Genomic DNA, 72,089 nt, shown 5'->3' on the forward strand with positions numbered 1-72,089 from the left:
ACTATCCAATTACCTTCCTAAAACCACCGAGAAGGCTCAGACTTCTTTATAACCTGTTTTTTTTTTTAATTTATTTATTTATTTTTTTATTAACTTGAGTATTTCTTATATACATTTCGAGTGTTATTCCCTTTCCCGGTTTCCGGGCAAACATCCCCCTCCCCCCTCCCCTTCCTTATGGGTGTTCCCCTCCCAACCCTCCCCCCATTGCCACCCTCCCCCCATAGACTAGTTCACTGGGGGTTCAATCTTAGCAGGACCCAGGGCTTCCCCTTCCACTGGTGCTCTTACTAGGATATTCATTGCTACCTATGGGGTCAGAGTCCAGGGTCAGTCCATGTATAGTCTTTAGGTAGTGGCTTAGTCCCTGGAAGCTCTGGTTGCTTGGCATTGTTGTACATATGGGGTCTCGAGTCCCTTCAAGCTCTTCCAGTTCTTTCTCTGATTCCTTCAATAGGGGACCTATTCTCAGTTCAGTGGTTTGCTGCTGGCATTCGCCTCTATATTTGCTGTATTCTGGCTGTGTCTCTCAGGAGCGATCTACATCCGGCTCCTGTCGGTCTGCACTTCTTTGCTTCATCCATCTTGTCTAATTGGGTGGCTGTATATGTATGGGCCACATGTGGGGCAGGCTCTGAATGGGTGTTCGTTCAGTCTCTGTTTTAATCTTTGCCTCTACCTTCCCTGCCAAGGGTATTCTTTTTCCTCATTTAAAGAAGGAGTGAAGCATTCACATTTTGATCATCCGTCTTGAGTTTCGTTTGTTCTAGGGATCTAGGGTAATTCAAGCATTTGGGCTAATAGCCACTTATCAATGAGTGCATACCATGTATGTCTTTCTGTGATTGGGTTAGCTCACTCAGGATGATATTTTCCAGTTCCAACCATTTGCCTACGAATTTCATAAACTCGTTGTTTTTGATAGCTGAGTAATATTCCATTGTGTAGATGTACCACATTTTCTGTATCCATTCCTCTGTTGAAGGGCATCTGGGTTCTTTCCATTTTCTGGCTATTATAAATAAGGCTGCGATGAACATAGTGGAGCACGTGTCTCTTTTATATGTTGAGGCATCTTTTGGGTATATGCCCAAGAGAGGTATAGCTGGATCCTCAGGCAGTTCAATGTCCAATTTTCTGAGGAACCTCCAGACTGATTTCCAGAATGGTTTTACCAGTCTGCAATCCCACCAACAATGGAGGAGTGTTCCTCTTTCTCCACATCCTCGCCAGCATCTGCTGTCACCTGAGTTTTTGATCTTAGCCAATCGCACTGGTGTGAGGTGAAATCTCAGGGTTGTTTTGATTTGCATTTCCCTTATGACTAAAGATGTTGAACATTTCTTTAGGTGTTTCTCAGCCATTCGGCATTCCTCAGCTGTGAATTCTTTGTTTAGCTCTGAACCCCATTTTTTAATAGGGTTATTTGTTTCCCTGCGGTCTAACTTCTTGAGTTCTTTGTATATTTTGGATATAAGGCCTCTATCTGTTGTAGGATTGGTAAAGATCTTTTCCCAATCTGTTGGTTGCCGTTTTGTCCTAACCACAGTGTCCTTTGCCTTACAGAAGCTTTGCAGTTTTATGAGATCCCATTTGTCGATTCTTGATCTTAGAGCATAAGCCATTGGTGTTTTGTTCAGGAAATTTTTTCCAGTGCCCATGTGTTCCAGATGCTTCCCTAGTTTTTCTTCTATTAGTTTGAGTGTGTCTGGTTTGATGTGGAGGTCCTTGATCCACTTGGACTTAAGCTTTGTACAGGGTGATAAGCATGGATCGATCTGCATTCGTCTACATGTTGCCCTCCAGTTGAACCAGCACCATTTGCTGAAAATGCTATCTTTTTTCCATTGGATGGTTTTGGCTCCTTTGTCAAAAATCAAGTGACCATAGGTGTGTGGGTTCATTTCTGGGTCTTCAATTCTATTCCATTGGTCTATCTGTCTGTCTCTGTACCAATACCATGCAGTTTTTATCACTATTGCTCTGTAATACTGCTTGAGTTCAGGGATAGTGATTCCCCCTGAAGTCCTTTTATTGTTGAGGATAGCTTTAGCTATCCTGGGTTTTTTGTTATTCCAGATGAATTTGCAAATTGTTCTGTCTAACTCTTTGAAGAATTGGATCGGTATTTTGATGGGGATTGCATTGAATCTGTAGATTGCTTTTGGTAAAATGGCCATTTTTACTATATTAATCCTGCCAATCCATGAGCATGGGAGATCTTTCCATCTTCTGAGGTCTTCTTCAATTTCTTTCCTCAGTGTCTTGAAGTTCTTATTGTACAGATCTTTTACTTGCTTGGTTAAAGTCACACCGAGGTACTTTATATTATTTGGGTCTATTATGAAGGGTGTCGTTTCCCTAATTTCTTTCTCGGCTTGTTTCTCTTTTGTATAGAGGAAGGCAACTGATTTATTTGAGTTAATTTTATACCCAGCCACTTTGCTGAAGTTGTTTATCAGCTTTAGTAGTTCTCTGGTGGAACTTTTGGGATCACTTAAATATACTATCATGTCATCTGCAAATAGTGATATTTTGACTTCTTTTCCGATCTGTATCCCTTTGATCTCCTTTTGTTGTCTGATTGCTCTGGCTAGAACTTCAAGAACTATATTGAATAAGTAGGGAGAGAGTGGGCAGCCTTGTCTAGTCCCTGATTTTAGTGGGATTGCTTCAAGTTTCTCTCCATTTAGTTTAATGTTAGCAACTGGTTTGCTGTATATGGCTTTTACTATGTTTAGGTATGGGCCTTGAATTCCTATTCTTTCCAGGACTTTTATCATGAAGGGGTGTTGAATTTTGTCAAATGCTTTCTCAGCATCTAATGAAATGATCATGTGGTTCTGTTCTTTCAGTTTGTTTATATAATGGATCACGTTGATGGTTTTCCGTATATTAAACCATCCCTGCATGCCTGGGATGAAGCCTACTTGATCATGATGGATGATTGTTTTGATGTGCTCTTGAATTCGGTTTGCCAGAATTTTATTGAGTATTTTTGCGTCGATATTCATAAGGGAAATTGGTCTGAAGTTCTCTTTCTTTGTTGTGTCTTTGTGTGGTTTAGGTATAAGAGTAATTGTGGCTTCGTAGAAGGAATTTGGTAGGGCTCCATCTGTTTCAATTTTGTGGAATAGTTTGGATAATATTGGTATGAGGTCTTCTATGAAGGTTTGATAGAATTCTGCACTAAACCCGTCTGGACCTGGGCTCTTTTTGGTTGGGAGACCTTTAATGACTGCTTCTATTTCCTTAGGAGTTATGGGGTTGTTTAACTGGTTTATCTGTTCCTGATTTAACTTCAATACCTGGTATCTGTCTAGGAAATTGTCCATTTCCTGAAGATTTTCAAATTTTGTTGAATATAGGTTTTTATAGTAAGATCTGATGATTTTTTGAATTTCCTCCGAATCTGTAGTTATGTCTCCCTTTTCATTTCTGATTTTGTTAATTTGGACACACTCTCTGTGTCCTCTCGTTAGTCTGGCTAAGGGTTTATCTATCTTGTTGATTTTCTCAAAGAACCAACTTTTGGTTCTGTTGATTCTTTCTATGGTCCTTTTTGTTTCTACTTGGTTGATTTCAGCTCTGAGTTTGATTATTTCCTGCCTTCTACTCCTCCTGGGTGTATTTGCTTCTTTTTGTTCTAGAGCTTTTAGGTGTGCTGTCAAGCTGCTGACATATGCTCTTTCCTGTTTCTTTCTGCAGGCACTCAGCGCTATGAGTTTTCCTCTTAGCACAGCTTTCATTGTGTCCCATAAGTTTGAGTATGTTGTATCTTCATTTTCATTAAATTCTAAAAAGTTTTTAATTTCTTTCTTTATTTCTTCCTTGACCAGGTTATCATTGAGTAGAGCATTGTTCAATTTCCACGTATATGTGGGCATTCTTCCCTTATTGTTATTGAAGACCAGTTTTAGGCCGTGGTGGTCCGATAGCACGCATGGGATTATTTCTATCTTTCTGTACCTGTTGAGGCCCGTTTTTTGACCAATTATATGGTCAATTTTGGAGAAAGTACCATGAGGAGCTGAGAAGAAGGTATATCCTTTTGCTTTAGGATAGAATGTTCTATAAATATCCGTTAAGTCCATTTGGCTCATGACTTCTCTTAGTCTGTCTACATCACTGTTTAATTTCTGTTTCCATGATCTGTCCATTGATGAGAGTGGGGTGTTGAAATCTCCCACTATTATTGTGTGAGGTGCAATGTGTGTTTTGAGCTTTAGTAAGGTTTCTTTTACGTATGTAGGTGCCCTTGTATTTGGGGCATAGATATTTAGGATTGAGAGTTCATCTTGGTTGATTTTTCCTTTGATGAATATGAAGTGTCCTTCCTTATCTTTTTTGATGACTTTTAGTTGGAAATTGGTTTTATTTGATATTAGAATGGCTACTCCAGCTTGCTTCTTCTGACCATTTGCTTGGAAAGTTGTTTTCCAGCCTTTCACTCTGAGGTAGTGTCTGTCTTTGTCTCTGAGGTGTGTTTCCTGTAGGCAGCAGAATGCAGGGTCCTCGTTGCGTATCCAGTTTGTTAATCTATGTCTTTTTATTGGGGAGTTGAGGCCATTGATATTGAGAGATATTAAGGAATAGTGATTATTGCTTCCCGTTATATTCATATTTGGATGTGAGGTTATGTTTGTGTGCTTTCATTCTCTTTGTTTTGTTGCCAAGACGATTAGTTTCTTGCTTCTTCTAGGGTATAGCTTGCCTCCTTATGTTGGGCTTTACCATTTATTATCCTTTGTAGTGCTGGATTTGTAGAAAGATATTGTGTAAATTTGGTTTTGTCATGGAATATCTTGGTTTCTCCATCAATGTTAATTGAGAGTTTTGCTGGATACAGTAACCTGGGCTGGCATTTGTGTTCTCTTAGGGTCTGTATGACATCAGTCCAGGATCTTCTGGCCTTCATAGTTTCTGGCGAGAAGTCTGGTGTGATTCTGATAGGTCTGCCTTTATATGTTACTTGACCCTTTTCCCTTACTGCTTTTAATATTCTTTCTTTATTTTGTGCGTTTGGTGTTTTGACAATTATGTGACGGGAGGTATTTCTTTTCTGGTCCAATCTATTTGGAGTTCTGTAGGCTTCTTGTATGTCTATGGGTATCTCTTTTTTTAGGTTAGGGAAGTTTTCTTCTATGATTTTGTTGAAGATATTTACTGGTCCTTTGAGCTGGGAGTCTTCACTCTCTTCTATACCTATTATCCTTAGGTTTGATCTTCTCATTGAGTCCTGGATTTCCTGTATGTTTTGGACCAGTAGCTTTTTCCGCTTTACATTATCTTTGACAGTTGAGTCAATGATTTCTATGGAATCTTCTGCTCCTGAGATTCTCTCTTCCATCTCTTGTATTCTGTTGGTGAAGCTTGTATCTACAGCTCCTTGTCTCTTCTTTTGGTTTTCTATATCCAGGGTTGTTTCCATGTGTTCTTTCTTGATTGCTTCTATTTCCATTTTTAATTCCTTCAACTGTTTGATTGTGTTTTCCTGGAATTCTTTCAGGGATTTTTGCGATTCCTCTCTGTAGGCTTTTACTTGTTTATTAATGTTTTCCTGTGCTTCCCTAAGTGTGTTCATGTCTTTCTTGAAGTCCTCCAGCATCATGATCAAATATGATTTTGAAACTAGATCTTGCTTTTCTGGTGTGTTTGGATATTCCATGTTTGTTTTGGTGGGAGAATTGGGCTCCGATGATGGCATGTAGTCTTGGTTTCTGTTGCTTGGGTTCCTGCGCTTGCCTCTCGCCATCAGATTATCTCTAGTGTTACTTTGTTCTGCTGTTTCTGACAGTGGCTAGACTGTCCTATAAGCCTGTGTGTCAGGAGTGCTGTAGACCTGTTTTCCTCTCTTTCAGTCAGTTATGGGGACAGAGTGTTCTGCTTTCGGGCGTGTGGTTTTTCCTCTCTACAGGTCTTCAGCTGTTCCTGTGGGCCTGTGTCTTGAGTTCACCAGGCAGCTTTCTTGCAGCAGAAAAGTTGGTCTTACCTGTGGTCCCGAGGCTCAAGTTCGCTCGTGGGGTGCTGCCCACGGGCTCTCTGCAGCGGCAGCAACCAGGAAGACCTGTGCCGCCCCTTCCGGGAGCTTCAGTGCACCAGGGTTCCAGATGGTCTTTGGCTTTTTCCTCTGGCGTCCGAGATGTGTGTGCAGGGAGCAGTCTCTACTGGTTTCCCAGGCTTGTCCGCCTCTCTGAAGGTTTAGCTCTCCCTCCCACGGGATTTGGGTGCAGAGAACTGTTTATCCGGTCTGTTTCCTTCAGGGTCCGGCGGGGTCCTGCAGCTCCTGGGCCCTCCCCCACGGGAGCCCAGAGGCCTTATACAGTTTCCTCTTGGGCCAGGGATGTGGGCAGGGGTGAGCAGTGTTGGTGGTCTCTTCCGCTCTGCAGCCTCAGGAGTGCCCACCTGACCAGGCAGTTGGGTTTCTCTCTCACCGGGTCTGGGAGCAGAGAGCTGCTGCGGGCCGGGATCCGCGGGTGGGGGACTTCCGGTCATAACCTGTTTTTATGGGCATTTCAAATGATCTTCCCAATGGAATTGATGGAGTGCTGAATAGTCACCTTAACATTGGCTTGCTGGGGAAGTGCTTACCAAGCTTTATGCCCATTCTCTGGTTCTGGCAAGGTCTTCTGTCCCAGGCTGACACTGGCCAGATAACTCAGTTCCTAAGCAGCCTATGTTGAAGGCCAAGACCTTGAAGAAACTGTCCAGGTCCTGTTTCTCCAAAGGCATGACTACATGCTTGGGGAAAGGCAGAACAAAAAGCAGTCTTACTCTAGCTTGAACATGAAAACGAATGGCATCTTCATGTAAATACCAATCTCATGAACAAATGAGCCACAACAGATGCCATAGCTATATGACATGAACTAAGGAAACAAGCATCAAGTCTTCTCAGGTTTACAAATCCATTGACCTGAATAGTCCTTGACACCCTGTATGTTCTCAACAAAAAGTCATTATTGTAACAGCCACTGATAACTCACAATGACTCCTTTTCCTATCCCCCATTCTGGGAGGACCCTGTTACTGTCTCATCAAGGTATATTTCCCTTTATCATCAAACCAACCTAAAACAGAAGGTCCAGTGGGGATACAGAACCAACCGTCAATGAGAAAAAATGTGAGTCATTCAACCCATATGTATTTATGCTGTTCCTGATACAGAACATTCTTCTCTCTGGGGTAATAGCTGAGCCCCATAAATAGAGTCTAAACATCTACCAGTTTACCAAAAATAAACCTGTAGAACTTGAGCTATTAGGACACACCAGCTCTGCTGGGTGGTTTACAGTGAACCTTCCCTCCCCATCTGCTTTATAAAGACCCAAGCCCACACACCCATGTTTTACTGGGCCCTGGATGACAAGGTTGTTCCTTTTTATAATAAAGTTTGAGGTTGTTTTGATTTTTAGTTTGCTACCTCAGCAGACACTTGCATTTTTCTATCTTCATCTCTCGTATGTTATTAAAATATGTGTTTCACTGATTTCTTTAATAACTGCCTCCTAGTTATCTACAAGGTGGTAAATTTTCTGGGTAACAATCTTTCAAACCAAGATCTGACTTATACTGAGGGTAGAGATTCCCCTGATTAAGTCAGTCCATATAGAAGTTCAACCACTCTTCATATTCCTAAATGGTTATTGTGACTCTTTGCAATAATGGCTAGCCTTGTATGGTTCAAGAGTAATATTTCTCTCCATTTATATTAGGGTTTATCTTATTCTCTGATATTCCATCATCACAGGATGGTAGGAGTCACAGAAGCAGGATCCTGAGGTAGCTGGTCAAATTGCTTCCACAATCAGGAAGCAGAGAATAGGGCCTGATTCCCAATCTTCTTATTATGCAATCCAGGAAACGACCATGTGGCAATATCACCCACATAAGGGCAAGTATTTCTACCTCAACTAAGCTAAACTAGACAATGTCCTACAGGCATACCCCAAGGTTAACCTAACTAAGAGAATTCCTATAGACATGCCCAAAGGTTCCTTTCCTAGATACTTCTGGGCCCTTCAAGCTAGTGACCTGGTATCAACCATCACACTTTTTCATTCAATCTTTCACATGTAAATTGGAATTTACATTTGATAGAGATTTGGTAGAGCTCTGTTTTCCTCATCCCCACTTTTTATTGATGATCCCTCAACTAAGCAGTCAAGTTCACCCTCTGAGAAAGGGTACATTATCACAGGACTGTGAGTATTTCATTTGATTCAAATGTAAAATAAGGAAAGTTTGAGGAAATTTCTTTGCCAATAAAGCAGCTACCTTGAAAATGCAGGGCCCTAATTGACTTACAGAATCCATGTAAAAATGCTGGGTATGGTGGTGCACATTTATAGCCTCACTGCTGAAGAGACAAAGGAACCCCTGGGGTCCACTAGAAAGCAATCAGCTTAATTTAGTGAGACTCATGCCTGTGAGAGAACTTATCTGAAAAGAAAAGAGTGGTGTTCTTGAGGATGAGAATCTGAGCCCCCAGGACATACCATACACACACAGACACACACAGACACACACACACACACACACACACACACCATCACCACCACCACCATCTACTAATACTACTACTCTACTACTACCACTGCCATCACCACCTCACCTTGAAGTCTCTGTCTCTTTGGAGACCAACCCCAAAGGATACTTGAAGAGGCTACAGTTCCCTACCACACCAAATGCACCCATCTGTCTGTTTCCCCTCTAATGAGTGTTTGCTGACTTCTTAGGGGTGTACTATATCCCAGGTAAGGCCTGAAAGTTAGCCAGACTCTGGTCAGAAAGAAAAGAACAAATGCAGCTGATGGGCAGACAATCTGGTGGTATGTCTGGCTAGCTGGAGAAGTTGTTTTCAGAATGCACTTAGTTTCTTGTACTCAACTGCATTTTCTCTCCTACCCATGCAGAAATCAACCTATCGGCCAGGGACAGAAGAATGGGTGCACACAAAGTACACAGTCACTGAGACCTTAAGACCTCTTCCCTTGTTAGTCTCCCACCATTTTATTAACCCAAACCACAGTGTTTCTGGCTTTACCTTAGAAATCTCTACTTAGTGGTCAACCTCAGTTAAGGTCAGAATCTCTCATGACAGGAAGGGACAATACGGGTGGCGCAGTTCAAATCTCCACCTCACAAGCTAGGGTCTCTCTCTGACCAAGTTTCCCTGTGTAAATCCCACTATGATGGACATGCATGAGCACCAACAGTAATCAGGAATGATAAGATTTTGGAGTTTTAGTTTTAACAGGTTTTGGTACAATGGAACTGGCAGTTTTTTACTACAGATTTTTAATTTCCATCTAATGTAAAGGGATGAGGCTGTTTGTGTGTTGGGTATCCCTTGCTGCATTTAAGGAATAAGCGTCAGAGATCAGTTCTCACAATCCACAATGTAGAACTTGAGACTCAAGCTCAGGTCATCCAGTTTGGTGGCAAGCATCTCTACCCACTGAGCCATCTCATCATTCTCCTTCACTAGAATTTCTATCAAGCAAGCCCCTCACCTGTCATGTGTTGACACCAACTGACAGGTAGCTTTTCATGGCTTATGCTTGCAAGAAAACAATGTGTCTTCCAGCAGGAACAACTGAAAGCATTTTACAAGAGTCTCTAATAAGGAAGTTCACTGCATCTCTCCATTAATTCAACTCTGCTCTCATATAAGTGGTTGTTCTCGGGGGCTTTCCAAGCAAAGCAGGGCTTTAGCTTTGTCCCTTTTACCCCCACTTCCAGGTATATTTCTTGGCTTGCTGAGGAATGAGAAAGTGAACGTAGGAAGGAAAGAAACATCCAGGGATTCATTGTCCATAGAACCAGGACACCTGGCTTCTGACCTCAGCCCTGTCATTAACTAGTTGTGAGACTCAAGGCTAATTGATAAATGATTCTGAATATTAGTTACTTGCTTTCTAATTTGTAAAATAATGGCTTCAGTCCATGGAGTGACCCTAGGTGAGACACCTAGCAGCTAGGACGTGAAGACTGAAGTGGCCACCTCCTATAGCCATGCGGGACTTCCAGTGGAAGGAAGGGGAAACTAACCAAACCACAAAATCATTGACTCAAAATTGGTCCTGCCTACAAGATGTATAAGACAAAGATGGAGTACAGACTGAGGGAATGGCCAACCAATGACTGGCCCAACTTGATAGCTATCTACCTCCTGGAAGAGAACCAACCCCTGACCTATCGATGACCGTCTGCTATGCTTACAGACAGGACCTAGCATAACTGTCTTCTGAGAGGCTTCCTCCAGCCTCTGTTGGAAACAGATGCAGAGACCCTCAACCAAACATCAGGTGGAGCTCAGGAAGTCTTGTGGAAGAGTGTTGGCTAGAAGAGAACGAACTGGGGGAAGGAGGCAGTCAAGGACACCACAAGACCACCTACGGAGTCATCTAACCTGGCCTATGGTGACTTACAAAGACTAAACCACCAACTAAAGAGCATGCGTGGGCTGTACTGGACCCCCTACACATTTGTAGATGATGTGCAGCTTTGTCTTAATGTTGGTCCCCTAACAACTGGAGCATAGGCAGTCTCTGACACAGTTGCCTGATTTTGGATTCTTTTATCCTGGTTGGGATGTCTTCTCTGGTCTCAGTGGGAGAGGATGTGCCTAGTCCTGCTTGATGTACCAGGAAGGGTTGGTATCTATGGGGAGCTTCCCTTTCTTTGAAGGGAAGAGGAGAAGGTAATGGGGGAAGGGGATTTTGAGGGTGGGATTGAGAGGAGAAAAGGGAGGAGGCTACAATTGATATATTAAATAAATAAATAAATAAATAAATAAATAAATAAATAAATAAATAAAAACAAATAAGAAAAAGGGAACTCTAGACCATCAGCTAGGTCTGAACCAAGAATGGGCATTTGGCACGTTTCCATAAGAATCGTGCTATTCCTTCAGTGGAATAGCATGGGAGGTGGGTGCAGCGAGATGCCCATGGTGGGGCCACTGCAGCACTGCCTGGGAGGCATGGAGTGAGGAGCCCAGAATATTCATTAGAACAAGTGGTCCTTAGCTCAGAAGCCACTCCTGCCTGGCTAAACAAGGTCCTTTTCTCAGTCCTCAGTGAGGCCAAAGTCCTTCTCTGGGAACCTCAGTGAGGGTCAAAGCTGCTAGCACACGTGTGAATCTATTCCTGCACCCTTTCCATTTCTACTTAAGTCTGAAATTCCCAAAGTTGCTTCGTAACTTCCAATCCTACAAGGCACAACAGCAATTGAAATCTTAATTCTTTTATCAAATATTGGCAGACTGTACTGCTTAGAAAGGAAGTGTTTGGAAACAAATTGGTTTCCTTAATAAGGGAATCCAAGGATACTGTGTGATTTGGGGTGGACAAAGCTACTTTGTCATAGAAAAGCCCTTTTCTTTGCTTTTTCCTGTGGGGTGGTTGACATCACAAAGGACCCAGGTTAAAACTGCTATTTGACCCGTGTCGAAAGTGTTTTCATGAGTGAATTCATACTTAGATGCCACTTGTTAAGAACTGAATAATGTCTCCAAGACAGAAAGCACCCCAGAGATCTGGAAGTTGAGCCCCTCACTGCACAGTGAAGAACAGATAGGAAATGTTTAACTAGGCAATGATAGAGATAAGCAAATGAGTGTTACCATTCTGTCTCTTCATACAGTACATTTTATATACCTGAGGCCATATGTGTAGCTAAAAGTGTATGTAAGATGGGTAGTAAATCATTCAGGGGTAACAAGGTGTGGTGCTAACCACCCTGAACCTTCAGAAACACCTTAATCAAAGTAAATGATGAGATGACATCACCAAAGGTGAATTCCTCACGTGAACACATGCCGCATGCATTCATGTGTACATGTTCATAGATGGGAATATCAACATATCTTGGGTAATACAGATTAAAAGGTATGGCAAAATACAGGTAAAATTAGAAATAAACACCAGGAGAAATTAAATATGGAAACATGTGACACCATTCCTGTACATTACAACTTCTTTTTGCAGTGAGTTTTCTGGTCCCAGAGGGAAAATGTCCAAGAGTGGAGGTCATAATAAGACATTTGCTTGTTTTGATGACATTTGCTTCTGAAAGGACAGTCACAAGGGACACAGACTGTTTCTTCAGACAGTGTCTCTAGCCTCTAGGAGCTCCTACACAGGAGACACAGGGTGTGGCAGAGTCAGGGAAGTTTGGAGGTGGTGGCATGTGAGACAGCAGAGCATTCTGGACCTCTGCAGAGCCTGATTGATGAGCTCCGCAGGGTCTGGTCAGGCTGGAGTACTGGGTTTGAAGATAAAGCTGAAGGTAGTTGAGAACCACGAGGCTGGAATCTTCATAGACATGAAGTTGAGACTTTAGCCTGGAGACAGTAGCAGCCACTAAGTGCAAGTTATGTGCAGACATCATGTAGGCCCTGGAATGTGAAGCTAGTCTATCGAACCAACCCAAAGAGTTCTTGCCTTTGATTCCAGAGACAGGCTAACAGTAATCCAAGAGGAATCCAAGAGAACCTAATGATCTGCAGCAATGATTGGTACAGGAAGACACAAGAATCACACCGGGAGACACAGTTCATTTGAACATGTGAGCTTCAAGTATGTCTGTGTGTCAGAACTTTCTACTGAGTCCTGGTTAGTCCGTCATGCTTCAGTTGCTTGCCAATCAAAGAGGTCAAGTCAATATCAAAGTCTGTAGTCATGAAGCTGACAACTACCTACATACAGATTCAAACTGGGTTCACTGGGGAGGACACATGAAAGAAGTGAAAGAAAGCTTCATACACACAGAGAGAGACATACACATAAATATACAAATGCATACATACACATATATACACACATACAAATATACATGTATATACATGTCACATACACACGTCACATACACATATATGTAACATATACATACACCAGGTGCTATGCTGGTCAGTTCATACATCGCATGACACATTAGCTTCATAACAATGCAGCAAATGAGGCATAAAGCCCACTCCACATAACACGTTTTGGGTTTTGTGTTTGTTTTTGTTTTGTTTTAAGAAAGGATCTCTTGTAGTCCAGCAGAAACTGAGCCTGAACTACTTGTTCTCCTTCCTCTAACCCCCCTCTCAGGTGCTGTGATTACAAGTGTAGGGGACCATACCCAGCTTCACTATTTTGATTTCTAGATGGTAATGCTCCCACTGGCTAGACTGATGTGGACCCCTATCTTTAATTGTATCTCTAATCTTAACCATGGAAAATCATGGAACAACGCTTCCTGTATTCGGTCCACAGAGGGTTACATACCATTCTCCTTTACTGGCAGATGGCAGATCTCCAGCACAAGAGATTGGATGACTCATTCAGTAAGTCAATAACAGACATAGGACAAAAACATCTCCTAACAGTTGATCTGGTATTTCTTCCATTAGGCATTTTCCTTGCATGAAAAAGATACAAACTCACAGGGAACCATATTTTCTTCTCTTTCTTCTAATCAACATTTAGAATACTTCACTCCCCTAGGAATGGAGCCCACCATTCAGCCTGACATTACCAAATTATGGTGACCAGACAAAGTGCCTTTAACTTTGCATAGACTGGTATCATTATTCTACCCAACACCCCTGATTGGCATGGAGATCACTATTCTTATTCTGTAGCATATAATCTATAGGCTCTCTGGAGTGTTGGCTATGTCCAACAAAGGAAGGAAGCAGCAGCTGCTGCTATCATGGCAGAACAGTAAGTTTTAGCAAGAGTGATTCCCTGTGTGATAGAATAAAGCCAGTGCGCATTGAGTACTCAAAGACCAACCTCCTGTCTGAGATGCATGGGAAATACTGACTTTGAATATTATGAAAGACTTGCAGAAAACAGAATGTTCTGTCATGCTCTCCATGACAAGAACTACCCATATGGACCCAGCCTGCTGTCCTTGGAAAGATGACTAAGTCTTCACCATTAAAGACTTTCAAACCTGGAACCAGCAATCTCTGAGGGCTCTTCTCCAATCTAGTCCCTTGGAACCTCTTAGTTGCTGTGATGTAGACAGACAGCCACAGAGTTGTCTCCATTGTCGGGGATTATTTCACACACACAAATCCATGCAGGTTCCCTACACCTACCTCCAAGAGGAAAGATCACTACTGCATGAAGACAGAGAAAACAATCATGTCTCACCTTTTACCTGAACTAGAAAAATGCCCCGCCATCCTCCCTGTTTTCTAGGCCCAGGCCTTATAATTTACCCAAGAACTTTCCAGGAGCATTTGTATATACTCAGTTAGTAAACAGTGAATTAATTTTAGAAGGAAGATACTGAGGCAGGACATAAAGACATGGAAATTAAGGGAACAGAAGTTGGAAAGCATTTTACTAATTGTGGTGTTTGAATGAGAATGTCCCCCACAGGCTCATGTATTTGAACACTTGTAGCCCAGTTGGTGGTGCTGTTTGGGGAGGTCTGGAAGGGGCGATCTTGCTGAAGGAAATACATCACTGGTATTGAGTTTGAGGCTTCAAAGTATCTTACCATTCCCAATGCTCTGGCTTCCTGTGTGTGGTTCAAGAGATGAGTGCTTACCTCTCTGATCCCGCCTTTTTTCTGTTGCCTGCTGCTTTCTGTTACATTTCCCCATCATCATTTATGTTAACCTTTGAAACTATAGCCAAAATAAAATCTCTGTTTCATAGGTTGCACGGATTGGTGTTTTACCACCACAACAGTAAAGTAATTACTGCAGTCCAGAATCTGTTTACAGTTTCTGCTAGCTGAGAGTTGGAAGCCACTTCAGCATAACTAACAAAATCAAGACAAAAGATAGAAGGCTTCAAAGACAATAGCTAGATGACTGATAAATAGATGATCTCTAGATAGATGACAGCAAGGACACTTAGATGCAATTCCTTATCTCAAGGAAGTCACATCCTATCTTAGATGAATGCTATCACTTTCCTAAGTCTCTCTTCTAATCTTTCAATTTCTTATTCTCTCTCTCCTCTCTCTGTCTCTGTCTCTGTCTCTGTCTCTCTCCCTTCCCCCTCTCCCTCCCCCCCCCTCACAATGCCAGCATTTAACTCTGAAGAGGTCATTCTCCCTGTGTCTTCTTAATAACTGGGCCAACTTTGCTTGACTCAGAAGTCTCCTGAGTCCTCTCTGCAGCCTAGCCAGGTTCCAGCTTTACCTGAGTGGAAATCTCCGACTGACAGTAGTCCTGAGTTCTCTCCAGCCCCTGCTCTCAATGCCTTCCACTCCCCACCCCCTTCTTCCCACTCCATTCTTGTGGTCTCTCTAACTAAGAGAGTACATGATATTGTGCAATGCTGCTCCCAAATTAGCGCTGTAGCAACTACGTATCATGCAAGTATGTAGACTCTCCAATGATATTCATGGGAGAGAGAAGTTGAAGAAAAAGAAAAACATGCAATGGCCAGGAGGAAGGCTGGACCAAAGAAGCAATTACCTAGCACACCTCTCAGCATAGCCTGGGAGACTAAAGTCCTCCCAGGGCCAACAGCCAAAAGCAGGCTGCAAATATCACATGGTGATTGGCAGTGAAAAACCAGGGTATCCACAGTAGTATAAACTCAGAAGCCGACAGGACAAGCAGGCCCTAGGGCGAAATGCCAAGTTCAAGACTGTGTAAGGACTTTGAGTTCTGAATCTACTATCTGGCATAGAAAATAAAAGCGAGGAGATTAAAAAGAGAGAGGGTGGAAGAGAGAAAATAAACTTGGTTTGTCTTTTCACAAAGAAACTTTTCAAAAACGAGCCAGCAAAACCCTCCCAACTCACTGGGTGCCAGGCAGAATGTTGAGACACCCGCCCTAGAAGGCGAATGAATGAACTTTCCTGCTCTGGGTTGAGCATTTGAAGTTACTCATTTTGCCAACAGAATTCTGGGTACCAACCTACCTGCAAAGGAAGGGACCACTTAAAGCTCCACATCTACCCAGGGTGACTGGTACACCAAACACTCTCACATGCTCGTCTCAAAACCTGGTAAGGAAAAGGGAAAGAGGAAAACTTTCTTCCTCCCTGTATTCCCGTCCTGCCACTGTGTCTTAGAATCTGTCTCTCTTTGAATGGTTCTGAGGTTTTCAATTTTTACCATCTGGGTCGAGGCCTCATAAAAAGAAAAAACATAAAACAAAACAACAACGACAAAAAATCATAAGTAGCCTGTCTGCCATGCCAACTCACTTTTTAATAGCCTCATAAGGTATTTTTCTTCTGAAAGCACTTACCATTATTTTGTCACTTGTGAAATTCCATCTTGTCTAATAGGCCATTATTCCAAACCATCTGCAGCCTGGCCTTTCTATGCCGACACAATGTCCCTTGTATCACACCCTATTCTAATACTGCTCATGTCAATGTCCCTGTTCAAACTGTCCTCCATCTCACCAACCATAGACCTCATTCATGACATGATTCCTTTGACCAAATCTTAGGCAGACAGTCACTGCTTTGTGAGGACTATGCTAGATGCTGTAAAACCACAAGAACCAGACAGGCCTACGTATCTTTTTGCCTTTGCGGATTTAATGTCTAGTGTTACAACAGTTAGCTACCCTGAGAAAAAGATCCCACTTTCTCATGCTTTATAATTGTAAAATCCCAAGTAGAAAGAATATTTATTTAAAGTGAACCTTAACAGTGCTATGGAGCACACTCATAGTCCTAGCACTCCAGAGGCAGAGGCAGAAGGACCCCTTCAGGTTCAAGGCCAAGATGAGCTACATAGTGAGTTCAAGAGCCTCTCTCTCTCTCTCTCTCTCTCTCTCTCTCTCTCTCTCTCTCTCTCTCTCTCACACACACACACACACACACACACACATATCATTCCCTTTTTAAAAGTTTATAAATTGAATGAATATTTTTCTAATTGTTTTAGAAATAGATTTCCAAATGTAAACATCATGAAAGAGAGAATTTCAAATCCCAAAGTTTCATCACTCCCCTCTAGGAGTCTTTATAAAACCTTCATCCTTCTCAGAATCCTCACACACAGTCCAGGACCCTTGGTGTTTCCCTTGATATACTCCTGTGTGTGTGTGTGTGTGTGTGTGTGTGATTGTTTCTGCCCTCCAAACAGTCAGACTCTTAATAGAAACACACGACTACACAACTTCTCTTTGGTGGACCTTGCAATACTGGGCAGCGGCAGCTAAGCTTCCCACGTGTGCCAGAACAGATAAAAGAGTGCCCGGACTCAAATGTTCACACTCACAAATGTCTGTAAAATTTAAGGCCCCTGTTATCCAAGCTGCCTTAAGCTCCAATATCCATTTGTAACCGGAAGAAAACGTGACCCTTTACAGCGGTCTTCCCAGTATTTCGTGCCCATGGTCAAAAGAGAGTGACCGGCACGAAACCGAAGAGCAGTGCTAACTAACATGTGAACTCCATTAGATAGAGTCATTCATTTCTACCTCTAAGTAATGCTTCATCATTTGGACCTCAAATGAACCTGTCACCAGACATCATGGGAGCTTTTAGAGCCAAATCCTCAGAAGCTTTCTGCATGACTCTGTTTCTGACGACTATATTTAGTGTAATAACACCGCCTCTGCTTCTGTGACATTTCCCAGAACAATCGTAAATCTGAGATCAGACAGAAGGCAATTTTATTTGGATTTAAACTTGGGCAATGAGAGGGTTAGAATCAGCCATATTTTGGATATAGAAGTCCCATGGTCAAAGCTAAGGTGATTTCCAAGGAGCCGAGTGAACAGCTGACCTAGAAGAGTAAATTGGGGCAAAGAAAAAAGGGGGACAGGAGAAACAGCTGAGTGAAACACTTGCCTTGCAAACACAAAGACCTGAGTTCAATCCCCAGAACCCATCTAAGAAAAAGCCAAACATCTTGTGACATGGTTGTAATCCCAGCACCAGGGAAGCAGAAAGAGACAGATTCCCTAGGTTCTCTGGTAACCAACCTGGTCTACTTGGCAAGCTCCATCCAAGGAGATAGCCTGTCACAAAATGAAGTGATGACAGACACTTAATAGTACTTGCACATTTTTAATAAATTAGCAAGCACACAATATAGTTAGCTGTAGAAAACTTGGATACCATTTTGACTACCTCTAATTATTGAGTCTTTCTGCAAACAACAAAAAGATTGTGTGTGTGTGTGTGTGTGTGTGTGTGTGTGTGTGTGTGTGTGTGTTGTGCAATCACCAGAAGTTGACATCAACTGTGTTCTTCTATCACTCTCCATCTCACTCTTTAAGACAAAGTCTCCTAGTGAACCTGAGGTGTGCCCATCTGGCTGGACTGACTGACTGACCAGGAATCCCTAGGTATCTTCTTGTCTTTGCCTCCCCATGCTGGAAGAGCAGGGACATCTAGGTTTTGGCTTTTTATGTGCTTCTTAGGGGATCAAATTCATGTCTTCACACTTGTACAGCAAACACTTTGACAACTGGCACCTCTGCCAGCTTCTTGAATTTTTTTAAAGAAGCATCAGCTCTCTACTGGAGAATTCTGACTACACTCTGTGCTTTTGCCTCACTATAATGGCTACCCCAACACTGCTCTTTTAATAACACTGCAAAAACACAAGTTTAATTTTAAAAAGTTCATCTGAGGAATAAAGAATGTTCTAGAATACCAAGCCCAGGCAGCATTGTGGACAGATGGTGGTTCAGAATCAGAATGTCCTTCCTATAGTGACTATGGGCTGAATTTATGGCCAGAGAATAAGAAGTAAGAAAATAAGACATAGAGAAGTTTACCCGGTTGGTACAATTGGCTTTCACCTTGTTTGGGCATCTTTAAGCCTGTAATTGGTTAACAGTCGAGCTGCTGTGGTTGGCCAAGTCTTGGTTGCTTGTTTACTAGGGTATATTCTTTAATTATATTTTAACCCACTTACAACCCAGATTAAGTTGCTGTTCTCTACACAGGGGATCCCTTCATCACCCAAGTACAGATATGAGTTTTCACAAGCAAGTAAGCCAGATTCTTTTCAATATCTTTACTGGGAAACAGTGTTTTCAAGGTCCTATATTGCCATTCATTCTTCAAGGAAAATCTCATATGACGTAAAAAGGGGTGGTCTCTAGAGTGGCAATTGTGCTGGGTGGGCCTGCTCTTGTCTTCTCACTGCCTGCAACAACTTTCAAATACAGGACTTATCACCATAACTGTTAACCATGAGAAAGCCAATACGTAAAAACCAAAAGTCCCCATGCCTCCCCGAGTCAGACTATCACAGGGTACTAATGTGTGGCTGGGCCTCCTGGCTACTCTAGATCAGTTTCATGAAGGCCAATGGCAGGCTGAGATGTAATTGAAAAGGTGCCAATTTCAGAGATTGTTACCCAGGATCCCATATGATGGAGACCACATAGCAAGAGGAAAAGTCTACCTCTCCCGGTGCCACAGAAAGACAAACCCAGCACATTTTCAAATTCTGAGATCACAGACTTAACTGTAAATTTTGCAAGATTTGGCGGTTATCAGAGGGAGTCCAGAAAGCTCAGACTCATTAGGACTAGGGAAATCAAATGAAGACACATAAGGCAGCTAGACTGTTGGGTGGCAATGGTTCAAACAATCCTTCTGCCTCCTGCTGAGTAGCTAAGACCATAAGCACATGCCACCATGCCCGTATAAATGTTTTCTGGTTTTATTTAAATTCATGAACATATTTATATACACTATTTGCAACTCATTCCTCAGAGGTTCTGGAACTATCTGGAAACAGAACCTCCCATTTTATACATAAAGAAGATCTTGGTCATCCTTGGAAGGTAAAGGCAAAGTAGATGAACGACCATGATCTTTCAGTTCTGCAGCATGGATTCAGGGATATCATTAGTTGTGTACAGATGCGGTAGCCATGGAGGCTGGACATCCCTGAATGGAACTGGAGTGTTTGGGTTTACCCTTTTAATGACCCTAAGGAAATTCATTCAGCATGTGGGCAGAATGGCCAGGGGACTGAGTGAAAGAGGGCACACATCGTTCATCCTGCACACTGAGGACCTGGGTTTCCTTCTTTACCAGAAGGAATCCAAGGTTCCATTGACTCAATTTGACTTTTTCATGTCAAAATGTTCTGACATTTGGTTTCAGCTGTGAAAGCTGACTTAAAGGAATTGCTTTCTCATAAGTCAGCCCAGGAATCATACACCTCTTATATATACTCATGTGATCGGCTCCCTGAAGCAGATCTTTGATGGGAAAAACTTAAATTTAAACATAAGAAGTAAAGGGGCGCAGTGAATTCTGTTACCAAAAACCAAAGAAAGTAGAGATTCCCGCATGAGCAGGAAGACGGTAAACCACAGGCAGGTCTCGTGAGGGCAAAGCCTTCACCAGGGCTAACTTTGTCCTAGCTACCACACACTTTAAATAGTAACATTAACCATCTTGCTTTTAGGATCTTTCCGTCTTTACTATGAAACTGATATTTTAAGTTTTTGATATTTCCCAGAAGACAAAAAAGTAAAAAGCAAAGAGAAAAGAAACCAAGGTAGCTAAGAAAACAGTCAACTCAACGATACTTAACTCATTTCACCGAGAAATCAGAGCTCAGATTTAAATCCCGGAGCTGACTACAATTTCAGCCTTGGTTGTGTGAGGTGAACCTAGTGGTAACACCTGTACCGCTAACATATAAAAAGATGATGCACATAAAAGGAAGTAGAAATCAGAGTCCCATCAGGAGACAGAAATAACACAACAGCATGACCAAAGATTTACAGCAAGCAACTCTTAAATATTCCCGAGTAGTTACTGCTACATGGGAATAAAAGACAACTATGAAGATTACTCTAGGTCTGAAGAGAACTTAAGGAACAAACTTGACCTCCTCTATGGTGGAGATTCACCTGGAGAAGATGAGGCTGTGGCTGAAGACGATGGGGAAATTGCCCAGGGTTGACCACCAGGCAATAGAACATCAGTGAACAAGAAAGGCTTTCTTCTCCTGCTGCCAGGATACCACATGGAGTCACTGCCTGACCTGCCTGGATCGATGTGCACCCATAGGCACCCATGTGCTACTGGTCACAGCACATCTCAGAAGCAAGAGACAAAAACCACCCAGGGCTACCAATGTCTGTTGTACATAATTAAGTGAGAAAATACTCCAGCAACACAAGAAAAGGGTTGCTGGGGAGACTTGAAGCAGGGTTTTGATCAGTTGGCAAGTGGCTCAAAAAGAGGCCTCGCTGCTATCTCCACCACCGCCACTTGGCTACTACAGACTCCTGACACTGAAGTGGAATGTGCAGGTGTAGCCAAGACCTGTGCCCCACCCCACCCAGCCTCTGACTTTTCCCCTATCTTCTAAACCTGTAGATGGGCACAGACAGTTTGGAACATAGTAACGGGTGCCCACAGAAGGCTGAGATCTGATCCCCCTTACTAAGCTAACCTGTACTCAAGGAGAGCATCCACGATAGGGTGAGTCATGAGGCAATGGGTTCTCCCAAAGCAGAGGCTGTGTACACGATGTTGTTTCCAATCATAGACTCTGAAAGGCATTACCCCCCCCAAAAAAATCAGCTAAAATAAAATCCATTCTCTGATTTTCACCTTCCTGGAGTGCTCCTTGTGTCTACTGCAAATAACACAGAAAAACAAACAAACGAACAAATACAGACAACTTCCAACCATCATCCCTAAACACAGTAACAGAACTCATCTTTCACCTAGAGGAATTTGAATCAGATAGATGCTTCAAACTGGGCAAGAGCCATGGCTTGACAGCGTCCAGGACAAGCTGCAAATATTTTTTTTAAAAATCTGATGCTACCTGACATCTGTCTCCAGCTAAACTGTCCAGTTTGTATACTGAAGGTAAACTGGGATAACCCCTTAGATACTTTTCAGTCCCCAGATCACATCAGGAAGAGGGTGTGTGCCCTAACTTGAGATAAAGGTGACCGAGGATTATAGGTTGAAGACCTTGAGGGTCTGATATTTCCAATCTCAGAATGTGGCAAAGAATAGTCCTGGCAAGAGCTTCAAGAATCCTTAGTGGGAAGCCGTCTCAGACCATGTGGGAGCTAACAAGAACCCATCATTATTGGATAAGGAGTCCAAGGACCAGAATAACCAAGGGATGATGACATTCTGAAATAAAGCAATGGGTTTGTGTCCAGGAATTTCATTTGAGGAAGAAAACAAGGGACCTCCAATTTGGCTGTCTGATTGGCAGGGAAAGGGGAGCATACTTGAACTAGTATATATAGCTGAGCTCTGGGAGGGCTGGACTATAGCCCTTTTCCATCAGCAGCTTTTGTGCTCCTTCCAATTTCTTCTGAATGAGCACTGCCTAACTCTTTTGCCTCCAAATTGTCCCTCCTCAAACCAGGACATATTTTCCTTATTCAGAGTAATGCTCCCATGTAGTTGACAAGACCTGTGGTCAGATGGCCTAGAAGAGTTGGTCTTTAAGATTTGGTGGAGGGTTCTAGAATCTCAAAGCTCTACAGTAAGATGGGGTGGATTTTCAGAGTTTGTACCTTATACTTAAACATGAGCATATCTAATCCAGACATCTGATCCTTCACCTGAGGTTTCCTAAGCCCAGTGCGGTTGTGGAAATAAACTAAGAACCAACTAAGAAGTGGATCTGACGTTCCCTACACCCCTCACCTCAGGCCTAGGCCGCAGTTACCTTAGCAAAGTCTTCAGAGATGTATGTCTAGAAGGAGTGGTGTGTGTGTGTGTGTGTGTGTGTGTGTGTGTGTGTGTGTGTGTGTGTGTGTGTGTGTGTGTTCTGCAGCCAAGAAGCCATAAAAAATATCTCCAATGGATAGAAGATAGAGCAGGGTTAGGGAAAGAGCCAAGCTTTGTACTAAGATCATAGTCTTAGAAAAAGTTTCTTCCCCAAATGCATCCAGATTCCATTTCATCTGGTCTGTCCCAATTCCTTGGATATTAACAATAGGGACAACATTATCAGATTAGAAAATGAATGGACAAATTCTAAAAGAAAAATTTGTGCCACTCTGCAGTGCCCATACTTATGGGGATGGGTATTGATTGTCAACTTGACCGGGCCTAGAATCACCTAGGACAATCCTCTAGGCAGATCCGTAAGGAAGCATCTGGACTGGGGTAACTGAACTGTGAAGACCCACCCTAACTGAGTAGCACCATCCTCTGGGCTGGGGTCTTGAATGGAATAAGAATGAGAAAGTGGATTAAACACTGGCATCCATCTCTACCTGCTTCTTTGCAGTAGATGTAATATGACTGGCTGCATCAGGATTCTGCACTCATGACTTCCACACCCTGATGAACTGTACCCCAGATCTGTGAGCCAAAATAAACCTCCCTCCCTTAAGTTGCTTTTATTGGATAGTTTCATCACAGCAACCAGTAATCGATTAAAAACTAAAGCTATGTGATTTTTTTTTATCTGTTGCAACATTTTTATTCATTTCATTTCTCTTTCTTTTTCTGCAGTAAAGTCCCGCTCTGTAGCTCTGCTGACTGGAACTGTGTACACTAAGCTGTCCTGGAACTCACAGAGATCAGCCTGCCTCTGCTTCCGGCTCACTGGGATAGAGGCCATGAGACACTATGGAAGGATTTATTTTGGATTATAGTTTTATGGAGCACAGTCCATGACAATGCAGAAGGCATCTGCATGGTTTTTCTTTGCTTTTCAACTAGCGTACAAAGTTTACAGATCTCACTATGGTGTTTCCATGGTTGCTCAGTTCTTATTTGTCTCCCACCACCACCTCCACTCCCTGATCCCCAACTCTGAAACATAAAATCATGACTTCTGTAAGAAAATGGCTGGCACTGGGCACTATGTTAAACCAGGTAGCTTTTAAGAATGAGATTTTACTTTGAAACAAAGAGAAAACTAAAATTTTGTTTCTTTGTTATGGAGGTGGTTTGTTTTCACTGTTGATTTCTTTAAGCCAAGGTCACCTCTTTATTTTTTATTTTTTGACATTATGAAATAATTACAATATTTCTCCTTTGTCTTTCTTTCCTCTAAAGCCATATGCCAAACACCCTTCCTTGGCTTCCTTCAAATCCATGGCCTCTTTTTTCACTAATTATTATTGTATGCTTATATGCATACAATATTATTACACACACACACACACACACACACACACACCTAAACACAACCTGTTCAGTGGGAGTAATGCTCCCTATGTGTGTGTTTTCAGGGCTGACCATTTGGCAAAGGACAACCAATTCATAGTCTATCAGCTCAGCATAGGAAACAGGCTGGAAACTGTTCTACCCTCTCTCAATCTCAGCAAAGCTGCCTTTCAACTTCTTTGAAACATACCGGTATTTGTCCAATAGAAGAAGTATACCCCGCCTACACTGTGTTCAAATCCTCCTCCTGCCCACTCTCCTTTTGCCCCTGCCTAGCTCAAGACTTTGGACTCATAACAGCACTGACACCAGCTGGACCTGGCTGCTCACATAAATCCATGGAGCTGGCTCCAAAGACTGAGGTCCTGGAAAAATGAAAGAGGTCAAAGATTGCAAATGAGAAAGAAGGGATGGTGACAAGTCTGGCTCCCTGCAGCCAAGTTGAACTTAATCCTGGGTGGAACTGAAGGGATGGGCTCCCGAATAAAGCAGATGCCAGATATGGCTGTTTTCTCTTCTGATCTGCACTTGAGGACACTTTAGAGAATTCTGCTTGGGCTTAGGCTGTGGAAAAGTAAAGGCCATCGCAGGTTCTGAAGCGATGGATTGGAAGCGTGTGTCTAAGCTGAGCAGTAGCTCACCAAGGCTCTGGTGGTTCACAGTGTCGATTGGCTCTAGCTGCACGCTCACCTGGAAAACTTTTAAAATGTCATTCTTAGAATTAATTGGCTTAGATGTCCTAGGAAGTCCAGTACTACCAGGTAAGTATACTAAGGAGTTGATTGGCAACTGCGAGTTAGAAAGAGACAGTCTAGAGCAGTGGTTTTCAACTTCCTGATGCTTCCACCCCTTAATACAGTTCCTCATGTTGTGGTGACCCCCAGCCATAAAATATCTCATTAGTACAAAACTGTGGTTTCGTTACTGTCATAATATAAACATCAGATATCTGGTAGGATAGCTGATAGCTACAGGTCTAGATTCATGATTCTGGGATATTAGTCCACATGGGAATCTTGGACGAAAAGAGTGCTGTGTACAGGAGATGGTTGCCTCTCCCTCTCCGAAGGGAAATCTTTGTTAGAACTGAGAATTTGCTTCTCTCTCAAGCTCCTAGTGATATGGCCAGTGCTGTCAGAGTGAAGCTGGTGAAGCCAGGGAGCATCCCAGGGCTGCTGGGGCAGGGGTCGGAGACCTGCTCTGGGCTGTGTGGTGGTCCATGGCTCTCCATTCAGTGATGCCTGAGCTATGCACAGCCTAGGGATGTGACTGTGACAGTCCTCAGCATAGGAACAGTGTGTGTCGCTTCTCCTTGTCTCACACAGCTAAACGGCAGCAGTTTTTGCTTCAGATTCCAAACGTCTGTTGATTGACACTTTTGGTTCAAATCAGTGCTCTCTAGACAACCTTTGTGAGCTCAGTCTATCCTGATTTGGGAACTTTTGACATCCTATTCCTAAAGCGCTTTCTGGGTTTCTCCGATCTTGGCTAGGCTTCCCTTCTATGTACAAACTTCCATCCTATATTGTTCAGCCAACTTGCTTCTCCGCCAGCATCTGAACAGGAGACAGCAGACTGTCATCATGGAAAGAAACGTAAGGTCAGCGTTAAGTTACTACACAGACCGTGGTGAATTCCAGCAAAATTACACGCTATGAGAATCCGACTCCTGCCGTCATATGGTTCTTGCTGAGATAGGCTCCATGTGGAATGGCCGTTTAAGAAACAGAATGTTCCTTTCAGAACACTTAGCCATTCCTTCCTCAAAGAAGCCTCAAGTACACAGCTCCCAAGCTATTTAGATAGGACCCCAACATCACTAGCTCAAGACAGTCAGCACATGCTTGAAGTAAACAACATAGTTTCAAGAAAAAATTAGTCACAATGATGTAACGGGATAGAATGAAATTCAGCCAGGGCTTAGGTCACAGAGTCAGGCCAGATAAACTGTGGTTCTGGACTGAAAGGGCTCCAGAGCCCATCTACAAGCTGCAGCACCAGGGTGACAGCTAAGTTGGACACCTTCCCCAAATTGGCCCAACAGACCTATTTTTAATTTGTTAGCCCTAAGCTAAGAAAGCACTGAGAATAGATGTTAATGATTTTCTGTCATTGTCGAAATTCTTACTTTAGTGAGAAAACCAAAGGTCCAATGAAGCACAGAGCCTTTTCCCATGACCCTGTCCTGTTCAGCTCAGCCTGTGAGGACAGCCATGTTTCGGGGGCTCTGAACGGGACTTGGTTAATTCATTCATGATGTCCATCTGTGCCAGGCTATGTCCAGACAGACAGGTCCATGTGTCTTCATCCTCAGACAACCCAGCACAAAGACTAGAGGAAATTTTTGCCAGGGCTGGTTGAGATCGAGTCTTTTAGATAGGGGGGTGGATCTGGTGGCCGCAATCCCAACCATGTGACTGCGTGTGTGATAAAAGCAGGAGGATACTGAGTCCAACCCTAGCGTGAGCTACAGAGTAACTTCAAATAAAAGTGGAGGCACATTGCTCAGCGGAAAGGCCCCATGTCCAACCTTCTAGAACAAAACATACTAAGAATAAACGGGGACTAACCATGAAGCCTGATGGGTGAGCAGGGTCCTGGCTAAGATTCCCAGGACCACAAGATAAATAAACAATGAACAAATGATTGGCCTTTAGTGCACCTGGCAGCCATCAGTCCCCACGGTCAACAGGCAAGAAAGAAGAAAAGTATGGTAATTACACTGCTCTTGATTTTTGAGAATTAAGTTTGAGTGAGAAATATACTTTGCCACAGAAGTATTGGGGGTTATTTTGTTTTGTTTAAATCCTGCACACAAAAACCCAAGGCTCTGACTCTGTTTAGGTCACAGTCTCCCTGGGAAGTTGGTTGAATAACAAAACATTCCCCTCAGTCTCTTGTACGCACATGTGTGTTTTACCCGAATGTATGTCTGTGCATCACATACATGCAGTACCAGAGGAAGTGCCATGTGGGTGCTGGGAATTGAACTCCAATCCTCTGCAAGAGCAGCCAGTGCTCTTAACCACTGAGCCATCCCTCCAGGACTCCCCTCACTCTCTTATCCCCAAAACCCCCGGGGCAGGTATAGCAGGAAGGGAAGAAGATGTCAGAGGAAGTGGGCAGGGGGGCTTCAGGCCCTGAGTGACAGTTGGTATCCTGCAGGTCTCATTATGTATCCGTTACTATTCTGAGAATCTTCTATATGTTGATCAATTCTCAAAATTACACTATAAAATGATTGCTCACAGCAGCCTCAGTTTGAAGGGGAAACACGCAGAAAAGCCATAGCACCTCCTCAGGATCACACAGCAGGCAGCGGTGCGGTCAGTGAAACGAGGCGAGTCTGTGCAAAGGGCCTCAGGGCCTCAGGGCCTCGGTAGCCTAGCTTTCCCTGCGGCTCCAGTGTGCCACGTGACAGCATGAACCATGTGCGACATCGCAGAAGCTTTGGGCTGGGAAATCCTGAATCCTGGCCCTCCCTATGGTACAAGATTGACTAAATTACTTAATCCCTTGTGTTGCAATGCCTTGTTTATTAAAAGGTTCTAGCAGTGTCTTTCCAAATTATTGGAGACACTAAAGGAAAAAATAGCATTTATCTGGATTTTCTCACAAGGTAATAGCAACTTTGTTTCAGGCCCTGGAAGTTCAAGGAAGTTCAACCGAGAAGTTTACAGGCCATCCACATACTGCACAAAGCTGTGAAGAGTCACAGTACTTCTGCTACATCCGTGCTCAGAGGTGGACGCCAGACATTTTCTTAGTTTTCAGAGGTTCTGGTTAACAAAGAACAGCTTGCTTTGAAATACTCAAAAATGCTGCAGCCACGAATCAGACCAAGGAAATGGGCAGCCTGTAGAAAGATTGGAGAGCCACAAACTGAGGGTGATGGAAGCCTCTTTTAAGAATAGAAGCCTCACCAGAGACTGAACAACCATTAAACACTGTAGAGGCAGAGACAGTTCCCACACAAGCATGCGTGCATTTACAGTGTGCAAAAGGGAGGGGCTGCCTAGCATTTTCATGTAACTCAGAACTAAAAGCAACTACATTGAAATCCTAAAGCCGTGCCAAGCATCCTGCTCCTGCTCGAACGGCTAAAGGGATGAAGAACTAAGAGGCTGCCCCAGGCTCCTCTGACAAGCTTGGTTTCCTTCATCAGCTTTCTCAGTACCTTATAAGACTGCACTAAACAGTTCTGAACCTTTCCAAACAGCCTTGGAGTGCTTTCTTAAGCTCTACACAGTTGAAATCAAAACAAAACCCATGCTTTTTGTTGAAGAGCTGACACAGAGTTTTCATCCGGATTCTATAAAGTCTGTACATAGACCTAATAATACATATTGTAAGAACTATGTTCTCAGGCAGGCATAGTGGCTCGAGCCTGTAAGCACAATGCTTGAGAGGCTGAGGCAGGAGGATAGACAGTTTCAAGTTCAAGGCCAACATGGGCTACATATTGAGTTCTAGCCCAGCCTGGGTTCTAAATTCAAATTCCACCTTTACAAGGTGGTATGAGGGGGTGGGCTTTGTTCTCTACAGTACAGTGGTCCAAATCAGTCTATGATCATAAATAGAAAATAAGTTAAGATCTCAACGGTTTTCAATATAAACTTTACCTGCCTAAAGCAGACAAATTTGGAGCCGGCTGCTGAATTAATTGCTTAAAGAAAGCAGCATGCAATGCACACACCGATAGGAAAAACTGCATTCTGCTCAGGTGTTCATCCCAGCATTTCCTGACTCACGCATGCTAGCCCGAGTGTTGGTAGCTCCCTCTGTGCCTCCACTCCTTCTAAGCACATCATTTAGTGCCTAATGATAGAAACGTGAGCCATCAGAAGTACAGTGTTGTCTCTGAGGTCCGGGGAATGATCTACCATGGCCATACTTTTAGTTTTGAAGGGTTTTATTGTTAAACCAAAGTCAAAGAATAACTAGCACACAGCAGATATACAGACAGGTAGATAGTAAACACCACCAAAGCTGGTGCCCAAAACAACCAGCAGAGGTTGGCTCTGGAAGCCCCTTTCAAGCAGACAGCTGAAAATCAAAGTGGAAAGTTTAGGGCAGAGCAGGCTGTCCCCTCAGGTGAGGCTTCCAAGTGAAGGGACAGAAAGCAACAGCAGAGGTGGCATCATCCAGGGCACTCACAGCAACCAGCAGACACAGACTGGGGAAGTCGAGGTAGTCATTGTGGCTCCGGCTTCTCTTTATGTCATGAGATGGGTAACATTAAGCGCTGTGGGACTCAGTTTGCCCGATGGCTGTTCCTGAGGACATGATGCTTTTATTTTGGAGCTCATTTGCTCTTCCCCCAACCCCTGCAATCAGTCAATGAGGCAGCCCATTCCCAGACCAGTCTCGAAGGTCACTGCTGCCAACGTGCTTGAATCTGAAATGGGAGGGATAGGCAATCTGGTTTTCAAAGCCAGCTTCTCAGTGAGCTCAATACATGACAATTTGTCGACATAGTCTACATTTCAGGTACAGTGAAAAGACAAGATTTAGAATCGGGCAGAAGATGCAACTGAGACTCACAGTCAGTCAGTTCCGCTTCCAGTAGCTCTGAATTCAGCTTCCTCGGCCCAAAGTACAGGACGTGATGATGCCAATCATGCAGGGCTGTCCTGCTCATGAATGAAAAACTGTGCTCAACGTGCCTGTGATGTTCCAAGGATACAGGAGAAGCATGTGTCGAGGATAAATTAGGAAAGAATGCTCTTCACTTCTGGGAAATTCCTGAGAACAGGCTGAGATGAAAAGACTTTTGAGCAAAGCAGATAGTCCAGTGCTGAACCACCTTCCTCCAAAGAGAGCTGAGGACAACTGAGCCACCTCTGTGTACAAGAACGATGCCTGCCACTTCATCGGTAAGAACTCACCATTCCTCAAAGCTCTCCCAGCTTCCCTGAAACTAGAGAAGACAAAATGGTTCATGAATTCAGAGCCATGCCGTGGATTCCCAACTATCTGAATATTTATATGCCACAGATCAACATCACCTCAGTAAGATCACTGTGGTGCCACAGACACACAGTAGGGCTATTTGGAGGTTTGGAGGGCTGAGGATGTAGCTCAGTGGTACTTGCCTAGCATGTGTGAGGACCTAGGTTCAATTCACAGAGATTTTCCAAAGAATTTAAGGCTTGAGATGGAGTGTTTTAAGTTGTTGAATGTTGACACGAGTTGTTACTGCTGCTGCTGCTGCTACTGTTTTAAATAGCTAGCATAAGACAGGAAGTTATCAACAGTTTATACACCGGAACAAAGGCAAAGGATGTATAACGGCAAGATCCAAGGAACATAGCACAGCAGAGAACAGTAAAAGCCTACTCTTACTTTTGCCCTTTCAGTTTGATGCCACCTGGAGACCTTGTTCAGCCAGAAAGACCCCACATCTCAGCATTATAACTACCAAGATCAGATGAGGACCAAAGTCTCAAAAGAATGTCCCCTTGGGGATATGGCAGATTCAACCATAGCATCACCTTTAAGCTTCCAATCCAGCGTTAATGAGCCATTTGAGTCATGCAAGCATTTCAGTGTGGGATATGTGAAATGCAGTGGTCAGCGAAGCAATGCACTGTCTTCCTTCTGCCTTTCTTCCCGACGCTGCTTTTGCCTTAGGCCTACCATGTTAGTTACTCTTCTGTTGCTGTGATAAAACCATGACCAAGGCAACTTATAGAAAGAAGAGTTTATTTTGGCTTGTGGTTCCAGAGGATCAGAGTCCAACATGATAGTCCTGCAGGATAGAGGCAGCAGGCACAGTGGCAGAAGCAGGGAGCTGGGTGCTCACAAGCTGCGATGGTGTGGGGCTTTCACTCTCAAAGCTCACCTTCAGTGTCATAATCCCTCCTGCAAAGTCATGGCTCCTAAAACTCCCCCAGACAGTGCCACCAACTATGGGCCAAAAATTCAAACATCTAAGGCTCTGGGGGACATTTCTCACTCAAACCACCACCCCCACTGCGATCCTCTAGTGGTCACGGGAGTCCTGCCCTGAAGACCAGCTGTCCTGGCTGCTCTTTGGAGCAGGCCATGTCCATGTAGAACTCTCACCCAGACTGAAGGCCTATTATAGTCTAGATGTGAGATACCAATCCCGAACCCACGCAGGCCTGGCCACCAGCTAATGGTACTGTTTGAGATAGTTTACAGAGAACCCCTCTGTGCTGTGGTCTAACCGAAGGTGGTGATGTTTCGCTGTATAATTAGCTTCCAGGTTACTAGGCTGACCCCATTTCCTGTCTTGCCTCTGCTCCCTATTCTGTCGAGATGTAAAAAGATGAAGATTCCCAGCCACATGCTGCCCTACTGTGGCACCACCGTGTCCTTCTCTGACACGGACTGTACTGTCACACTCTCAAACCATGAGCCAAAATAAGCCCCCCCCCCACTTTGGTTTCTGAGCCAGGTAATCTCAGCAATAAGCAAGTCTCTATTACAAGGATCTAGAGCTCTTTAACCCCACAGACCTTTGCAGCCATTGGTCAGCTACTAGGGTGTGCTCTGACACAGATAGTAATGTGTGCTTTTGCATGTGTTCCCAAGGGCCAAATATTGTGCCAATTTCATATTCAGTTCATTGTAACTTACCCTGACTCTTCTGGTTCACTGGCGATTTTATTTAAACATTTTACTTTTTTTGTTAATTTGTTGACCTTTTATTTTTAAGATAATATAATTACATCATTTCCCCTCCAAACCCTACCTTGTACCTCCCCTTGCTCTCTTTCAATTTCATGGCCTCTTTTTTTTTTTCACTATTATTACTGGTGTGTGTGTGTGTGTGTGTGTGTGTGTGTGTGTGTGTGTGTGTGTGTGTTTTAATGTCATAATGGTAAGGTTCCTGGTGTAAAGCAGCCAGAATCTAGCCAGGGCCTGGTTTTACAGCCCACACTGTAAACACCCGGCACTTGGCTCCCAAGGCCATCCTCTCAAACAACTGACACTTTCTCTTTACAGTTAATGAGCTAAGTTTTCCCCCAAGCTATTCTTCATTCATGCCCATATACAGACTAAACCGCAAGCACTGACGCCACCTTCACTATCTCTGCCCAAGAGAAAAAAAACCCTGTCAGAGAACGGCCTGCTCTAGAGCCGAGGAGATTCCCTCCCTACTCTACTTCTCCCCTCCCAGACTCTTGTCTCTTTGTCCAACACTTAAGGCATTTGGCTCCTGGACATCCACCACTGCCTCCGGCCTGATCCTCCTTACACCCATTACGGTTCCCTTTCCTCGTGCATCCCAATCATGTGCCTCAGGTTCTGTCCCTTCTGCTGCATTATCTGCCGTTTGCCACAAACTATCAACAGGACTGTGAGGCTCTAATGATGAAAGCACACTTGGTTATTGTCAGGCTCCTGCCAAAGCAGGCCGCTGCAAGAGGCAGTCTCACATTTTTATCACCAGGTAGGAATAAGTAAGTGGGTGGATGCATGGCTTCAATTACTACCTGCTTCGTGACTGGTAGATTAGGGGGAAATGAGAAAAGGGCTTAGACAGGAAAGGCGATGTGTGACTTTGTCCTCCCAGCTTCGTAGAATGTGCCGGTGATGAGCACAAGAACACTGGACTCCCCAGAATGCAGCAGAGACAGCCTCAGTCAGACTCACTGACAAAGCACTGGATCCAAGTGAAGAGGGTGGGGCTTTTAAGTCACTTTGTTTGCTAATGCATAGTTCATAGCTCACAAAGTGTGGCGTTTCTGTTTTTTTGTTTTTTCTTTTTTCCAGGAGCTATTCCACATGTTTGAATGCATTTTTGCTTGGGTTTGAGATTCTGTAGCCAGCTAGTTGAGAAAAACGTGCCCTGCTTCTAACAAAGTCATCGTAAAAACAGCCCAAATTCCCAAACTGGGGTCAGAGAGGCATCTCCGTTGCCAGGATCAAAACTAGGGTCCCCAGCACCGAGTTAATGTCAGGTGGTCATGGCAGGGAGAGCACTTTGGAGACTGAGAAAGGGGGGTCTCTGGAGCAAACTGGCTAGTTTATCCAATTGGGTGGAGATGTGGGTCCAAGTGTTCAATTGAAAGACTCTGCTTCGATGCATAAAGTGGAGTTTGAGGAAGACACCCAGTCTCTGCCCTCAGCCCCTTACATAAGCACACAACACATTCCTATTCATGGTGAACACGCACACAAGCACACATGCGTGCGTGCGCGCGCGCGCGCGCACACACACACACACACACACACACACACACACACTTTTCAAAACTCAGTAATAGCATTCCCAACTTTTGACCTTTGCTGAGAACATTTGATGGATCTATATGGGCCAATCAGACTCAAGATGGACTTCAGCATTAGCCTAGTGTGTAGGGGAGATGGGACTGTGCTCCAGGGTAACCCAAGCTCCTGACCCGACAGTAACTTACCTGCTGCTTTCCTCATGCCTTTCTCTGACTGCCATGAAGCACAAATGCTACTGCGGTCATGAAGCCCACACACACTGACTTTCAGCTGCCGCACCTCTCTGGGATTTTGGAGGAGAGCAACTCCTTGGCGGGCTATAGCAAGCAGCTGCAGGAAGCAGAATGACATCACCTCCCCCAACACCAAGAAGTCTCTACAGGGTCAGGCATGGATCAGCCATTTTTTGGACAGAACACACACAAACAATCTATCTCTTTCCTCCCTGGAAACTGAGCTCACAGCTTAAGGAAGTCCAGCTCTTCAGATGCCAGGTGACGTCAGAGTGAGTATCCCAGTGCTTAGACACACCGCAGGTGCTTCATTCATGGGACGCCATGTATCCCTACCAGATGGCGGCATGGGAGACAGACACTCGGCTCTAGACCTAATTTCATTTAAAGTTATAAGGCCTTTGGGGGACAGACTCACCCATTTTTTTTGGACTGAGTTCTAGAGATGTTGGGCCAATCATAATGGGAGAGATACCAGGGTAGGGTGGGGATAGAGAAGAGCTTCTCATGAGATTTCTCTACAAATAAGATTTCCTGGCAATAGCTTCTCACTTCTATCATCAACTCTCAATCTGGGCTATGGAAAATCCTGCATCGTCAGTCAGACATGGGAATGGAATGAAAGTTAAAGATAAATTGTTTTTGCCCCCTACAAGAAGAGGAGAGGTCTATAGGATAGAAGCAAAATCACACCACGTTTTAATGCCATGGAAAAGGAATTCTTCCTTTATAAGTATTGCTAAACTCACCATAATTCATTCTTTGGACATGAATCTTAGAGACCCAAAATAGTTGTGTATAAAGACCATTACAAGTATGTTTAAAATATTCATACTTTTGAATTTCTGACAATTACTTGGAATATTGCTTTATTGTGTGTGAATGTCAAAGACAAACATGCCAAAAAGTTTATAAACACTAAGAAATGTGTCCCTTTTTCCCCCCTGTGTATTTCTAAAGTGTATCATTGTAGCTAAATAGGTCTATTTTCAAAAGAGTAAAGAAAATGTGTTTTGGCATTGTAGCTGCTGATACAGTTAACATGACTGCACCCTGCCTTTCTCATGACAGACACCAGACATAAATTAAGTTAGTGGGTTTAATCAAATGCACCCAAAGTTTCCAGAAACCCAAGTTTCACTTGTTCATGATTTTGTCATTTGAATTTCCAAGGTTAGGCTCTTTCTGTGTCCAGAGGTAGCCACCTATCTGCTGACGACAGCTCATGTCAGGGACAATGGTGTGTCTCCTCAGAAAAGACATACCCTTAAAAAAATGGAGTTCCTCCAAACCTTGAATTCCACAGCATGAAGCTGACTGAATAAAATGGTGTCTCTAGCAGCTGTCAAAGTCTGCTTGATGCAGAATTAGGGAGGAAGAGAGCTAAGAATTCCTCATCTTCAGCCTTCCTATGGGTACCCTGACTACTCTGACAGTGCCAGGACCAGGAAGCCCTCCTCCCGCCCCTCAGCGATTAAGCAGCTCCTTCCAAGTTCACCACCACAGTCTCTTCTCCTGAAACAGCAGCCAGGCTTCCTATCCTCATTTTCCCACCACTGAGACAAGACCCTTCCACCCCAGAAATTCTCACAGCTTCTGCTTACAGAAGGGTCCTAAGCAACTATTGTGAACAGGGCATGGGCTTTAGAGGCAGCCAGAGTTCAATCCCAGTTCTGAAACTACATGCTGGAGACCTTGGGAAAGTAACTAAACCTTTCTGAAATTCAGTTCCTCTTGTTTGAATTTATGATAAAGCAACAGAGTTGTTATAAGGATTCGGTCATATGCCTTGTTGAGGGCAGAGCTATTTATGTAGCTTGTGTAGACCGCTGACCGCACAGAGCTCGCTCTCACTGTATCCCTTCGAATTGTTCCCACAGTGTTTGGCGAGCAGCAGGCTGCGGCGTGCAGATAGAACTATCTTCCTTATCTTTCTTGCCTCTCTCAGAGCCTCCGGTGAAGGAGCTTATTTTGACCACTTCATCAGTCAAGGTCCCGGAAGGAAGCAGATGGTGAGTCACCACTGAAGAGATCTTTTCAGAGGGACCACTTGCAGGGATGACTAAGGGAACTCACAGAGGATGGCTGAGCACTCCAGAACTAACCACAGCAGAAAGGTGTCTGCTCCTTTGGAGCTGAAGGTCAAGAAGCAGTGTTGTTGCTAAGCCAAAAGTGCCATAGCTGAGAAGACAGCTCCAGGGAAGCTAAACCCCTCAGTGGAGGAGTGGGCAGGGAGGGAAAGAGTCACTTCCTCCCATCCCAACACTTGTACCTTCTGATCTCTGGCTGGTGCTACCAAGGGCCAAAGCCAGGATTGGCTGTGGACTTCCACGCAAGGCTGTTCCCACAGTGAAGCAGAGACAAAGCTGTGTCTGGTGGTGCATATGGAGAAATATAAGACAGTCATTAAGTCAGCCTGAATATTCAAATTAACAGCCCTCTTTCCTAATCTCCGAGGCTCTTCAGATAATAATAATAATAATAATAATAATAATAATAATAATAATAATAGTAAATCAACAATACGTAGGTAACTTCTAAATTAATACTGTTTAAAATCTACTTACATTTTCACATCTCTGTCTTGGACATTATATTTGTGCCAAGGCTAAAGAAATCCTAGACTTGAAAGATGAAAATAATTCACTTTTTTTTTTTTGGTTCTTTTTTTTTCGGAGCTGGGGACCGAACCCAGGGCCTTGCGCTTCCTAGGTAAGCGCTCTACCACTGAGCTAAATCCCCAGCCCCTCACTTTTTTTTAAATGCAATACACAAACTTTATTTAACAAGACAGGTTAAGTAAAACAGGCATTTATATTAAGAAAAAAACTACAAGAAAATTTATCTTTAACAACTTAAAGTAACCCTACTTGCAGTTGCATTTAGCCGAGCTCTGTTGCTGTGAAGAATACAGCTCATGCACAAGTATGGATGAAAGATTTGTACATGTTTCAAGTATTCACTGAATACTTCCTTATATACACATATACATTAAATTTGAAAAAGATTAGATGATCCCAGCTGTACTTCATTGTTGTTGTTCCTTTGGAAGAGGCCATCTAAAGAGAAGACTATGTGGTTCTGGCTCATGGATCATGTAATGAACCCATCCTAGACTTTGTTGAACACCAAGTCTCCTCCACTCCTCTTTGGACATCAGATGAGTTTTGGGTACTTGTTTGAAAGTTCTCTGGGTAACATGACATGCTGATACTCATAGTGCTCGTTGAAGTACTTGTCTGAGTAGTAGATCTGCTTGTGGGCCATCCTGCCAGTGCACGAAGGAAAAAACAGGGGCAGGAAACAGAGTACAAGGAGCTCCACGTCCACCTAGGGCCAGGGCCAATAATTCACTCTTTAAGTTCTTGAATGCCTGTTAACAACCAAAAGCTGTCTGGATGGTTCCACTTGGCCTTGGGAAGCCAGCATCTACTCCCCAACACTGCAGTTGGTTTGTACGGACACCCTGCTTAAGTGTCCCATGGCCCAACAGTGGCCATCAGATCCATGGACTTCACCCAAAACAGAGCACAGTGCTGCGTGAACACAGCCTAATCGTCAGCACTGGCAATGCATAAAGCAGGTTGGTTAACAGTAAGGCATGGTCAGTACTAAGTAACCCTTGCTCCAGTCTACCCTGCCAGCCCTAAAGACAAACAGAAGAACCCCAGAAAACACTGGCTGGAGACGGGTGGAAGTAACTCGGGTTCTAATGAGAATTTGCCCCATTACTAAGGCCCTCACTCTCAACCACACCAGCCCTCAAATGAGCATATGCTATAGATTTTTATTTTATGACCAAGGGGAACGAAGCCAATGAGTATTACGTTACTTGCCCAAAACAAAAACCTGAGGAGTGGAAGGGCTGGTGTCGGGTGCTCCAGCAACCAAACTACAGATTGGGTTTGGGTTTTTTTTGTTGTTGTTGTTGTTTGTTTTGTTTTCCTTTTCTATGTGTTTTCACTAAAATAGAATTATGGCACTTTTCCCTTTCCTTTCCTCCTTCCAGTCCTTTCCAGATACCCGTCCCCTAACGCCTCCCACGCTCCCTTCTCAAATCGATACCTTTTTTTCTTTGATGATTAATGTTAACATATTGTGCCCATTCTTTGCTGTTTGTGTGAACTTGGTTTCGAGGCTTCGTGCTGGTTAACCAGTAAGGGAACTCTTCCCTGGGACACTACCCCACCCCAGTAGTCATTAGTTGCTTATTATCCATTGTCTAGGTGTGAGACCCCATGAAAGATCACTTCATCCACATCAGCATACTGCATCAATGTATGTGATAGAATACTATTCTGTAATAAAAGGAAGCAAACTATGATTTCATACAATTACACAGATAAATGTTGAAATCTCATATCTGTATTACAAAAGAAAATCAAGACCTCTTAAAAATAATACAGTTCCACTTACCTTTAAAATGAAAAATGAAGAATTACATGCCACTAATCCCAGCAGGACTGTCAGAAGTTTAGTGTCAGCTTTGACCACATGGTGAGTTCAAAGCCAGCCTGGGCCACAGGAAACACTGTCTCAAAATTGCTTTTAAAGAATGTCTAATGAGTCGGCCCTAAACAAGATTCCTCCATCAAATCCCTCCATTCAGGGCTCAGGGAACCTTGAAGAAGAGAAAACAGAAAAGGGATAAGAACCAGGGTAGGTAGTGGGCACCAAGAAAACAAGGCCTCTAAATCAACAGGAGCAACACACCCGAGAACTCCCAGAGACTGAGGAGCATGTACAGCATGTACCAGGCTGACCCAGCATGTCAGCATGGGTCTGCACCAGATGGGATCCTAGTGCCGAAAGGAGAATTGAATACATGCTCCCATCCCTAACCCAGAAGCAGTCTCCAATTGATATAAAAATTAGTGGCATCTGAATGGAAAACAAATTCAATAGAGCTTCCTTGTCTCACAATACCAGTGCTTTTCTTTTCTTTTTAATCTTTTTGTTCCTCTTCTCTCTGTTTTACCTTATAGTCCTCAGTGTATATAGCACAACTTCCAGTTTAGAGTTTTATGGGGTTCCTGAGTTTGTGAATGAATGGGTCTCTGTTTCTTGTACCCTTTCTTTCCTTCTGTTGGTTTTATCTTATTATATTTTATCTTATTCAAGAAAGAAAGTGTAAGGACAAAAATAATCCAGTGGTTGACTGGAACTGAAGGTAGAGAGGGGGAAATGAGGATGGGGGTATGGGCTACGAGGGGCATGAAGGGAGTGCTGGGATGATGGAGGGCTTGTTATCCCCCTCGTGTTGACTGTACCATGAGTATAGACCTTTGTCAGAACTCATGAGACTGTACACCTTTAATATATGCTGTTAATACACATCTGCAAAGTTGCCTATTTTTAAAATCTTACCTTTTTACCAAGTTTCTGATCTCCGTAAGTAGACAGGCACTGTGGCATCCACACCCAGTGCCCTGAGTTGCCTTCCCTGATGAGCACAGGCTTTACAGAGACCCACTCACCTTTCTGGCTACTCGCTTGCTCTTCGCCTCACAGGTTCATCTCTTATTTGTAGAGGCCTTTGATCAGCTTTTCTTTTTTCAAATCATTTGTCACAAGTATACATTTAACATGAGAACCCAAATTCACAAGCACACAAGGTGGTAGAAAGACAATAGCAATAGCTGCAGAGAGAGATAGAGAGGTCACAGTGAGGGTGGTTCACCTGCCATTTCCTCTAGTGAGTCAGAGGTATTGGTGTCACTGTATCTCTTCCATCTGCACCCAGTGTTTCAAACATACCTTTGTTTTGTAGGGCACATCCTCTAAATGAGAATCGAATTCTTCATCTACCCTTCAATCAGAGAGTCAATGGGACCTGTCACAGACTGGAAAAAATTAATTCATTGTGTTGAACTTAGGAGATGGGACATTTGACTTTGATGTGTAACTTCATATCCAACACTCCTGTCACATAACACAGATTAGTATATCCTGTTGTGTTTTAGAATAACTCCATGAGGTGATCCAGACAAGCATTAGTATCCACACTTGACAGAGGAGGAAACAGCGCCTCAAGTGAGATTGTGACTTGCTAGTCACACAGCTAATAATGGACAAACCCAGAGCACCAGGCTGTAAGTTTAGTATTTCTTGAACCATATCAACACCTCCATACAGGGCCATGTGACTTATCAGACAGAAGCATTACTTCTGGCCCAGAGCTTCCTTGAGTTGGCAATTCTAAACGTCCTTCCACAAATTGAGCAGAAACTTAGGTTAATAATCACTGGCTCCTTCTCACTCTTGCCTTCCTTCTCAATTCAAAGGGAAACAAATCTATCCAAACGTGGTGACTCTGCCACTCTTCCCTCCCTGTCAGAATCCAAATTTACTTTAGTGGACAACTGAATTGAAAGTTCTCCTAGGTAGCCTTGGAAAAGACACAGGCCAAAGTATGAGAAAATGGTTTCACAGACCCAGAAGGAGACAGAATTGTGGGGGAAGAGCCTGGTACACATCTATGCCACCACAGACAGACAACTGCACATCTTTGCACATCCTAACAACTGCCTTTGGTAACCTGAAAAAGAAAAGCAAACTTCCTCTCAGGGGTTGGAACTTCTCCCCATGGGCAGCTCATGTTCTGCAGATGAAAGAGGTTGGATACAGTAACCCTTAGGGGTGTCTGTGATCCTAAAAATCTGAAAACTAACTGCCTCTATTCATTATCAAAAATGAAGGAATGACGCAACAGGACATTGACTACTGTCTAAATCACCAATTGACAGTCTCATCACTACATCAGTTAAGACTCAATAAGTGTCGTTCTCCCAGTACAAGTGGAATAGAGGCCATCCCAAACCTGAGTCAGACCAGGAACTGGCATTGGTCATCCCAGACAGACACCCTGAGAGCTGTATGTTCACAGGGCCATCTTCCCATTCCTAGTGAGTGTCCTCAGAAGTAGACAGCAGTGTTTAGCATCCACAAACACCCTCACTACTTAGACAGCTGGCTAATTTACGCCAGTTGAGGCTGAAGAACAATCTAGGCTACGGCGTTTTTGCTCACTCAGCTCAGCTGCAGTGTAAACAGAGGCTCCAAGGCTCTCTCAGGTGCTGGAGTAACCATCAAAGGAAATGTACCACTTGGAATGACTGTCTTTTCCCCAGTTTGGCTGTACTGAGTCTCAGTGGGAAGGTCATATCAAGTCGGAGCAATGTGGGTCCTGGTGTACAAAGCCTCATCCAACAGGCGCCAGCCTGAGGCTTGGCCTGCAGCTTTCATTTGGCTGCATAGTTGTCTTTTTAAATCAAGGTATCCTTTCTGCCTGTACCTCCAATTTCTTCTCTCTTGGCCCAGTAGCAAGGCAGGACAACAGACCAGCAGCTAATGTTCTGCAGACGAGAGAATGTCAGAAAAGACAAATGTGCTCTCTCCTGCTTCACACCTTCCCTTCAGGGAAGAAGACAGGAGACGAGGACTTAGAATGAGACACAGACGTGTTCCAGTAACACTCACCTGGCCAGCTCCTGATGAGGCCTGGCAGCTTGCAAACCACTCTTCAAGCCTGGGTGCGCCATAGTTTTGATGCAATATTGCAGGTTTTTTCTGTTGGTTTTTAGTGGCCTAAAAGAAGCATGGTATGAACTATAAAACACTCGTAGGCCCTGGCCAGTTGAGGGAATATGGAGCCACACTGCGTTTATAGTATACAGAGGGTTGTATTTATATAAACCCTTCCATGGAGTAGACTGCATTTCTTCTAGGGGCTTGAATGCAAAGCCCTTAGGACAGTTTTCTGAATGTTGTAACAAATGCCACCATGAGGCTTTTGAAAGGGTAGACCTAACAAGCGGTCTATCACCGAGACCTCCAGCCACTAGAAGGAGTAGTAAAAGGGCCTTGCTGTCTTACCAAATAGGCCATAGCCTCCATGTTCTGAAGCAGGTTGTCATAAATGGAGGATATGAAGCACAAACAGCTTGGTGGCTTTCCAGAGTGTTCCTTCTGGTGACAACCTAAAGCCAAGATCTACAAACTGGAGAGTTGGCACAGCCATTAAGAGCATGAACTACTCTTGCAGAAGACTCCAGCTCTGTTCCTGGCAACTACAGTGAGTGGCTCATAATCACCTGTAACTGCAGCTCCAGGAAATCTAACATTCTCCTCTGGCCCTCACAGGCACCTGAACATGCACACATTTAAAAATAAAAATAAATCTCTAAAAATAATTTTAGTTCCACTCCTGTGAGCATGTCTCGCATGTGGGCCCGGAACACCTGAGGTCTCACCTCAGCACAGCTTCACAGGCTCCGTACATCGCAACCTGGCTAGAACGGAAGTCAGGGCCCTGGAAGTGCGAGCTACTGGATCAAATCCTTAACACCGAATTTCATCACTTTCTCCGTGACTCTGTCCTCAGAATTGGGTCTGGACTAGACTGAGCGGCCACTTAGAGAAGGTGAGAGCCAGGTAGGCGACCATCCGGAGCTCCTCTCACCAGTCCTATTAGTCAGCTTTCCTTTACTGTAGCAAATATAGGATGTAAATCAACACCCTAAGAGGAGCAGCTTGTTTTGGTTCACAGATGCAGACATTTTGGTCCTGTTGACTTTGGGCTGGAGTCAGCATAGTACATCATGACAGGACAACAGGGCAAAGGAGACTGCTCATGTCACAGCAAAGAAAGACAGAAGAGGAGGGGCCAGGGCCCCAATGTACTACCCCTTGGAGAAACTTCCATTGACCCACTTCCTTCAACTAGGCTTACTTCCTAAAACTTGCACTAGCCCCAGTGGCTCTATGGGCTGAAAACGAGCCTTCCACACAGATGCCTATGAAGCACATTCCAAACACTTGCTACAGCCAAGCAGTATCCACCTGCCACCACAGGGCAAGGCCAGGCAGCTGCCTTCCCACAGCAACACTGCTGCCTCTCTGATATCCCACAGTGATCTTTTAAAATAAGATATACTTGGTAACATTATCAAACAAAGACTGGTGCAGAAATGGAGAAATGTGTATTTCCATGACTTAGTTCTCCAGATTCTTGGGATTTAAAATAATATATGTGAATTTTCTTTGCAATTCATGTTGTATTTTTCGGATACTAAAGTTGCTATTGGTAAGTTCAGGTCATCTATGCAGTTATTTCTGAATTCTTAACCATGTAGACCAAAGCCTCAAATATCCAGAAAATATGGTCTCCCTTAGAAAATTCATTGTCTGTCTCATAAGAAAACTTCTTCATATGATTAAATGACTCAGATCTAAGCAGGACCACAACAGAAGGGTGGAGCTGACAAGGGCTCTCCCTGGTTTTGAGAGAACACCTCTTGTTGGAGTAAATAAACAGTTACTGCTCAAAAATCATCTAGAAAGATCCAATATCCAGTTCTAGGTCCTTTTCCAGTGAATAAATGAAAAGACATTTTGCTTTATGGGCCAATCAGTGTTTAGTTGAATGCTAAACAGTAAGAGGCAAAAGCAGGCAGATCTCTGAGTTCAAAGATAGCCTGGTCTACGGAACAAGTCCCAGGACAGCCAGAGCTCTGTAGAGAAACCCTGCCTAGATAGATGACAGAAAGATAGATGATAGATAGATGGATAGATAGATGACACACACACAGAGAGAGAGAGAGAGAGAGAGAGAGAGAGAGAGAGAGAGAGAGAGAGAGAGAGAGAGAGGAGAGACAGACAAACTTTATTGTGGTAAAGATATCCATTTTGCAGTGCTTTTAATCAAAGCATGAAATGGGCTTGCCACCCAATTTTACCTGTCACATATCTGTCGAGCTGTTCTTAAAATTTCATAAGCTCTGTTCTCTCACAAAAAATAATTATTTTTATTTCAGAATCTTTGTCAGTAATGAGTAGTGATGACTGCAGTCAGAATTTGCAGAACATGTGGACACCCAGGATGTGGAGGGGCAAAGCTATGTCCTGAGGGCCTTACAAATCTACAAGACAGCTGTGCAAACAGACAGGCCGTGGGGGAAGGCAGTCTGAAGAGAGGGCACTGGAGCCTGCAGGCAAAGGTCCCTCAGTGGGCGAGGCCACCAGGAAGACTTTCCTTAAAGAAGCCAGAGGAGCACAGAACAGAACAGCAGAGGGAACTCTGCTTGGAATGGGGGTTTGAGGATTTCAACAAAGGCAGTTGGTGGATGGTACATGGTGTCTGAGGAAATAAAACTTGTCTGTTAATCAAGATGAAAAAATCTCTCAAAGGACAGATTTGGAAGGTGAAGGCAAAGGTGCAAGCTGTGGCATAACTGTGGATGTCATGAAAGCCAGACCTGTGTGCACCAAGCACCACCCAGAACCCAGATGCCACATTATCAAATTCTCATTTACTCTCTTTCAGTGCTGACTCATGAAACATTGGTGGAATGCGTTCTTCCTTTGGTTTTTGGTGGAGGTGATTTGCTTATTGGTAGTGGTGGTTTGGTTATTGGTAGCAGTGGTTTGGTTACTGGTGGTAGTGGTTTGGATATTGATGGCAGTGGTTTGGTTATTGATGGTGGTGTTTTGGTTATTGGTGGTAGAGGTTTGGTTATTGATGGTGGTGTTTTGGTTATTGGTGGTGGTTTGGTTATTGATGGCAGTGGTTTGGTTATTAGTGGCAGTGGTTTGGTTATTGGTGGTAGTAATTTGGTTATTGATGGTAGTGTTTTGGTTATTGATGGTGGTGTTTTGGTTATTGGTGGTGGTTGTGTGGTTATTGATGGTGGTATTTTGGTTATTGGTGGTGGTGGTGTGGTTATTGATGGTGGTGTGTTGGTGATTGGTGGTGGTGTTTTGGTTATTGGTGGTGGTGTTTTGGTTATTGGTGGTGGTAATTTGGTTATTGATGGTGGTGTTTCAGTTATTGGTGGTGGTGTTTTGGTGATTGGTGGTGGTGTTTTGGCTATTGGTGGTGGTGTTTCGGTTATTGGTGGTAGTGATTTGGTTATTGATGGTGGTGATTTGATTATTGGTGGCAGTAGTTTGGTTATTGATGGTGTTTTGGTGATTGGTGGTGGTGTTTTGGTGATTGGTGGTGGTGGTTTGGTTATTGATGGTGGTGTTTTGGTGATTGATGGTGGTAATTTGGTTATTGGTGGTGGTAATTTGGTTACTGATGGTGGTGTTTCAGTATTGGTTGTGGTGATTTGGTTATTGATGGTGGTGTTTTGGTGATTGGTGGTGGTTTGATTATTGATGGTGGTGTTTTGGTGATTGGTGGTGGTGGTTTGATTATTGATGGTGGTGTTTCAGTTATTGATGGTGGTGTTTTGGTGATTGGTGGTGGTGGTTTGGTTATTGGTGGTGGTGGTTTGGTTATTGGTGGTGGTAATTTGGTTATTGATGGTGGTGTTTCAGTTATTGGTGGTGGTAATTTGGTTATTGATGGTGGTGCTTTGGTTATGGATGGTGGTGCTTTGGTTATTGATGGTGGTGGTTGGTTATTTTCTTGCCTGGAGGCTTTACTTTCAGGTCCTGGGCAGATGAACTCTACCTGGTCAGCAACTGGGAGAATAGAATGGTTTGCAAGTTGCCTAGCTTCAAGTGAAGAGCAGAATTAAAATTCCAAAGTCTTAATCAAATAATAGAGCAGCAACAAAACTCTGAGATAAGTAAATAAAAGAGGCTTTGACCATGTGAGGCAGTGACTTCTAGCTTTAAGCTGTAAAATAATGGAAGAGGAGGGATTTGTATGTAACCCAAGCTGGCCTCAAACTCTACGTAACTGAGGATAGCTTTGAACCAATGTGTTTCTGCCTCTACTTCCCAGGTGATGTCATTACATGACACCCGCACAACTTTCAAGCGACCCTTTTAACTGGTCCCCTCATTTCGACCTTTAGTGGATTTATACAGTGGATTAGGTAGCTGGCGTTCTTAATGACAATACCAACTTCGTTGATTGCTAGAGCCTTGGCTCACTGCTCTACCAGTGCCCCATTGAGCTCTCAAAGGGTACTTAGGGACAGGGCCATGTTGTTATGCCCCGTTTTACAGATGAAGTAGTTGAGCTTCAGACAGACCATAAAATGTATCCTGAGTCACCCAACTTGGACTCAACCCTCCAGATCCATGAAGACTGTTGCAAACATAGAATGTCTTGATCAAAATCCCAACTTTTTCTTTATATAATTTACTGCTTACTGGTTTTACTGTTGATTTCTTTAAACTTTGTAAGACATTTTGGCCTTACAAGTAAGCTTTTACACCACACCAAAGGAAGAGAATTAGGCTGCTAGCTGGTAAGAGGTAATGTTTACCACCCTCAGCACAGCATTTGAACTCCCTTTACTACCTATAGGATACTGGATCTGACTTCTAGCATTGACAGGAGTGAAATGAAGTTTAGAGGAACAAAGTCATTTTTATTTGATTTAGCTAGTGAATGACAGCATTCAACTTTAAAGGCTTAAGTTAACTAGCAGACTAGGGCTCAGATGGACATAGGAAACTGAAGCAATAATAGTCACACAAGGTTTCTCAGCCTGGTTTTTACTTCCATAGTAACACTGCATGCTCAGTCTTCCAGTTGGGAGGAACCTTGTTCATCATATGTGAGAAGAAATGAAGGTATTTGTGGGAAAGACACACAATCTAAGACTCCCATTAAGAGGCTAGGTTCTGAGCTCTAAGCGTGATGAATGTACTTTGGACTTGCAGGAATCAACAGAAAAGGCTTTGTAACCCTCATAAAAACCTGAACACCTGCTATAAAAAGTAAGGCAACATGTGTCACACTATCCTACCTATAGTAGATGGTAGAAATCTAGTAAATCTTTGGATGTGGTCCCACTAACCTTGTTTGGAAATAGGAAGGGGTAGTCTGAGCAATGCAGGGCCTGGGTTAGCCACAAATGCCAAGACAATGAATATTAATATACCTCTCTTTTCAAAGTCCTGAAACCATACATCTACCTTGAAATGGAAGGTGAAGTTCCTTTCCACACCTTCTGAATTATTTTTTTCATAGAAAGTAATCAGCCTCCAGCATCCTGCCATACCTCTAGAGGATGCTTTGTCTGTTCTCCATCAGGAGCAAAGGGGTCCCAGGAAAGCTGGCTACTAGGACTTGGAGGATTATTAACTTTCTCAGGGCTGAGAGAGATGGATGGCTTGGTGGGTAAAACCCTTGTTGTAAACGCATGAGAGCCTGGATTAGAATCCCTATCTTTCACGTAGAAGCCAGGCATGGATACCTATGCCTTATATCCCAAATTGGGGCATGGGTTGGCAGACAGAGACAACTATATCCCAGGAGCTTGCTGGCCACCCAAACTAGCTGAATAGTGAAGTTTGGGTTCAAGATACTCTGTCTTAAGGCAGTAAGGTAGGCAGTGATGAGGATCTGTTTCTGGTCCTTCTCCTTGGCTTGCAGGTATTTGCCATTGTGTGTTCACATCCTCCTCCTTGGTGTGTGTGTGTGTGTGTGTGTGTGTGTGTGTGTGTGTGTGTGTGTGTGTGTGTGTGTGTCTGGGTCCAAGTGTCTTCCCTTCTATATAAGGACAGAATCCTATTGGATCAGGACCCACACCAACAGCCTCATTTGATGTTGATCCCTATGGAAATAAAGAGGGGCATGTTCTGAGGTACTGGGTGCTAGGATCCTCTGAAAAGAAGACATAATTAAGTTTCCTCCACCACCCTGTCCACAAGAGCTAGTTCCAACATTTGGAAGGTAGAGAAGAACACCAGGATTAATGTCTTTTCATAGACAAGGTGTTCTAAAGGCTGGAACCTGGTCTCTGCTTCCACGGACACTGGATACAGCATAAACAGAAGATCAGTCTGTCTTGTTTGTAGGTTAGCAGAAAGAGAGCCAAGCCCACTCCCACAAGCCTTTACAAACATAACTAGTCTACCCTAGAGGTGAGAGTCATTACCTGAATTCTTCCAATGACGGACTGCCTCCTCACACTGTCACGTGGAGGATTAAAGTTTTAACCTATGATGTTAAATTAAACACAAGCATTTATCTCACAGACTGATGAACGTGAGCTTTGAGTGGCCCTGAGTTGATGCTAAGGATGCTCTGCCCAGTGACCGGATCCAGGTCCATCTACTACTTTAACAGAGAACAGAACCAACTCCAGAAGATCACCAGCATCTTCATTTGAAATTGGCTATTTAAACAAATGGCTTAGATGAACCCATGTGCAAGGATCTGAGGCCATTAATGAGACTTCCATCTTGGAAAGAAGAAACAAGAGAGAGAAAAAAGCAAACAGTGAAGATTTACTGAAAAGATGCTTCCCTAATATTGGCCATTTTTAAAATAAAAGGTATTTTTAAACCACAAGAGTCTAAGATGCGTTAACTAGGAAAGTATTTTCCCAATGGAACAAGAACAGACCCACCACAGAAAATAAAGATATGTGTTTGCCTTGCACATCTAATTGATAATATAAATGTTTCTTTTGTTCCCCTGGAGGAGAATGCAAACATGGTCTCCCACTACCACAAATTATGCAGTCACGTCCCCAGAATTAGGGGAAATCACAGGGGTCAGCTCATCCTGAGAGCAATTGATGAGCCTCACACTGGAAAACCTGCCTTTGTCATCATGGCATCTCCCCTGCCCGGTGTACATAGCTCCCATCACATTTACTTCACAGGAAAAATAAGTTATAGAGACCTTGCAAAGGAACCCCCTCCCAAAACAGAAAGAATGAGGTATCCACCAAGACTGGAAACAACTGCTCAGGTATTAGGCTGGATTTCAGTGAGGACAAGATGATACAGTCACTAAGACCACACCCTCCAATGCAAAGCATCATGGAACACTGGGTGTCTCCCCAACTTCATTCTTTACAGAGCTTTCCTGTGACCCCCAAGGCTATCATATTTCCCTCCTGAACACCCTTCCTACTTGTAATCTTAATTAGCCCTTCCCCTGCTCATTGACCACCTCTCTAGAACTGAGTCCCTTGAATCACAAGACAACTACATATTCTGAGTGTCCTCCAGAGGGCTTCCTTCAGCCAACCAATTGCCATAAAGGGACTTTCTGTTAGCACACGGGCGGGGCACCTAACAGCTTTCAGGGAAGCGATAGGATCAGAATTTGGTGGTAAAGCTTGTGCCAATTCCAGCAGAAAGCCCTAGGGCCTACAGTGACTGTAAGCCTTGGCACCCTGGTCCTCAAGCCACAGAAGCACCATTTATGGAAAAGCAAATGGAAGCCTGGAGCAAGTGAGCCAGAAGGACAGTGAGGTCAGGTCTACAAACTCAGCTCTGAGGACAGTGCCCAGGGTGCTCTCCGCCAATGCAGTCACCTCTGAGGACAGCTGAGAACTGAAAGTGGCTCCTTACTAACTTTGGTGTGTGTGTGTGTGTACACAAGTGTGCATGTGTGCGTGCATGTACACAAGAGTGAGAGGAGAGAGAGAGAGAGAGAACTTTCTTGAACTTTCTCTCTTAAATGTGGAACTTCTAGAGTCACCTCCCCTGAAATTGATCCCACCCTCTTCTCCAGGACACACCTACTGTCCTATTGAGGGCTCCATGTGACCATGAATCTATAGCTATGGCATCTCTACCAAATCCCTACCAAAATCAAAATCTCTACCCAAATCCTATCTGGTCTCTCTAATAAACAACACTAGAGCTGAAGATCACAAGGGATGCCCATGTAGAGTCATGTGACTCCCTGTGTGACCATCTACTGCCCCACTGTGACTAAGTGTTAGGGTAGGAAAGGAGAGCTGGGTGAGAAGGAGGAATGGATAAAGAAGGGTGAGAAGAAAGAGGAGAAAAGAAGCAGGGACCCAGGACATCCGAGGTAAAGGACACAAGAAGAAAGCTCCCAGTGACAGATCTCAGTCCTTGATCTCAGCCTACGGTTATACTCAGAGCCCTAACTTCAGTTACTGCATACTAGGACCTCGTTGTACAATGGGGACACTGCTGACTTCAAACATTGCATCTCAGTGTGAATACTGGGAGAACGAACTTAGCCTGGGACTTGTTGCCTTCTGCATCTCTGAGTTCTAGCACTGTAGTCATCAGTGCCCTGGACAACAGACATATTATGTAACCTGTCACAGAAGGGAATGTGCACACACCTAACATGTGCATTCCGAGTCTAGCTAGCAAGATGTTTCTATACAGCAGGCACAACCCCACTCAAGTGCTCCGTCCGCCCCACCTTCCTTCTTGGTAGGTGGTGTCAGGGCACTCTCAGGGAAGAAGTGGATCTGCTCAGGGGCTTTTCCCACAGGGAGCTCTTTCCGAGCAAGTGTCCCAGGATTGATTTAAAGATCACTGATAGGACAAGAGTCTCTCTTCATTCTCTGGAGGAATCTCTCCCCATATCTTCCATCATCTGCTGGTTCTCTTGCTTTTAATGGGAAACCGTGCTGGTTCTGTAAACTGAAGCACCCCAGCATTCTCTTGGAACGGGGAAGTATTGCACTAAACCAGATCACCATGCCAGAGCTCGCGGACACTGAGGCTGTGACTTTAATGTCTGAAGACCAGACTTACTAGCAGCAGCTGGCTTTCCTTCATCTCTCTCCAATGTCCCCAATCCTCTCTTTTTTGAGTCTGCTCTTCTTCAGGGACCAAGAGAGGGATGTAATCTTCCTGGAAACTCTTGGCCCTCACAGCTCTACCCAGCTCTGCCTCCTGCTTGGCACTTGGCAGTAAGCACCTTACTTACTGTCTGCTCACTGTCAAGGACCCTCTGGCACTTGAACACCTCGATACTCAAATCTGGGATTCCCAGACTAACCACTCTAGAGACAGTTGTAAGGAACCCTGACTTCCAGCAGATCTGTTGACTTAGAATTTGTAGTTCACTCATCAAGATTCCAGGAGATGACTAGGTTGAATCATGTCTAGGAAACGTTCATTTAGCAGAGAGGGTACCTGCTTGATCATAAGTGGAATCACTAGGTAAGCTTAGAAAAAACAAAAACTCTTAGTACCCAATTCTCATAGGGTGTGTGCCCTAGCCATCAAGGGGTTTTAAAGGCCCCCAATAGTGCTGTTGGGAAGAATGGCTTAAGAATCTCCACTTCAGTTCTTCTGATCACTCATGAAATGTCTAGTTATTAAACAAAGCAATAGCAAACATTTTAATCTATTAAGTTTGAGTAGATCCGAAGTCAATCAGTGCTGAATCCAGAACTTAGATACAGCATTTCCTACAGATAGAGAAGAGTGGTCTGGAGAAGAAGGTTGCAGACCAAGTCATACTAGGAGCTGACAGATTTTTCGGCCTAATCTGGTATCCCACACCAAAAGGGCCCTTTTCTAAGGGGCTCATCCTCAAATGGAAGGAGACTGAAGCAGAAGACGAGCTTTACAATGCACACACTGCTATCCCCAGTTGAGAATCTAGAATTCTTCACAGGAGGCGCTCAGCTTTTTCCTTGCCTTGGATGCAAGCCCAGTAGGTGATACAGTTTTGGATGTGGACAACATCAAGCTCTAATCACATGAGTATTAGTCCAAGCTGGACCCTTTCCAACCATGACAGCACCCCTGGCAGAGGCAAGGGTAGTCATCTACCATCTATAGAGGAATAATCCTAGGCGAACTTGCCAAAGTGACTCTGCTTACATCACAAAAAAAGACCAAAGAGGATGGGAACACTCAGCTCAGGGCTCTCTGAATATGAGGTCATATCTGGGTCAAGGGATTACTCCCATTTCTCAAAGAATGTGCTTCTGACTAGAGTTTTCTCAGCCTTAAATCCAAGGGGTCTTAGGCTTTGTGTGGAAATTTAGTTTACCATCTGCTGTGGTTTGAGAGTAAAAATGTTACCATAGGCTCAGGTGTTTGAATAATTGGTCCCCCTCTGGTGGCACTGTTTTTGAAGACTGTAAAACCTTTCAGAGATGACACCTTGCTGTGGAGGTGAGAAGGGGCATCTTGAGAATTTATCACCCAGACCCACTTCCTATCCACTCCAATTGTGGATGAAGTGTAACCAGCTGCCTCATACTCCCACCACCCTTGCTACTATGGATTTCCCCTCACAATATAAGCCAAAATATGTCCTTCCCCCTTAAGTTGCCTCTTATCAAGTATTAGTCATAGCAAAGCAAAATTTAAAATACCACCCAAAATATCTTTTCTATGAAGAGAATTGACATCTCTCAAATAAGGATTCTGAGAAACTGATAGAAATAGATTGAACCTCCTGTGCTTTTCGGCTAAGCACAGATTCTCATCCACCAGAGACACTTACATACAAAAAGCTACCTACATATGTCACATCGTGATCTGGGCCTCAATGCTGGCCCACATGCTAAACAGAAGGACTCAGTTTCAACACTCTCGAAGGAACCACTTACTAGTTAAACACTGTATGGTGCTATCCAAACGTGAAGGTTTTCATTTCAGATCCTGGGAATAACCTCCACAATTCTAAACTTTTAACAACATGGTTTCTCATATTCAGAAACATGACTGGCATGCCCACAGAGTAGAAATGAGCAGAAAATTCCAGAGAGGGCTTAAAAGATCATGCACAGTAGAGGGGAGTATGATCTGAGCTGATTTGGGTGGGTTTGAGTCATTCCATTCCACTAATTGGCAAAGAAAAATGAGGCAGACAAGCCAAGCTGACTGGGTTCAGAGAGGTCCACTTCCTCCGATTTTTCTCTTCACACTGCCCCTACCTTTACTGGTTTCTCATTATCTCCCTCCATCTGGAGCGACAGGGCACCTGTTCTTTGAACATCTTCTCTTTCTTTTATCCACTCTGAGGCATCTTACCAGTCTTCCATCCGGTTGACTTTTAAACTACTGATGAGTAGATAGTGAAGCTCAGTGGTCCAGCACTTTCCCAGCATGCACAAGGCCCTGGATTTGACTCCTAGCTTGGGAAAAAAGAAATTAATTAATTAGAATATTGCTAATAACCATTCCATCCCCAGTGCCAGCTTCTTGCCTCTCTGCTGAATGCCAAGTGGGCCTAAATTATCAAGGTCTTCATGATGAAGAGTCCTGCTTTCCTGATGTAGTGGGGGGCAAGCTTCTTGAGACAAGATTGTCAAAGCCTTGTCTGCAGAAGAGCATGGATTCTGCTGCTTACAAAATAGACGATATGTCTTTCAGAACTCAATGGGAAGCTCCTGAGGAGTGACATGATCCTCTCTAGCTGGCTTTGTCTGACACCCACTCATTGATTATCTCACTTTATCCATAGAAAGGCTATGTCCAGGAACCTAAAGAATCTGTCCTTTTCAGAGACCTTGTCTGTGAGGTGCCCTTGACTCAGCATTACTAGAGGTTGGAGTAGAACCCCTGTCCTTGTCTGTTTTGAGTAAGGGAAGCGATGCAACATAGAAGGCATGGTTTTGTGCTGGCTAGTGAATCAAAAGCCCATTAATAGACATTTATGTGCATTTACTTATACACAGACATCTGTGTATAAGTATCGTGGGTTACAGAGCCAAGATCATACATGCCCTTTTCATTGCTATTAGTAACAGACTTCAGACCCTTGCCTCTAAGGGCCCAGGTGTTCTGGAGTACATGAGGCAGACATCCCATGTGGAAAATCCAAGGCTTCCCAGCCCCTAAACTCCTTCACCATCAGTGGCCTTTCAACCCCAAAGGCATGTCTGTCCCTACTTGCCTGAACAAATACAATGTCTGCCTTATAACTGTCAGCATTCAGAAACTAAGTTCATGAGTGAGCACAGAGCAAATACCTTGCTTATCTAGGAACAATTTCTCAAAAGTCCCTTTTAAGGGACACTGAAGGAGGGGTCCACAGGTGGTAGGACACTAACTTTGGATTGTTCCAACCAGCATCATGACAACCTCAAGCTAACCTATAGAAATGGGTTTGTCAAACTGGAACTTTTACCAGGATTAAGAGGCTTCCTAATTCCCATTAGCCTGCCAAGCGTCTCTCTACACAAAGGTGAGGAACAACCACTGCATTGAGACACATGCTCCCCCGGCCAGTTGGTAAGCCATGTCTGCCCACGCAGGTCTCACTATTATCGTCAGGAACTAACAATGGTGTCTGTTCTCCTTTCTCCCAACAGCACTGAACTGCCTCCCCACCTCTGACCCAGAGGCTGAGCCAAGCTTCAGCAGAAATCCCAGAAGCAGCCCTGGCCTTCCTAGCCTCCTGCTGCGTGTTAGCATGATCCAGTCAGAACAGATTGCAAAACTGTTTCACGATGAGACTTCCTTTATAAAACCCACCTTTGTTATTACATCTGCACTTTTAAAAAAAAAATCACAGGACCAAAAATGGATTCATGAAGAGCTGTTGACGTTTTCTCCATTGTAGTTGTATTGTTGGTGAGGAGGGGCGGGCATTTGCTGCTGTTACTCATCTTCTCTATACTCAGTCACCCTGTGGCTGTGTTTCCAGATCCCCTCTCTTCCATTTAGAAAGAAACACAGACAGTTTCTCTGGTGGCTAAACCCGTAGAAATCTCACCCCATTCTCAGTTACCATCCTCAATATCTCAGGGTAAAAGGAGAACAGAGGCCCAAGTATTCCCACTTAGTATGGCTTTGGGGACCTGTGGGAGCAGCTGACATGCATTTTAGCACAAGATGCTAAAGCAAAGTCGAGCTGAGGACTGAATGCATGTCTAGAGGTAATAAGAGAACAGAATAGCAAGGGGCCAAAGAGTGAGGGTCCCTCTTGCAGGAAGGAACGGGAAGTCTGTGGTACCACAAGGAGAGCAATGGTTGCGTAACTAAAGAATGGGGTAAAGCAGATGAATGGAGACTTGGAGCCAAACGAAGCTGGCATGGGAGATGATCTGGATAGGTAAACCTTTAGGGTGGAGTTTGTTAAAACTCCTAGAAACTTGCCAAAAAGCATATCCCTGGGCCCATGCCAATCATCCTGCTTCAGGGGGCCAGGTTGGGACCTGAATGAATCTTCAGTTTTGTCTTTTTCACAGTTTCACAGCTTGTTCTAATTTTGGTAGATTCTGGATTGTCATTTGAAAAGTACTGAGGCAGTTGGCAAAAGTAATTTGTAGAATATGTGTGCACTGTAAGCCAGGAAAGCAAATCCCAGAAGAATGGCTGTTTTCATGTTCACTGCTTGAGAGGTAGATCTGGAGGCCCAAAAATCAGTAGTGGTCCGAAAGCTCAAGGCAAACATGGTGTTCTGAATGCCAGTCTGAGAGAAGTCCTGTGCTATTGGCCTGACTCTACTATATTCAATAGTAATGATCAGTCCTTCTGAGTGTGGTCACTGTTAGGAATGTGTCCTTTCATCCACAAAAGCTGAGGAAAGCAGAGGTATTGTAAGGAAGTTATTGCTCAGTTGTTTACCCTATTTCAACATGGATGATCCCTGGTTCTGTAATAATCTCAAGGTGGCACAGTTCAGTTGTCAAAGAGCTCATCCAGGAGGTAAACCCAATATATGTAACAATTAAGAATACAGCACTGAAGTATGCTGCAACATTGACCGTCAAGAGTTGATCACAGCCCAGAGCATAAAAGGATCTTGGGGGACCAGGAGGAGCTCATAGACCATATAGCGGCTCAGGACTAAGTGATTTCCAACATCTTCATCTTCCTTTATACTTGACCCCTTTCTAGCAGACCTACTCTGTACCATGTAATCCCCACTATCTGAAAAAGGCCTCAGCACCGGTTCTCCTCACAGCATCAGTTCTCAGGCAGCACGTTTGAGACCCACATCCACACTCCTTCCCTGGTTCTACTCATCATAGCCTCTGCATCTATCTTCCCTGCATTGATCTTGCTATATCCTTTGATCTGACACCTGGTAGAGCCCCAACTTCAGGTACAGCTCCCTGTATCTCTCCACTCTCCGAACAACTATGATTTTTCAAACTTCTTCTACCCCAATTGCTACCCCAGCATTTTAGAAGCAAATTTGTTTGCTCTTAAGTCTTTGCATTCTGGTATCTTAGCAGGAAGGGCCTCCAGTGGCTGCATGCAATTCCTTGGGATTTTGCCAGGACTAAAGAAAAATTCATACTCCCCTTATCTTAAGTTATTTTTCTGTTGTTGTGAAAAAAAACACTCTGACAAAAAGCAATTCAAGGGGAAAGTTTATTTTGGCTTACAGGTCAAGAGAGATTCAGTCCTTCATGGTAGGGAAGCCATGGACACAGGAGCAGAAAGCCAACTTGTCATATTACATCAACAGTCTAGAAACAGAGAGTGAATAGTGAATGGGGCAGGACCAGAATCTCCAGAATCAACCAATCATAAAGCTCCACCTTCTTAATGTCTAGCAACATTCCCAAACAGGGTGAGTAGCTAGAAACCAAAAATTCAATACTTTGGCCCAAGAGGAAGATTTTTACATCCAAAACACAACACTCATGGAGTAGATATGGAGAGAAAGAGAACAGGGTAAAGGAGAAATAGCCGGAGGGGAGAATTCACATTCTGAGATCCCTAAGAAGTGTTTCCTAACTTCAGTTGCTCCGATGGGAAGTCAGAGGTCATTTTTATTCTAGGCTCATATGAAGACAATCCTTGGCTTGAACTACTTTTCAAGCACAGTCTTCCACATTCCCCTATGTAGGCAAGTGGAAGCTGAAGTGTAACTCATAAAGTGAAGTATGTAAGAGACTGACATTAATAAAGCAAGAGGCTCAGATCCGTGAGCTCGGCTCAGCCAGAGCTGGACAGCTGGACTCATGTTCTTGCCAACCTTCCCTTGAAACTTCAGAGACTCAGAAGTGGGAAGAACCTGACTTCTAGTCTCCAGGTAATTCCCAGATGGCTTTTTGATCAAGGAAAAATCTCTCTCTCTCTCTCTCTCTCTCTCTCTCTCTCTCTCTCTCTCTCTCTCTCTCACACACACACACACACACACACACACACACACACACACACACACACAAGCACATGTCCTTAAACTGTCTAAAAGCAAGAGCAATTCCCTATTCCTCATGTTCTATGATGCCTGAAAAACACTCCACATAGCAAAGACCTTGATAAAGGATGATGTTAATGAGCAAGACTGCAAAATCAAAAGATTTGCTAAGGATGAAAAACTGAGCCACAAGTCAAACACAAGCATTTTCAAGGTCCCTCCCAGGAGTGTAGTCTCAGAGATTCCCCTCCATCTCTTTACTCCAATTAATCAAAGGGGCTGTATCCTCCATTGCACGTCTTTGCTAATTGTTCATAATGAAGAACGTGTATGGCTCACTAGCAGTCACAGCCAATGTGTAGCTCCTGGATGTTTAAAGACCTATGCCTTGACTGGAGATGGTGGTGGCAACAGTTAGACACGTAAGAATATACAAAATATGTCAGGGATAGAGAGGTGGCTGAGCTGTTAAGAGCATGTGTTGCTTTTGCGGAGGACATGAGTTTGGTTCCCAGTACCCATATGGTGACTGACCACTGTGTGTAACTCCAGTTCAGAGGACCTAACGCCCTCTTCTGGCCTCCATGGGCACTGCACCCACATGGTGCATATGCACACATGGAGGCAAAAATACTCAAAAGCATAAAAAATCAAATAAACTTATCTTTAAAAAATATTAAGAATTATGTATTTTCCTTACTCTGTCAAACTGTATAAAAGCCACTCTCCCCTACCAGAGGCTCCCACTGATAAAAATTTGCAGAAAATATTATCCTGGGACTCACTGCTTGCTTCATATCTCATAGGTTAGACACAAGCAGGTCCTTTCTTCCTTATCTCCTCCTGGTGGTCTTCTCATCACTGAATAATCAGCAAACCAGCAGATTTTCAAGCTCATAGGTTTGTGGACCTACTCCTTTGGACAGAGTGTGGCAGATCTCATGAGACATTTTTCATCAGGGTTTGCCCAGAATTTTGGCTAGCCCCACTGCATTCCAGATTCCTAGGGCTTAGCTGAAAGCTCATGTGAACAGAAATCCTTCTAAGCAGGGAAGAACCAAGATCCTCAATGTAAACTATTATTGCCTTCCTTGGTAAATGAATAGGTAATCCTTTGTAAACAGATTGAAAAATATACAGGAGGGAAATGAGGAGATGTAGAGGAAAGGCATTTCTCGGAGTTCCTAATGGTTGTGGTCTATAACTAATCTGTGGGAAAGAAACATAACCTTTCCCCCAGAGAAAAAGGTCTGCCATTTTCACAAACCAGCTGTGATACAGCTTCTGAGAAAGAACTGCTTTGTCATAGACAAGATCATAAGGACAGACATAAACGACAAGGGGAAAGTCTATATTTTTGAGCTGAAAGGCCTCCAAATATTCCAAAGAATAAACTTGAACTTTTCCAACAGAAAGGCAATTTCAGATCCTTTGGTAGCTCATCGGGAATGGCCCTTCAGGGACACATGACCTTCACAGCACTTCATGTGCAGCATCAATGTGGGGCATGAAAGAGAAAGAGGTGCATCGTTGCCTGTTTTGTCTTAAGATCAGGCCCAGGACACAGGGTACTGCTTTGTCTCTTGCTTTTGAGCTGTCCTCACTCTGCCCTCCAAGGTCTGTAGCCAATGAAACTAGACAGAAAGACTCTCTGAGACCAAGAATGCCCAGGCACCAACAAACCTAGGTGGTTCCTAAGCTTATTTCCTGTGTTCAGATTCTGGAGTGGAATCCCAGGCTGGCCTGGCTACAAAGGCCGCAAGGTAAGAAAGGTGAAAAAATTCTGGAAAAGGTTTCCAAGTTTTCTATTTACTGGATAGACAACAAGCCAATGGCTGTTTGGAGGAGCTGGCCTGCTTAAGGCTATTTTCCATAAATTTCCAAAGAGCAGCGTCTGGCCCAAGGGAGGGAGATTTGAGGAGGAGCAGAATGAGAAGGGAGAAAAGTAAGAGGTGATTTATTGGTGCCCTTGGCAATTTCAAGCTGGAATGCATGGCAAAGCCAAAACCATCTTGCTACTGTAATAGGGAAATTAGCCAAGAAGAAGGTCAGGGCTATGAAGGATGGAGATGTCATTTGAGAAGCAAACTGAAGACAAAGGTATAGGTTCTGAGGAGCTGGCCCAGCAACTTACCAGAAGAGAGAGGTGGGTATGTGGAAGAGAGAGGGAAATGGAAGTACTGGTACCATGAGAGGAAAGTATATCACTGGGCTGAAGAAGACCTCTCTTCTAATTTGTTAAGGATGAAGATCAATGTCTACAGTGGATGCAAAGGCATGTCTGGTACATGAAAGGTCAACCTGTTGAATGGCAAAGAGACACACGTCCAGAGGCGAGACAATGTCGAATGAAATTTCCTGGGGTGAAATAGGAGGCAAATCTTTTACTTTCTTTTACTTCATAGAAATACATGGTCAGAGCCCTGTTTTCGCAAGTGAAGTCCACGAGACGATGTCTGTGTGGACCACTGATACTCTGAGGCCCCAGATGTGAGGGTGCCCTGCAGACTCCAAACATGTAGATGCTCTACCGTCTCCAGAGAAGCTGGAGACGAGAAATAAGATGTGGCTCTAAATCAGATAGACTGCTGGTCAGGATACTCAGTAGAGAGGTAACCAGGATTTAGCAAATGCCATTGTCCATCAGTGGCAGATATGTTCATGTGTCTCTCAACAATGCAGTGAAGGATTCTCGAGTTCGGAGAGGAAGGATCACAGCTCACTTTTGTGTATGTACAGAAAACAGCAGCGCCAGGCCCACGGATGGAGTCGGTACCGAGCGTTTAGCACAGCCCCCGACGAGCAGTAGGTGTTCTTCAGTTTACCTTCTTTCCTTTCTTCTTTGATGCTCAGAGAAAGAATCCTGAGGGAAGAGTTTGGACACGTTCTCCAGAGACAGAAAAATAAATAAAGAGGCGGGATACATGCTGGCTTTGTTTATTAATTTCCCCCAATAGATGTTTGTAAGCCATAATCAAGGAGAGTAGGCAGGAGAAGCCTAAGGCTGTATACAGACAGAATTCAAGCAAGTTTGTAACTTTGCATTTGTCTGACTGTGGTTCTGGGGATCAATCTCAAGGCCAAGCACTTGCTAGGCGAGCACCCTGCCGCTGAGCATCCACAGCCCATGTTTCCTTTTCTGTTTTTTACATTTCAGACACTAAATTGATGGCCTCTGGCTTAGAGTGGAGCATCTCTCACAACCTCTGAGCACTAGATGAGCTGGCCCAAAGGCATTCACTGGTATGCGGGAAATGCCAGTTAGAACAACGGAGGGAACTATGAAGGACAAATGGCTTGCCAAGAAAGACAAAAGGCAGAAAGATGAGCTGAGAAGCACATGCAGAAGCAACCGAAAGCCAGGCTAAAGCAAGGCTAACCAACCCAGATCTCTATGTTCCCGTGTCGCAGCATGGGCAGTGGGAAGCAGAGCTACAGGCCCGAGAGGAAAATCTGATCTCAACGTTTCACCAAAGCTGGTTGAAATGGATCTTGGTGTTCGGAATATGGCAAGCACACCCCGAGAAGGGAAGACAAAATAGTTTGAGGCCCAGATAATGTTCTGGGCTGCTGCCGGCAGCATTGTTCAGCCAGTGTGGACAGACAGGGCATGGGACAGCTCTTGTGGTAGGCGACTGTCAGAGCCTCCCAGTAGAACCACAGGAACCAAAACTAAAGGGATATTTGCCACATACGCATAACAACATCAGTTCAGAGCCCAGTACCCACATGAAAACAAAAAGAAGCCACTTAACCTGCCGCACCAGTACTGATAGCTGGGGCAGAGATGGGAGGACTGTGGAGTCTGATAGCTGGGGCAGAGATGGGAGGACTGTGGGGTCTGATAGCTGGGGCAGAGATGGGAGGACTGTGGAGTCTGATAGCTGGGGCAGAGATGGGAGGACTGTGGAGTCTGATAGCTGGGGCAGAGATGGGAGGACTGTGGGGTCTGATAGCTGGGGCAGAGATGGGAGGACTGTGGAGTCTGATAGCTGGGGCAGAGATGGGAGGACTGTGGGGTCTGATAGCTGGGGCAGAGATGGGAGGACTGTGGAGTCTGATAGCTGGGGCAGAGATGGGAGGACTGTGGAGTCTGATAGCTGGGGCAGAGATGGGAGGACTGTGGGGTCTGATAGCTGGGGCAGAGATGGGAGGACTGTGGGGTCTGATAGCTGGGGCAGAGATGGGAGGACTGTGGAGTCTGATAGCTGGGGCAGAGATGGGAGGACTGTGGAGTCTGATAGCTGGGGCAGAGATGGGAGGACTGTGGGGTCTGATAGCTGGGGCAGAGATGGGAGGACTGTGGAGTCTGATAGCTGGGGCAGAGATGGGAAGACTGTGGAGTCTGATAGCTGGGGCAGAGATGGGAGGACTGTGGGGTCTGATAGCTGGGGCAGAGATGGGAGGACTGTGGAGTCTGATAGCTGGGGCAGAGATGGGAGGACTGTGGGGTCTGATAGCTGGGGCAGAGATGGGAGGACTGTGGGGTCTGATAGCTGGGGCAGAGATGGGAGGACTGTGGAGTCTGATAGCTGGGGCAGAGATGGGAGGACTGTGGAGTCTGATAGCTGGGGCAGAGATGGGAGGACTGTGGGGTCTGATAGCTGGGGCAGAGATGGGAGGACTGTGGAGTCTGATAGCTGGGGCAGAGATGGGAGGACTGTGGGGTCTGATAGCTGGGGCAGAGATGGGAGGACTGTGGAGTCTGATAGCTGGGGCAGAGATGGGAAGACTGTGGAGTCTGATAGCTGGGGCAGAGATGGGAGGACTGTGGGGTCTGATAGCTGGGGCAGAGATGGGAGGACTGTGGAGTCTGATAGCTGGGGCAGAGATGGGAGGACTGTGGGGTCTGATAGCTGGGGCAGAGATGGGAGGACTGTGGGGTCTGATAGCTGGGGCAGAGATGGGAGGACTGTGGAGTCTGATAGCTGGGGCAGAGATGGGAGGATTGTGGAGTCTGATAGCTGGGGCAGAGATGGGAGGACTGTGGGGTCTGTAAGCTGGGGCAGAGATGGGAGGACTGTGGAGTCTGATAGCTGGGGCAGAGATGGGAGGACTGTGGAGTCTGATAGCTGGGGCAGAGATGGGAGGACTGTGGGGTCTGATAGCTGGGGCAGAGATGGGAGGACTGTGGGGTCTGATAGCTGGGGCAGAGATGGGAGGACTGTGGAGTCTGATAGCTGGGGCAGAGATGGGAGGACTGTGGAGTCTGATAGCTGGGGCAGAGATGGGAGGACTGTGGGGTCTGATAGCTGGGGCAGAGATGGGAGGACTGTGGAGTCTGATAGCTGGGGCAGAGATGGGAAGACTGTGGAGTCTGATAGCTGGGGCAGAGATGGGAGGACTGTGGGGTCTGATAGCTGGGGCAGAGATGGGAGGACTGTGGAGTCTGATAGCTGGGGCAGAGATGGGAGGACTGTGGGGTCTGATAGCTGGGGCAGAGATGGGAGGACTGTGGGGTCTGATAGCTGGGGCAGAGATGGGAGGACTGTGGAGTCTGATAGCTGGGGCAGAGATGGGAGGACTGTGGAGTCTGATAGCTGGGGCAGAGATGGGAGGACTGTGGGGTCTGATAGCTGGGGCAGAGATGGGAGGACTGTGGAGTCTGATAGCTGGGGCAGAGATGGGAGGACTGTGGGGTCTGATAGCTGGGGCAGAGATGGGAGGACTGTGGGGTCTGCCGGCAGCCTGCTTGGCCACAAAAGGGAACAAGCAATGAGTGACACAGCAGGCTGCCAACATCCTTCTTTGCTCTCTGCACACACTTAAAAGTACATACACCTACATACACTACACACACATATACTGCCCACATACATATATACATATATAATATATACATATATATATATACATACACATACAAAAACTTAAACACACAAGGTAGCCATGCACAAGTATAGGAGTACAGTTTGCTATACTGGTTTCTTATAGCTACTGTTACAAATTTCAACACAATAGCTATTTATATTCCAAAAAGAAATTAAGCGTGTGTTTTAAAAGCAGTGTTATAATTCTGAGGTCTGGGTTTTTGCTTTTTTGTTTACTTGTTTTTAAGTCTGAAATGGGCTTTAAAGGACTAAAATCAAGGTGTTAGTACGCCTGCATTCCTTTCTGAAGACTCTAGGAAAGAGCCTGTATTTTTTTTTCTGTTTTGTTTTTATTGTGCTATTTTGTTTGGTGATTTTGCCTTTACCAAATTTTGAAGGTCAAGCATCCCTGGGCTTGTGGTCCCATCCCATCTTTGAATTGAAACTTTCTCACATCACATTACGGGCACTCGTCTGTTTCCCTCTTCAGGTTAAGTGGCTTCTTTTTGTTTCCATGTGGGTTCTGGGATCTGAACTGATGTCCTTTTTGAGGACTGGTAATTTTATTGGGTTTACCTGAATAATACGCAATAGTCTCTCCATTTTAGTCACAAATAGGACTTTAATGCTCCTTTACCACAAAACCTAACAAATTCACAAATTCCAGATATTGAGTATAAACACTCTGGGGGCTATAATTTTGCTGACCACAAATGCCAGCAAATCACAGTTGAGTCTGTCCCCAAGAGTTACCTTTGGCTGAAGGCAGCTGCCTCAGTGAAGGTTATGCCCCAAAGGAAAGTAACAGCCAGTGGCTGGTTTATTGAAAGCCAGAGGACCCTTGCCTCAGATATGAGGCATCCTCAACCTCTCATAGACCAGGGAAAGCCACTGTAAAAATCCAACCCCCTCTTCTGTCTCATTTATGCCCTTAAACACTCCATGATTCTATTCTTTGAAGGTCTCTAAAAGCATTCCCGTGGTAATGAGTGCTTGGAATGTTTCCTGGGGAAACCTGGGCTGAATTGGTGGCTCTCAGGAGTGGTCTCAGAACGCTGATTTGAAAGTGATACTCGGGAGCTTCTTCACCTGCAGGTGGACAACAGACTCCATCATGCATGAGAAGTGTAGTATACACAGCCCTCATGGATTCCACTGGTACACACGGTACAACAGTCACCAAGAATGACGCAAAGAGGGGTGGATCTCAGTAGATGGAAATGACCAGGGGATGCTGCCTCTGGCTAGCACTCGAGCCACTCCATGGAAGCTGGAAACACTGAGCACTAACTGTTGGGGAACTGGGAAAGACAAATCTAAGGCAATCAACTGTGAACTGAAGTCAAAGTGTAAAAGTCAGAAGACCTACAAAAGGAGGTTGGCCTTGTGCTTCCAGAAGTAGAACCAGCTGAGAGCAGGACCTGGGGTTTAATGACAGGCAAAGAGGGCAAGAGAAAACGTTGAATTTTCAGTTTCAGATGGGGCTACAGTTGGAGAGAGACGGGACACTGAGAGTTTTTTAGATTGAAATAGTCTGAGCTGATACACTGAAAATGAGGTGACCGGCAGTCGGGTGCTCCCTCCCAGACTCCTGACTAGGCATAGAGCACAGCCAAATACCTATTTTCACAGAGAGATCCCTTATTAAGCTAAACATGAAGACAAGTAGCTGATTTCTGCTTCAGGCAGGAAAACTGCAGCAAATGACCTTGCAGGTGTGATTTTGAAGAGGCAAAAAGGAAGGTCTGTGTCAGAATGGGCTAGGATGAAGGATGCAGATGATAATATTTTGATTGAGTGTCTTAGCGTTTTACTGCTATGAACAGACACCATGACCAAGGCAACTCTTATAAAGGCCAACATTTAATCAGCACTGGCGTGCCAGTTCAGAGGTTCATCCCATTATCATCAAGGTGGGACCATGGCAGCATCCAGGCAGGCATGGTGCAGGAGGAACTGAGAGCTCTACATCTTTATCTGAAGGCTTTTAGGAGAGGACTGACTTCCAGGCAGAAGTCAGAGGACTAGAGTCTTAAAGCGCACGCGCGCGCGCGCGCGCGCGCGCACACACACACACACACACACACACACACACACACACACACACAGTGACACACCTACTCCAACAAGGCCACAGCTTCATATGGTGCCACCCCCTCGGCCAAGCATATACAAACCATCACATTGGGTATGTTAATTAAGTTAGTCAATCTAGGTTAATTAGGTTTTTGATTGCTAGCTGTCAATGCTTTGATAGCTGGACCTTGGTGGTCATCCTCAGGAGGAGGAAGTAGCCAGATAAGAGAATGAACCTTGGGGGCTAACTTTAGGAATATATTCCTTTAATCTCAGCACTCTGGCAGAGGCAGGTTGAGTTCAAGGCCAGCCTGGTCTACTGAGCAAATTCTAGTATAGCTAGGGGCCACACAGAGAGACCCTGTCTTTTTTTTTTTTTTTTTTTTTTTTTGGTTCTTTTTTTCGGAGCTGGGGACTGAACCCAGGGCCTTGCGCTTCCTAGGCAAGCGCTCTACCACTGAGCTAAATCCCCAACCCCGAGAGACCCTGTCTTAAACAAACAAACAACAAACTAAACAAATTCTAGGAATGTAATCTAATGGTTTTTAGCAAGGGAGTGAAAATGGGAGAAGGTCAGGCCTGCCAGAGCCGTGTTTGCAAAGCTCAGGATTCTGTTAGTCATCTGGGACCTATTAGAGCCCCTTCAGAAGAGTCTTGAACCCCAAAGCCAGCTGGCCTTCATGCTCCCTGTTTAATGGTAATGCCCTCCATTTCTTTAAAGACAACCCAGGAGTCAGTGCTGGGGAGTGGGGGGCGGCAAACAAAAATCAGCCTCTTTACATACCAAGTAAGTGGGCTATGTGAAGAGACCAGACCCAAAAAGCACTTCCTGTGCCAACCAGCATGCCCCAGCAAATATCAGTAAGTTGCAAAGCAGAACTAGAGGCTCAATAGGATAGATGAGGAAATGTTATACATATGCATGAGGAAGAGGGTATCGTTCAAGCACAGGTGCCATCACCTGTAAGCACCAGGCAGCTGCTGCCAGGATTCTGAAAGGATGTCTCTTGGAAACTAGGAGACAGCAAGGGCATAATGAAAGAAAAAAGCCAGAAGTGCCATGATGGCTTATGGAAGGGGAAATAGAAAGAACTAAGGGGCCACAGGTTATGAAATACAGGTGAATGGTGGAATCTAGAAACATAACCAACCAAATATGTTCTATGGAAAGTCAAGAAGACATTGTGTCGACTATAGTTATGAGAGGAATTAAGAAGACAGAAAGCTCCCTAGGATTGGTCCACTCTCTGGGGATGGTCCACGGTAGGGTGGGTGGCACATGAAAATAAAGGAGTTATTAACTACCCAGGGCTGGGGAAGTCATGGATCTTACACCAGCAGCATAGCTCCTAGCTACATTGCAAATAGTTGCCCTCAAATCCATATGTATGAGTATAATCCTCACCTATGATCAAGGAAACTTCTCTTTGCAAGAGACAGAGACCATTACAGAAATACAGAAAACCACAGCCAATCAAAATGCAGAGTTGTAGAGAGCCCAGTTCCACCTGACACACCCACAGTCCGACTCCTACAACAAAGGCTCTAGAACCATTCTAGAATGTCGGGGACAGCAGCCTTTGTAAGAGCCAGAGGAGCAGCGAATTTACTGCAAGATTGCATCTTCTGGGACTGTCAGAAGCTACACGCATCACGTCTCATAAAATGACTGCCTAAGCACGAGTTAAACAGGCATAGCACAGCACACATGCCAGTGTGGGCAGCGGAAAAGCTCAGGAAGCCTCAACCCTGCTCCAGGGACTACAGCAACTAAGGAATGCTTTGAGGGGCAGAAAGCCTTCCCAAGGGACTAGTACACCAGTGTCTATTGGTCAGCCCTAAAAACATAGGACAAGCAACATTATATAGACTGAGCAGGTTGTTCTCTCTCTCTCTCTCTCTCTCTCTCTCTCTCTCTCTGTGTGTGTGTGTGTGTGTGTGTGTCATGAATTTGAAAAAGAGCAGGGTTGTGCATAGGATAGTTTGGGGGCAGGAAAGAGAAGGGGAAGAGATGTAATGACATTATGGTTAGGTCCTGAGAAAACCTGAGATAAATGGCTAACTGAGGTGCCTATTAACATATCAAAGTAGATGCTGGTCAACTGTCCTCTTAGTGTCTGCCAGCATTGTAAGCATCTGCTACAGAATTCTGGCTCCTCTCTCCTCTTCTCACCCTCCCCTAAACCCCTCCAGCCCCTAAGCTCAGCTTCACTTCCTCCAGCTTCTCTTTCCTATAAAACACCGCCATTTTGGCCATGCCCTCTTTTAGCTCTTTGTCCACATGTCCTCCTGGTTCCCTTTCTTGCCCTTTTCTCTTCCTCTCTCACTCACCTCCCCCTTCTCATGACCCAGTCTATTCTGGCCCCACTCAGTCTGGACTTTTAAGTGTTCTCCCTCATCTCTACCATCAAAACCTTCTCAACCATCCCTAGGACCAGCTGTGTCCTCATTCTCATTCACTTACAATCAACAATAAAGGAAATAATTTAAAATTTAATAATAAAGGGAGAAAGCTGTGATCCCTTGCCCAGTTTCTAGAATGAAGTTTTATATATTCCTCCTTTTGACTGAGGAAGTAGCCTAGTGCCCTGCAGAGCCAAGTATGTAAGGGAATCATTGCCTCAGTTCCCTTAAGGGTCCTGTGACCATTTACACAAGTAGCCATATCTTGAGGAAAAGAAATTCTGTGTAATGAGGGAGTCAAGACCCAAGATGACCTGAATCACTGGGAAAACAAGGAGCCATCATAAGCCCTTCATGAGAATGAGGACATAATAGGGACAGATGATACGCATGAGAAGAAACAGCAGACATATGCAAGTTTTAAAAGTTTTAGCAATGAAACGTATGATTAGTGTTTTTTAAAAAGTATATAAAACTGGCAAATCTGTAGTTAGATAAAGCAGTAAACAAAAGAGATGTCCAAAGAAAGAAAAGTATAACTGAGGAGGAAATGTTACAACAGATGATTTGGAAATACCAAGGACCACCGGGTCGCCTAGAAGCAAACAAGCATCAACCAACCAGATGAACTAAAAGAGATCAACTCCCAAAATCACACAACCACCCACAGCTCAACTCCAAAGAAAGACACCATCTGACTAGACCAATAATAAACAAGAATATTAAGTTGATAATCAAAAGCCTCTCCCAAAGAAAACTCCAGACACAGATGACTTCACTAAGGAACTCTAACATGGAAAGAATTATGCCCAATCCCCAGTCATTAACAAACTCATCCAAACATCAAAGAGGGGGAAACATTTATAGCCTCATTTTCTGAGGCCACTGTTACCCTGACAACAAAGCCACTTAAAGACACTTTGAAAAGAAAACTATAGACCAAGAACCCCTAATGCTATAGATGTAAAAAAAAATGAACATTAACAACTCAAATTCAATAGCACTAAATAATGATATGCCATGATCAAATCCATTGCCATGCTAGGGACAGGGATGGCCCAACTGCCAGGTACAAATCAATCACGGACACACCTTTGTAACAGCATCATGATCACCTCTCTAGAGGCAAAAGAGGCAATGCCAAAACTCAACCTTCTTTTATGATGTAAGTAATGACCTCATCATACTCAACAATGGATAATGACTTCATCATAGTAAACTGTGGATAATGACCTCATCATATTCAACTGTGGATAATGACCTCATCATATTCAACAGTAGATAATGACTTCATCATAGTAAACTGTGGATAATGACCTCATCATATTCAACTGTGGATGGTCAGAAAGAAAAGGATGCCTTTGTCACGAAACAGCATGGTTCTGCTTCTTCTACCCAACCCTTACCTTCATCATCCCTCAGATCTTGAGAGGGCCCTTAATAAGTCTTGCACCCCAGTTTCTACCCCAGACTGTTTTCTGAAGAATAAAATACAATATACATAGATTCCTTTAAAAACCTCCATACATTTTGATCTAGTAGCAACCTCTTATGTAAGGCAGTGTGACGGAAGAAAGATGGAGTCAGTTTGGAGTCACTGTTCTGACATTTCACAGTTACAACTATGAATAACTACATGTTCAGTAAGAGAGGGATAAGTGTGGAACTCCACAGCCTTTACAATTCTAATTTCTTTTAATGTCAGAAAGACTTTCACAACCCAATTTCAAATGAAAACATAGGATGCTATTATAAACTATACAGTTGGTGGCACAGGCCTTTAATCCCAGCACTTGGGAGGCAAAGGCAGCTGGATCTCTGATTTCAAGGCCAGCTTGGTCTACAGCGTGAGCTCCACGACAGCCAAGGCTACACAGAGGAACCCTGTCTCAAAACACAACAGAAAAGTTCAATAATATATCACTTAAAAAGCTGTCACATAAAGGAGTCACACAGTAGAAATGTCTGAGGAAAACTGAAGGAGACAGATTTTGCTTAACTGACTAAAGCTCTACCACCCAGCCCAGCTTTAGGCAAAACAATGGTAGTGAACTTCCGGCTCCATGAATTACAAATGTAGAGTATGTATCATTAGGAGAGCTGAGTCATGATCTAACCATTTAAGGGGTGGCACTGGTGAGGCTTTCTCACATGGGAAGGGAAGCTCTCAGTTGAGAAGTTGCCTTCATCAGACTGACACTTGGGCGTGTGATTCTGGGGTGTCTGAGTGAGCAAGGTGAACCAGTCATGGAAGGCAACCCAGTGTCATTCCGCCAAGGCTTCTTGCTTCAGCTTCCCTCATCTCCAGCACCCTGCCTTGAACTCCTGCCCTAGTTTTCCTTGATAATGGACTGTAACCTGTAAGCTAAAATAAACCCTTTTATCTCTAAGTGACAACAGAAAGCAAACTAGGACAGGTAGCTTCTTGCCCTCTGTAGTGCCTCCCTTCCGAGGATAAGCGTCTTTGCAATGTGTGCTTTGCTTTGCCTAGTTTTTCCTTTAGCACCTTAACTCTTAGAGATTTCTGATTTCTTTGACAACTCAGAGAGAAGGAATTTGCTTGGTCATTCCCACCTTAAAACCCTGTAACCTTCAGACCTATAGGATAAGAAATAGAAAGAAAAAACTGCAAACAAAACAGTCCCTAAAGACTTCTCTGCCTTTAGTGACTGATGAGGTGGGAAAGAGGTCTATTAAGAGAACGGGCATGCTTTTTAAAATAAGGTCTTATGTCATATAAACTAATTGTGATGTATAACTGTGTTCTGTTTCTAAAAGTCCCATGTGCACGTTATCTCACTTTCTACTGAGCCCAGCCAGACCAAAGAAACTGACCCCTTTCCTTGGCCAAACCCCAGACATTTTCTAGATGTGAATAAAAATTGAACACTCATGTTCCCAGGTCCTCACTCACACCTAGGATGCTGCAAATACCTAGAAGGATCAATGAGAAAATGGAACTTAGGGAAAACCTGTCCCCTCCTGTCTAGTCCTAACTTAGCAATGCTTGGTAAACTGCAGAGTGGAAGGAAGGGATGGGAGAGGGGAGGTTAGGCTTCTGAGAAAGTCTGACTTCTTTGTGCCCTCTACTTTATTGAAGAATGTCAGTCTCTGACTGTCCCTGACACGTCTTTTCTAGTCATGGATGGCCTACCTGGACCATGGATGAGGAGAGCTTCAAAACTAGCAAGACCCACAATTCTCAGTAACTGTTAAGATGTGCTGACAGTCTTCGCAGCTCAGTTTTTCTCTGCAATATGCTAAAAATGTAAGAATACACTGAGAGAAGTTGTACAGAGAACAAGAAAAGACAAAAGAATCCAAAAATGATAAATAATGTGCTAAAATAGAAAGTTAAAGAAGAATCATGGATTGAGTTTCCACACATTGTCTGTTGAGTTAGGGAGTCTAACCTGAGAAGAGCATGTGGAACCAATGACCAGTATTTACCTCACAAATTTCTTTTAGACTTCTTTATTGTTATTTTGTGCATGTAAGAGTTTTTGCCTGCATGTATGTAAAGGTGCATGCCTGGTGCCCACGAAGGCCAGAGAGGGCATCAGAGCCCCTGGAATTCAAGTCATTGAGAGGTATGAGCCACCACGTGTGTACCCTGCACAGGCACATGCGCACATGCATAATGACTCACACACGCGCAGCAGGTACCTCTGCATTCCCTAACCCAGGAACCTGCCTGATACCGGGAGACAAATACAGAGCTTGTGACTAGGGCAGTCACTCAGCTAGTGCCAGCTGTGAGGGACCAACAGTTGCACACTAAGTTGGGGGTGGGGTGGTATATAGGCACCCCTCTTTATTTCATTTAACCAGTCTGCTGCTGCTTCTCATCTGGCTCCCAGGATCTGTGTTGTTGATTCCCCACCTTCTTACCCCCTACACACAAGTATCATCTGGAGCGGTGGGCAGGTAGGGGATGGGGTGGGGGGTGGGGGAACCACAAGGGCTAGGGCAATTCTCTACAAGACCATCAAATACTCTTAACTGTTTAGCCATCTCTCTAGCCCTCAACAAACATTTTAAAGCACTCCATATCCTCAGGGGCACCAAAAAAAAAAAAAAAAAAGGAAATACCAACCAGAAACACCCTGCAAAATTACCAGGGACTACTCAGGGAAATCCGCAGAGGTGTGTGCCTATGAGCCTGCTGGCTTTCCCTCTTCACTCATGCAAAAGGACAACAGTGAATTAGAAATCACATACATTAATAATTCTGCAGTCACTACTATTTCAGCCTGAACAATGGACGTATCCCAGGATGCTCTGGGTGAAAGTACAAGGTAAGCAAAGTCAGCCTGCAGCCATCCTAACTAACTTCAGCACCCATATCTCAGACACCACGTGCACTTAATCTCTCTCAATCTGCTCCCAAATCCCCCAATAAACATAAGCTTATTCCCAGACGTGCTATTAGACTTGTGTCTGATCAAAACTTCAATTGAGTCTTACCACGAATGCTTCGCCATCCCCTGGCAGACCTTCCACAAAGAGAGCCTGAGGTGGTAATGAAAGAAGCAGAGGTTTAGAGCCAGGGAGGCATGGTTTTCCAACCCAGTTCCACTACTCACTATTATGTGGCCTGGGGCAAGCTGCTTAACTTCATTTAAGCCTCAATGTTCTTGGCGTAAAAATGTGGAAAATTTATGCCTGCCCAATTATATCTGGAGAAAGGCTAACTACAAACAAACTCTTCATTTCTCACTCTATCTTCCTTCATCTTGTAAGAGGAATCTAGAAAACTCAGCAAAAATAAAACAAACCAGCTACTGGCAGAAATCACACCAGGAAAATAGAGACTGTCCTGGTTTGCTGTTGTTGACTGCCTTGGCCGGCAGGTGAGTGGTAGCCTCTGGTCCAACGTGCAGAAACCCAAAGGAGTAACTCAATAGGACCTTGTGCAACGTGCAGGGCAGAAGCCATCTTTTACTTACCATCCCCAAATAGTGACTTCTGCCATTGCTTATGACCACACACATGACAAAAATCAACCTGTAGGAAGAAGCATTTATTTTGGCTCACAGAGGCAGGGTAGAGTCCATCAAGATGGAGAGGTAGAGAGGTGACTGGTCATTTGACTCTGCAGTCAGGATGCAGGGAGATGAAAGTTGACATTATAACCCTTTTTATTCAGCCTGGATCCCCCAGCCCATAAGATAGCACTGCCCACATTGAGAGAGAGGCGTCCCACTTCAATTAAACCTCCTAACACACCAGAGGTTGGTCTCCTACATTATTCTAAATCCCATCAAATTCAAAAGCAATATTCAACATCATGGCCCTTAAGGGAGAATATCAAAAGCCAAGTATAGCCTTAGTTACTTAAAAAGAAGTGAAGATAATGAAGAGAACACAGAACTGGGACCTATTTGCCATCGGTGACATTATGACCAATACCTAAGAGTAGCCTCTACCACTGCTTACTTCATCTATGAGGTAAAGGCTGCATTCCCACCTCCTACCTGGACTCCCACTTACGCTCTTAACTGCCCACACTAGACTCTAATTCACCACGTCTTCCCT

At 44.3% G+C, this 72,089-nt stretch overlaps 1 long non-coding RNA gene, 1 other non-coding gene and 1 pseudogene across 3 annotated transcripts; all 3 read right to left on the reverse strand.

The window, feature by feature from the left end:
- Positions 1–28,963: 28,963 nt before the first annotated feature.
- On the reverse strand, positions 28,964–40,446 carry Cks2-ps1 (CDC28 protein kinase regulatory subunit 2, pseudogene 1). 2 transcript variants are annotated; one of them, XR_015683744.1, is made up of 7 exons: positions 39,264–40,446; positions 38,984–39,145; positions 37,923–38,127; positions 35,779–35,878; positions 29,958–29,989; positions 29,614–29,825; positions 28,964–29,467 (listed from the first exon to the last, which is right to left on the reverse strand). It is a non-coding gene; the product is annotated as a CDC28 protein kinase regulatory subunit 2, pseudogene 1 (long non-coding RNA). The 2 variants fall into 2 exon arrangements; XR_015683743.1 differs by lacking the exon at positions 29,958–29,989.
- LOC147995644 (cyclin-dependent kinases regulatory subunit 2 pseudogene) lies at positions 36,469–36,855 on the reverse strand (annotated as a pseudogene).
- A 7,449-nt stretch (positions 40,447–47,895) lies between the features above and the next one.
- LOC120102023 (U1 spliceosomal RNA) lies at positions 47,896–48,057 on the reverse strand. The gene has a single exon (XR_015685049.1). It is a non-coding gene; the product is annotated as a U1 spliceosomal RNA (small nuclear RNA).
- Positions 48,058–72,089: the final 24,032 nt, after the last annotated feature.

Source organism: Rattus norvegicus, chromosome 3 (assembly GCF_021556685.1).
Source record: "Rattus norvegicus strain SHRSP/BbbUtx chromosome 3, alternate assembly SHRSP_T2T, whole genome shotgun sequence".
Classification (NCBI taxonomy): Eukaryota; Metazoa; Chordata; class Mammalia; order Rodentia; family Muridae; genus Rattus; species Rattus norvegicus.